Source organism: Neovison vison, chromosome 13, assembly GCF_020171115.1.
Source record: "Neovison vison isolate M4711 chromosome 13, ASM_NN_V1, whole genome shotgun sequence".
NCBI classification, from domain to species: domain Eukaryota; kingdom Metazoa; phylum Chordata; class Mammalia; order Carnivora; family Mustelidae; genus Neogale; species Neogale vison.
Window position 1 is genome coordinate 96,981,662 of NC_058103.1, and position 69,297 is coordinate 97,050,958.

Below are 69,297 nucleotides of genomic sequence, written 5' to 3' on the forward strand. Positions count from 1 at the left end.
TAAAACGTCAGTGGTGTTCTTAAATGTCTGAGGCCATGGAGGCCCTGCATAATTGCCTTAGGGTATGAAATTCTTGGAGGGGCAAACAGGGTTCCCCCCATGGTGTCACACTTTTCCTCTGTGCCATTGCTCCCCTACCAGAGAGAGCAGCACCAGAGCAGGATCCCGCCCTCTGCTGCTGCCCCTGCTGCTCAGGCTGTGGGTGCCTGAGGTCCCAGCCAGGGCAAAGCTCAATCATAAGACCTCAGCTTTGCGGTTTGAGACTCAGCAGAGAAAGTGCAACTCAGGCCCCATGGATGCAACACAGTGATGGAAAAGGTCAACAAGTCTACAAGAAGGGCTGTAAGAACTGCCACCTGGGCCAAGGGCCTGTGTCCTTAATTACATATGAGCTCATCTCAGGGAGGTGTCCAGACTGGCCACTCCTTCCACCATGGCCTGTGTCCCACCACATCACAAGGATGGCCTGGTTCCAGCTAGTAACAATGGTCCCTGTGCCCATGGTAATACTATCTAAAGCCAGGTGTCCCCCCCTCCATCCCCACCCCAAGCTCTGCAGACTCCAGACATGGCTGCTGAATTCCCACCCTTGAGTTCTCGACTAATCCTTCCCCTCTTTGCCAATACCACTTCCCTCCCACACACGCAATTTCACATACTCTTAATTCCATAGGGGGTTTTATGGATGCTCCAAGTGATGAGGAAAGAGGAGACATTCTCTTTAGCCCTTCACTGTTGCTTGTCTTGCTTTCTGAGTTTGGTACCATGAAGATCTCAGCAAAGGTGGACCTAGGTTTTGTGGGCCTTAAGGTGTGCATGATTTTGGAGGCCCTCTTTTAAAAAAAGGAATATAAAATGGGAAATGCCAACCAAGTCAGGGCCTTGGGAGGGCTGTGTTTGGACACTTTAGAGGGATCCAGGCAGGGAAGATTATTTAAGGAAGAAAGGCAGGAAGATCTGCCTGGGTTCCCTGTACCGGCCCAAGGTGTCTGGTTTTCATGCAATAAAAGACTCTGTTCTTCCTCCCCCCCACCCCGAATGTGTGTTAACTATCCCGGGGGAAGTACAGAGCTTTGGAAACCCCATCTTACCTGTTAGTCGTCAGCTTTTCCTGTTCTGCAGGAGGGAAGGAGGGCAGCACCTTGAACAGGCGTGGGCTTGGAGGCACAGCAGGGTCAGCCTCCCACCCACTTGAGAACTGCCTGGTGGTCCCATCTCACTTAGTCTGTCCCCAAAGGGTCCCACCCCTTTGTCTGTCCTCATGCTTCCTTGATACGACCCAGAGCAGGGACCTCCTCAGCTTTCTGAAGTGAGTCGCTCTCCCTTGGGAATTTCAGAATCAGGACCTTCCCAGAATGTTGATCTGGTCCTAATTCGTTCTTCTCGAACTATGAGGAAGGAGGAGTTTTGTGTGCAGTCTGCCACAGACCCATGCTTTCACAAAATACAAAAAAGTGAATTACTAGAAAAATAAAATAGAACATATATGTGTAGAAAACACAAGGCCGAATCTCTTATCATTAGATTCAATTAGCATAAAATTACTCTATCAAATTGGCATAAAAGTGTCTCGATGCTTCCTCTCAATTTCTCTAGCTTTCCTGTGAGACGCTCAGAGAAAAACATACACATATTATACACATATGGGCACATAAATACTAACATGAGACATACACCTCCATACACAAGGACACAGATTCATACACGTGCATGTGTGTGGCCAACACACACAAGCACACATCAACACACACGCACACACACACACACACACACACTCAACAGTGAGAGAGCCCCTCTCTTTCCCTCCACCAACTCTGCCTCTTTCCCATATTTAGAAAGAGATTTTCCTACACAGATTAGAGCTCAGAATAAACCAAGAGTGTTTGCGGGAACGTGAAAGTGGTAGAGAAAGCAGAGAGTCCAACAGTTCTGACTCCCAGCCCTCTTCCCTGCCTTCTAGAGAAAGAGATTGAAGGCAGAGCTCCCCGTGACCTACCACACCCACAGTAGCCCACCCCAAATATAGCTTCCCCTAGACGCGTCCTGGCGGCCTTGCCACACCACACTCCTCTCGTCACTGTCGCCGTCTGGCCACCCTCTGTTTCTGACCAAGGAAGACGTGCTGGAAGTGAGAGAAAAACAACCTTCTCCTACCCGCCCTGGCATCTCCCCAGTGTTGTGGGCAGCTCCACTTCCTCTGTCTCCACCTCAAGAGAGGGTGTTCCTCAGGGGCATATTCTTAGCTCTCTTTTCTTCTCACAACAACACTCCCTAGAGGAACCTGGTACACGTCCAGGACTTCAGTGGCCACTTACCTACTCCCGAGAACATACCTCCCTCCCCCAACTCCCAAGTACCAGGCCATCTACCTGCCCTCACCAGCCCCCTCCACGTCCTGTAGGCATCTCAAGAAAGACACTCAGAACTGAGCTCATGATCTGCTTGCCTTCCAGACTAGCCCCTCCTCCTGCAATCTCCCACCTTGGTTGGTGGAAATATCATACCCAATCATTCAAGGGCCTCATCTAAGAGACACCTGTATGAACTCATTCTTTTTCCTTTGTTTCCTTCTCTGGTTAATTCACCATCTATCCCAGGTACTGCCTTAGGAGGGCGCACAAGTTCTTGGGTTTTCTGTCTTCCAGCTATCCTGGGTTCCTAACATGTGCCCAACACACATGACAGCTTTGGAGGGTACTGTGATTTTGGAGTTAAACAAACACACCTATGTTGTTGTGATCAAGGATTTGTAATCTATCTTGGGAGACAGATTAAAAACAATACCTTTGAAACACCATCTAATGATATCAGAAAGTACTATAATACAGAAAGTAGAGAAAGTATAGTGAAACAGATTCGAGAACAGTTTTCTCCCAACTCTTCTAGGGTTTCATGCATCCCAACTAAGCAAACCCATTCTCTGTTAAATAAAAATCCTGTTATATGGGGCACCTGGGTGGCTCAGTCTATTAAGCAGCTGCCTTCTGCTCTGGTCATGATCGCAGGGTCTTGGGATGGAGCCCTGCATCATGCTCCCTGTTCAGTGGGGAGCCTGCTTCTCCCGCTCCCTCTGCTGCTGCCCCTGCTTCTACTCCCTTGCTCTCCCTGTCAAATAGGTGAGTGAAATCTTTAAAAAAAAAAAAAAAATCCTGTTAAGTGTTTCCCCGCATACCCCCAAGGGCTATAACCAGAGTCAGGGAGCACTAGGAGAAACTGGACCATCCCATAATCTGTAAGAGTGGTGGCCCCAGAAGCTAGAAAAGAGTGTGGAAAGAATTCAGAATAGAATAAATCCTTCAAGAGATTAATTATATCCAAACAAGTTGTATAGCAACCTGGGTAGGAGTTTCTGACTTCCATGTGTGTAGGCTGAAGAATTAGATGAGTTGTAAGTTGAACCTAGGGGGCCTTGGACTGTGGAACCGGCCCATTCAGAGAGTAATGACACAGCATCCATGGAAGAGAGTTCCATGGGCCAGTTGGGGGCCTGAAAAGAGCCCCCAAAAGTCCTGGAACAAAATCTCTGCAGGGCCACTGAGAACATGTTTCCAAAAAGTTACTTGGGAAGGGGCTCCCCAGCCATCTAGGATGACACAGTTCTTCCTTAGTAGGTAAGTTTGTTTTCACATTCAGAAATTTTTAAATTAATGATAGAAATATTTAAAACAAACACATAGCATTAATATGTTTGTATTAAGAAATGTGTGCGTATTTGGTATTCTAGGTATTCGCAGTATTTTTTAAAATTTCTCTTGTTACAGTAACTAACAGGTCTTACAAATCTAATTTAAAATGTGTAACTGGGGAGGCACCTGGGTGACTCAGTTGGTTAAGCCTCTCCTTCGGCTCAGGTCATGATTCCAGGGTCTGGGGATCAAGTCCCACATTGGACTCCCTGCTCAGGAGGGTATCAGCTTCTCCTTCTGCCCCTTTCCCTGCTTACGCTCCCTGTCCCTCTCTCTCTCAAATAAATAAACAAAACCTTAAGAAAATAAAATGTGTAATTGGTTTAGATGTGTGGTTTGTTTTGTTTTTAAGATTTTATTTATTTATTTGACAGAGAGAGGGAGGCGTGTGCACAAGCAGGGGGAGCTGCAGGCAGAGGGAGAGGGAGAAGCAGGCTCCCCGAATAACAGGGAGCCCAATGTAGGGCTCAATGTGGGACTCGATCCCAGGACCCTGAGAACACTACCTGAGCCAAAGGCAGACACTTAACCGACTGAGCCACCCAAGCACCCTAGATGTGTGATTTGAAGTAGAACTTTCTTTTAAAATGGGCTTTGATAAAAAAATAAAAATAATAAAATTCATTTGGGAACATTAAAGGAAATAAGAATTGAATCACCATATTTACAAATTGTTTAGATTTTAGTATTTCAGGTATTCAGGAATGCCTTATTGGTTTGTCAGATGACTGAATTGCTTTATAAGGACATGGAATATGTCAAGTGTATAAAATATATTTTTAATGTTTAAAATAGTCTTATTAATTACATTTATAAATAGTACCAAATAACCATCAGTACCAAATAATACAATCCTTTAAAAAGATTATTAAAATGGGGCGCCTGGGTGGCTCAGTGGGTTAAGCCGCTGCCTTCGGCTCAGGTCATGATCTCAGGGTCCTGGGATCGGGGCCCGCATAGGGCTCTCTGCTCAGCAGGGAGCCTGCTTCCTCCTCTCTCTCTGCCTGCCTCTCTGCCTGCTTGTGATCTCTCTCTGTCAAATAAATAAATAAAATCTTTAAAAAAAAAAAAAAAGATTATTAAAATGTACTTGTTTATAAGTTAAACATAAAAGCTTAAAAGGGTGCCTGGCTGACTCAGTTGGTAGAACATGCAACTCCTGATATCAGGGTTGTGAGTTCAAGCCCCACACTGGGGGTAGAGATTACTTAATAAATAATTAAATAAATATACACATACATACATAAAATTTTTTAAAAACCCATAAAGGCTTAAGGAAGAACTGGGCTTCTGGTTTGCATCCTTACTGTAGAGAACATAAACTTCAAAAATTTAAAAAACCAAAGTAGCCTTCTGAATATTTTTCCTGAGCACCAATAGGACATTTTAAAAATTCACATTGACACTACGAACCCAGTCTGTTCTCTGCACTGCTTGTATTGACACAATGAACAGTGAGCTTTGATGATTGTATTTGCTGGTGTTCCCACATTTGCTGGTCTTACTGAGCCCTCAGAAGGGAGGGTGGTCACTGACGACAATGCAGTGACCCAGGCTCAGTCTCAAGGCCTCACCTCCATGCTCGTCCCAGTGCAGAACCTGTAACCGCATCTCTCCTCAGTGCCCCCCTGCCTCTGCCCTGTGCTGCCTCTGGGTGGGTCATTCTGCTGTCTTGCGTGCTGGAGAAACCTTAAAAGGGGAGCAGGACATCCCCGAGACCAGTGTGGTGTTGGCAGAGAAATTCAGCGAAACACACTCCAAGAGATCAAACTCAGATACTGTGGTTGAGTCTGCATCTTCAATAGGGGCTTTTCCGGGCGCCTGAGTGGCTCAGTGAGTTAAGCCGCTGCCTTTGGCTCAGGTCATGATCTCAGGGTCCTGGGATCGAGTCTCGCATCAGGCTCCCTGCTCAGCAGGGAGCCTGCTTCCTCCTCTCTCTCTCTGCCTGCCTCTCTGCCTACTTGTGATCTCTCTCTGTCAAATAAATAAATAAATAATCTTAAAAAAAAAAAAAAAAAAGAATTAACTCAAAAAAAAAAAAAAAAATAGGGGCTTTTCCTCCCTGGCCAAATCTAGAGTTTTAAGACTACATTTTTACTAGGTAGGTGACTTAAAAAAAGAAAACCCCAAACCAACAGATTGTTAAGCAACTGTTCCCTTCAATAAACCAGGCTGCTTGCTTGGAAGACAGAGAGAGTAAAAAACACCCAGTATGTTCATTGTGAGGAGGTAAATTTACATTAGTGGAATTAGAAGTGCTATATTCCAGCAGATACTCTGGGGACAAAAACTCATCATTTTTTTTAAAAATCCTAACTTTAGGGACACCTGGGCAGCTCAGTCATTTAAGTGTCTATCTGCCTTAAGCTCAGGATCCTGCAGTCCTGGGATCAAGCCCCACATCAGTCCCCAGGGACTCTGCTTCTCCCTCTCCCTCTGCCCCTCCCCACCCTCATGATTTCTCTCTCTCTCAAATAAATAAATAAAATCTTTGAAAAAATTATCATTTTAAATGCAGGTATCTTCTGGCAGAAATTAAAAAAAAAAACAAGACAATGTAACAGTTACTTGGAATCAACCACTTAGGTACTGGGTTTGGCTTGGGAGCCTTCAGAGACATGGCACAGCATAGAGAGAAAGTTCTAGAATAAGGGGAGTTAAGAAACATGGAATAGGGACGCCTGGGTGGCGCAGTTGGTTGGACGACTGCCTTCGGCTCAGGGCGTGATCCTGGAGTCCTGGGATCGAGTCCCACATCAGGCTCCCAGCTCCATGGGGAGTCTGCTTCGCTCTCTGACCTTCTCCTCGCTCATGCTCTCTCTCACTGTCTCTCTCTCAAATAAATAAATAAAATCTTTAAAAAAAAAAAAAAAAAGAAAGAAACATGGAATATGGACAGAGACCTGGAAGTAGACAATGAGCACAGAAAAGGAGCACAGTCACGGAACTGGAGACAAATTTGAACCCACACGTTTAGCAGTTCTGAAGTTGGGGTTGGGGTGGAAGCATGACTTCATGTTGTTGTAATTCCCAGACTTCGGGCTCCTGGAGGACTCTGCTGGGAGGCTGCCAACAAGGGTCAGGCTGCCTCTAGATATACCTGGCACATGTTCGGTCTTCATAAGTGTTTGTTTAACAAACTTTATTTTCAGAGCAAAGGAATGGGGCTAGGAAAATACACAGATTGCAAATCTGGAAAGCTTATAAAACAATTTTTTAAAAACTCTCTCGTTACGCTTAAAATTTTCCAGAAGGGAGGAATCTACTACCTGCGGAGACAGCCTGTGCCATTTCCTGGCAGCTTTAAATATTTCAAATTGCCCTATATAGAAACTAATCTACATCTCTGTCACTACAGCAACTCACTGTGAGCCATTCAGAATAAATCCAATTCTTCTTTGCTCAATCTCTTAAGTCTGTTAAAGGAGTTTCGTGACCCTTGCCCTCCAAATATTGCTTCACCAGACAATAACAAGAGCTATAAAATGGCTCCTACTCTTTGATCCAATAATTGCACTTGGTAACATATGCTAAGTGAAAATATTTCAAAGCGGGGAGGAATAGATGTATGCATATCTGTTTATACTCTGTGTAACAGAGAAAAGTTGGAAATAATAAGAACGCCTTAAAATTGAGAGTGACTAAACAGATGATGGGTAAGTGCTTAGTGCTTACTGAAGAAGCAAGCTACCACTCTGGCTGAAGACAAATGTATGAGAAGTATATTGATGCACAGGAATGTGCATGGGGAATGTTCTGTGAAGAAACCAGAATGTAAAACTGTGTTTTCAAATGAATTACAGCTATGTAAAAGAGTCTCTGGCCTGGTCCACCAATAAAGTTTATAAGTGAATTTGGAACCCTTCTAGAACATCCTCTCCAAACCAAGCCTCCTCCAGATTCATCTAGCCCAGTGAAACTACAACTGATCCAGATGACATTTCCATATTTGGTTTCTTTTTTTAATTGAAGTATAATTGATTGCAAAATGATCACCACAAGTCCAGTTAACAACCGTCATCACAAAGAATTACAACTTTTTTTCTTGTGGTGATAACTTTTAAGATCTACTCTTAGAAACTTTCAAATATGCAATATAGTATATTAAACATAGTCACCATGCTGTACATTACATCTCCATGGCTTATTTATTTTATAATTGGAAGTCTGTACCTTGTGACCCCCTTCACCCATTTTGCCCACCCTCCACCCCTGGAAGCCACCACTCTGTTCTCTGTATCTGTGTGCTCCCGTGTGTGTGTGTGTGTGTGTGTGTGTGTGTGTGTTTTAGATTCCACATGTAACTGAGATCACATGGTATTTGTCTTTCTCTGACTTACTTCACTTCGTACAATGCCCCCAAGATCCATCCATGTTATAGAAAATGGCGAGATTTATTTTTATATATTTATATATTTATTTATTTCATAGTATATATATAAAATATATATTATTTATATATTTATTTTTTATAATATATTATTCAATATATCAATTTTATATAGACAAGCCACACTTTCTTTATTCTTTCATCCATTGATGGACACTTAGGTTATTTCTATACCCTGGCTATTGTAAATAACACTACAATGAACACAGGGGCATAGCTATCTTTTTGAATTTGTGTTCTTGTTTTCTTCAGAGAAACACCCAGTGATGGAATTGCTGGATCATATGGTAATCCTATTTTTAACTGGGGGGAACCTCCATACTCTGTTCCACAGTGGCTGTACCCCACATTTGGTTTTAATTCTATCCTGTGTATTTTCCACATGCACATATCAACCACAGACAAAGAACTTGTGAGGGCTAAGTTCAGGAAGAAAGCAAAGTTAAGCAGCAGACTCCAGGCATTAGGCCCCACTCGCTCCTGGTTTCTACCTCTCACTTATTCCCACCTCTGTTCCTGTTCTGTGGAGCTTTCTGCTCCCCTTACAGTTTTCACTTGGATTAGGGATATCGTTTGGGACCTGGTCAGACACTATCTATGATAGAGCAGTGACAAAATAGACAAAGTCCTCCTCTTCATGGAGCTTATTTTCAAATGACATGTGGTGCCGTGGGTGGGCCTATTATGAGACACAGGACATAACTAACCAAATACATCATCAAAGAGAGATAAATACTGTGACGACAACAAAACAAAATAACATCATGAGAGGGACAATGGGTGAGAGACCACTTTCAATCAGGTGATCATGGAAGACATTTAAAAATGCAACACTTTAGTAAAATTCTGGAAGGATGAGAGTCAGCCCCTGGAATTGTAAAAGGGAGCATCCAGGTGGAAGGAAAAGACAAGAAGTCCCCAAATTAGGAATAAGCAAGGCATGCTTAAAGAACTGAAAGAAGGCCACTTTGGCCTTCCCACGAGTGCTCTCTCAGGGCGAGCGCTGAGAGAATAGGCTAGAGAGATAGGCAGATCCCTATGCAAATGTGAAGCCATTAGAAGAGGTTGAGAGGAGATGATTGGAGTTGGTTGTTGTTGTTGTTTTAAGATTTATTTATTTTTAGAGAGCGAGAGCACAGGTGCGGGAGGAGGGGCATAAGGAGAGAGAGAGAGAGAGAGAGACTGACTCTCAGGCAGACTCCCCACAGAGCGTGGAGCCCAACACGGGGCTTGACCCCATCACTCCTGAGACCATGACCTGAGCCAAATCAAGAGTCAAACCCTAAACCAATTAAGCTTCCCAAGTTCCCCTGATTGGAATTTTTAGAAAATGTCCTGGGTAGGGTGCAGAGAATGGCTTCTTAGGAGGTAAGAGTAGAACAGAGAAACCAGCATGGGAAACAATGCACCACCACAGGCGAGATGGTGGTGGCCGTGTAGACTCTGATGACACCTAGCTCAGAGAAAACAAATTGTACATCTTTAAAAGAATATTACCAATAAAATAAAGCCAAAATTAAGAAGGAATTCAACAAAAAATTGAATTTACATATATGCTGTATACTGCACAAATTTCTTATCCTATATAAAATAAGGCTTGGCCCCAGTTTCCTTGGAAGGCGCAGGTAACAAGAACATGTTCTCTCAAGTCCATGCCTTCCTGTCTCTAAAACTCTCTTTTGTGGTTCTTCATTAATTCCCCTTGCCTTGAGGCACGGGACCAAAGCGGGGCCCTGGTCACTGCTATGCTCCAAGCGGACAAATAGCGAGCAGCCTACAGCCCCAGCCCTACGTGGAAGGCCAAGTACATCTCTTGGTGCATGGAAGCCAGGTAATAAACATTACAGATCCAAATGTTTCTTCCACCCATTTTCTCTCATGTTTGGATAACACTACTTCCCTATCAAAACCATATTGGAAATTTCTTGGGGATTATTTTAACTATTATTTATTCTAGAACAAGTCCAGAAAAAGAAAAGGATTTTTATTCTCTTACCCGCAGGGACATATCTGTCACTTTTAGAAACTCTTTCAGCACTGGCTATTACAAAAATAAGCACTTTTTAACATGATGGGTAGGTGGTAGAAAAGGTGAGGTAGTGTTCAAAGTTCTTCTTTTATGGATTCTGACAGCTTAGATGAAACCTTATAACTTAGTGGTCAAGAGTGAAGGCTCTGGAGTCAGACTGCCCGGGCTTAAATTCTGGCTTTTCTACTTACTGTGTAGCTTCCAACAAGTTATTTTACTTCAGGAAGCCAGGATTTTGTCTATAAAGTGCGAGTTTGGTAAGCTCCAAAAAATCTGAAATCAGTGAAACATGTGAGGCTGGTTTGTGAATGCAAGAGAAGGCTTCTAAGCCTGCACTGTTCCCAAGCTCCAATTCTTCCCCTATAATCTCTCCCCTTCGCATCTCCCCAAAACATACTCATCAACATACCATCTCTCGTACAGACACACACACTCTCTCTTAAAGAGCCTGCATTCTGGGAAAAAGGGACTAACTGCTGTAAGTATACATGTCACTTTACTTAATAAAATAAGCCTTTCTCCTTTAGTACAGATCAAAACAACTCCTGGAAAGAAGTAACTGGATCCCAGACGTTGCATCCAAATTCCATCCCCCTCTGGGTTCAAAAACTTTCAGTGGCTCTTATTTTTTCATAGGGGAAAAAAATGATACACTCTTTTTTCTCCAGGAGTTCATGGACTCCCAGAGCCAGCTTAATTTATATTCCACTTCCTAATTGCAGGAACCTTGCTTGGACTCTACCAACTGTTTCTCAAACAATTTGTTTGAGTATAAGGAATGTAAGACTCTACGGAAAGTTCAGGCTCTTTCTCAACACTGGAAATGGGTGGACCCCTGGGATGGCTCAGTCCGTTGAGCAACTGCCATCCACTCAGGTCATGATCCTGGAGTCTTGGGATCAAGTGCAGCATCAGGCTTCCTGCTCAGCAGGGTGTCTGCTTCTCCCTCTGACCATTCTCTTCTCATGCCTGCTCTCATTCTCTCTCTCAAATAAATAAAATCTTTTTTAAAATAGTTTTTTTAAAGATTTTGTTTATTTATTTGACAGACAGAGATCACAAGTAGGCAGAGAGGCAGGCAGAGAGAGGAGGAAGCAGGCTCCCTGCTGAGCAGAGAGCCCCATGTGGGGCTCGATCCCACCTGAGCCAAAGGCAGAGGCTTTAACCCACTGAGCCACCCAGGCACCCCTTAAAAATAGTTTTTTAAAAAAACACTGGAAATGAGTTAGCCGGATTTGAAACAAGTGAATAAGATTCATAATATATCCTCTAAGAAAGTTTCCTAAGTGTTGGTCTTGTAACCAGCTGCTGGGCAACATTTATAGAGTGGACACCAGGGGGTAGCAAAATCTCACTCTCCCAGTTCCCCAGAACTAATTACAAGCAGGCTAGAGAGCCTCAGTGACTCCAGGGCCCATAGTCCATTGATGAAAAAGAGTTTCAGCTCCCTGCCTCTAATTCTGCTGAGAATCAGAACATGGTCACTGGACATTGCCGTCCTGGATTTTTTTTTTTCTTTGACACTATGGAGCAGAGGAATCTTCTTGCCTCCAAGAAGGATGAGCATTTTCCCTCTCTTCTTTTCCAGATCCAGTGGAGTGGAGAAAGGGTGGGCGTTTAGCGTTTCGAAGAGGTGACAGAGGAGCCCATCATCTAGGCGACGCCCTCCTCTCCCGCGGTGCCAACGACTGCCCAGAGGTCCCAGCCTCCTGGCCTCACAGGTGCTGCATCCACTGCCAGGATGTTTTCCAAAAGTCAGCCCCCAACCACAGTGGCACATGCCTTCACGCCCCTCTCTGGGGACTATCTGGCTTTCCGATCTCCTTCCAAGTGTCCACCCTTTGGAAGTGCCACCCCTAACCCCTAGCCCCTGCAGGGCTTCCCGGTGCCGGCTCAGAGGAGGAATAAGGCATCTCCCGTCTGTGCCTAAGCCTCCCCAGCCCTCCTGGGAAACCCTCGCCGGGGACCCCGTTACACATCCAGACGCGGTGGAGGATGGGTGAGACCAGAACTTTCTTAACTAGTCTGCCCCGCTTTGTCTACTGCGTCAGATAGCCATCCTCACCGCCATGAGCCCTAGCGACCCTGGGAGACGCTATTGCTACCCCATAAGAAGGAAGGGTCTGGCAACCAGTTTCGAATCATGGGTCTGACGTGGGGGGGTTGCGGGGGGGTTCTGATGCCTTCCCTCCGCCAGCCGAAAATGGAGACACGCGGTGCGGAGGGAAAGGGGCAGCAAGGAGAGAACTCAGAACACATCTGCCGAAGTGCACGCCGCTACAGGAGGATTCTGATCCCAAGACCCGGCCCATCTTCAGCCGCGACAGTCAACCCCACCCCCCACCCCAAGCCTTCACCGCTCCCTAATTCCCCCCCACCGCCGCCCGCGCCCTCCCTAGGCCGCACAGAGGGGCCCATTGTCGGAGCCTGAAGGCTTGAGGCCGAAGGAGATGGGAGGGAAAGACGGCGGGTGAATCCCTGGAGGGTGGAAAGAATCCCCTGATTTCCCTGCCCTCAGCCCCACCCGAGTTGGGCAGGGGCCCGGTGGTCTCTTCTGAGCTCCAGGTGCTGCCGAAGTCTGGCAACCGCGAGGAGAACAGGTTCCCAAGCGAGTTAGAAACGAGAGGCTTCGGGCCGCCAAACGATCCCAGTCCTCGGCTGGGTACCCCAGAAAATTCACGCACGCCCCAGCCTATGGAGAGGCCCTTGTGGAGGCTAAACTGACCCCGCTGGGAGGCAGGCGGTGGCGGGAAAAGAGGGGCATCCTCGGCAGGGCGAGCGTCGGAGGACCAGGGTAGGGGCACCCACTGGAGGGTGAGGAGGGGGAGAAAGAAAGTTGCGGGACAGCGAGGCTGGCCCGCTGTGGGCGCCGGGGAAGCCGCGGAGAGGCTCCCCGCGGTAGAGGGAGTCCCGGCAGGGGGTCCGGCGCGGAGGCGGAGGCGGGCACTTAAGGGCGGGGCGGGGAGGGGCGGCCGTCTCGGCCCTCCCTGGCGGGGCCCCGCGGCCTGGGAGCCCGAGCGGGCCGATCCGCCACCGCGGCCGGAGCTGTCCCCTAGCCAGATCCAGCGAGACGCGAGCGGCGGGAGGGAGGCGGCGGCGCGCCCGGCCCCGCCCGCCCGAGCGTCGGACGCGGCCCCGCGCCGAGCCATGGTGAGTCCGGCGTCGCGGCCCCGGTGTCCCCCTCCTCCTTCGCGCTGCCCGCCCGGGGCCGCCAGCCCCCAGCCCGTTGCCTCCTGCGCCCGCCTCGGTCTGTTGAGCGCTCCTGAGACTCTCCTTCCTCCCAACCCCCCTTCTTTTCTTTGATCTGTCTGTCTGTCTGCCCCACTGTCTGGCTCTGTCCCCACCGGGTATTGCCCTCACTCTTTCTTTCTTCCCTTATTCTCCGCCCCCTCCCCCATCCTCCCTCCAGTCGCTCCCCCGATCCACACACCTCCCCCCGCCCTCCTCTGTCCGGACCTGTGCCTTCCTTTGCAGGATCTTCCAGCCCCTCCGGGTCCCAGCTCCTTAGCCGCGGGAAACCTCTGCGGGTTGGTGCTGCGGCCCTGCAAGGGGCCCGGCCCCGGGTCATGAGAACTGACCTGCCAGGAACCACCATTTTCCATCCCAGTCCCCAGCCCGGTGAGCTGGGCCCACCCATCCGGCCCTGGGGGACCGGCCGCAGCTGTGGCTGGGCTGGGGCCAGGGACATGGCCAAAGAGGGAAATTCCCGCGGAGAAAGAGGGGCTCCTTCAGGATAGTGGACTGAGTGAGGAGGGGGACTCACAGTTTCAGGGGGCGTGACGCTGCCAGAGCAGACTAGAGACCGAGGATGGGGGGGTGGGGAGAGTACCCCAGAGGTCTTGCTGCAAGGAACCGAAGCACTGTCTCCGAGTACTCCCGCTGCAGAGGGGAGGAAACACAAGCGGGAGCTCCCTGCAGGAGGTAGGGGACTCTTGGCAGCAGCAACTTAGGACAAGGGAAGCAGAATGGCACTGTTAAGGGGGAGTCCATACCAACAGGAGTGGACACTATTCTGGGAACTTTCACTCCAGAAGTTGTCTCTGAAGAATCACTGCAAGGAGTGGGCACTGCCGGAGAGAGCGCTCACTGCAGGGGGCTGTGGGGGAGGTCCACGGCTAAGTGGGCGCTCGCTGCAGAGTGGAGGAGGGGGGAGGCCCTGCCAGGGGGCGCTCACTGCCAGGAGGTGGGGGAGGAGCACTACCGGGGCTGCTGCTCTACAGAAGGAAGGGCACCCCCTGGCAGGGAGACTGGAGCAAGAAAAAAGAGGAACTGGGCCAGGGAGAGCTGACTCAGTCTCAATGGTCTCCTTTTGGTCCTGGCGGACTGGAGGCCCGGTCTCAGTGCTCTTGCCCGCCGCCTCCCACCCCAGACCCCTCCTCCCCTCCTCCCGCTGCAGTTTCCTGTGGCTGAGACTCTCGCTCAGCCATGAGCTCACCGCCCCTAATGGGTTGCAGCTGCCTCGCTACTCAAGCTCTAGCTGCCCCCTCCTGGCCTCCGATCGGACGGCCCACTCTGCCTCCCCGCCCCCCTTCTCCACCCTCCCCCCACCCACTCTCACCGCGCCAGCCGGGTCCCCGGAACACTGGGGGGTCTGTCTGCTCGCCCACACACCTTGGGGCTGGGTCTCGGTGCTGACGCACTGAATGTCCCTCTGTGGAGTGGCTGCCCTAGTTTCGCAGAGGGTCGGGACAGATGGGCAACTGGTAAAATATGCAGTTTTGACTGCAGGGCAAAGACAGGACTGGGTGGAGGGCGGTGGGAGAGAACTTGATGAACACTGCAGCGCAGCCCCCTGCCACCGACAGCAAAGAAACCCGATAAAAGAACTTCAGAGCCATCTTGAAAGAGAAATTAGTCTGCAAAGGAATAGCCTGAGGGGGTGCTTCTTTAGGGTCTGAGAAAGAGAAAGACACCTGATCATGCCCTTAGGGAGGCAAATGCAGAGGAAGCAGGGCTGTCTTTTGAGACAGTGGCGGCAGGTGGAGTTGGCAGAGAGGTCCTACTGGAGTTGGAAAAATACATACCATCAAGGCCTCCTCCCTTCCCCACGTGTTTCTTTTGTGACTTTTTCCTCTTTTGGCTGCCCCCACCCAGTTCTTTGTAACCCAATCCCACATGCTCTGGGAATGGGTGATTGCTCTGAAGCCACTCTGGAAGAGAGTAGTCGCTAGAAAGTCAGACGGACAGCCCTTCAGTCCTCTTTCTTCCCAGTCCTCCTCCTTCTCACCCAGTGACCAACTCTAGGATATGATTATTCGAGGTGGTGGCATTGCCACCTAAGTTAGAGGTCCGTAGTCCTTACATCCGTGGGGTGGGGGGCTGCTTGCAAGTTGGCCCTCACCCTGCCAACTCTCTCAGCCATTGCTACATCTTCTGGTGGCCCAGAATGTCTCATCCTGAGGAGGAACTGTGCAATGGTCCCAACTCACAAGAAGCAGGACTGGCCTGATCAGAAGATCAGAGACATTCCTGACAAATGCTCCCTGGATCTCCAAGGCCAGAGTCTCAGAGCTCCAGTGTGGAGTGCCCTGCTGGGTCTGTGCACTCTGACTGCCCCAGACCCACGGAGGCCCTCCCAGGCCCTTCAGCCAGCATTTCCTGAGGGTCCTCTCTGAACACACACCGTGCACACGATGTGGTCCCGGGGTCCATGCTCTCTAGGCATCTGCAGCTGGTCTTCTCTCTCCCAGGAGCCCGAGCCAGTGGAGGACTGTGTGCAGAGCACGCTTGCCGCCCTGTACCCACCCTTCGAGGCGACAGCCCCTACGCTGTTGGGCCAGGTGTTCCAGGTGGTGGAGAGAACTTATCGGGAGGATGCCCTGAGGTACACGCTGGACTTCCTGGTACCCGCCAAGCACTTGCTTGCCAAGGTCCAGCAGGAAGCCTGTGTGAGTGGCCCCTAAGATCCACTGCCTCACTCCAGAGACTAGCCAGACTAATTTCCCTCTCCCCAGAGGTGCCACCTCCCAACACTGACCTCCCCCCACCCCCGGCCAAGGCAGAGGCCACTCACGTACTAACACACAGAAGGACACTCGTCTTCCCCCAATATTAACCCCTAAGAAACATCAACTCGCGAAAACCCAGACCCACCAGACCCAATTCCAGACATCCCCCATAATGATTTCTCAAGATACCTAACTCCCCCGGACATGACTGAACAGAGATCCTTCACTTCTACAGATATAAAGACTCTTAAGAGTCTCTGAGCCCTCCCAGACAATGGCATCTGCTGACCATGTCTCTGTAATGACTCAGTTGTTACTCTCCCACACAGGGAACTCGTTTCCTAGAGAAGCTTCCTACTACCAGAAAACCGGCCAGCCCATTCCCTCCCTCTGCTCCATGAACATCCTGAGATACCCCTCCAGATCCCCAAGGATTATAACCCATCAGGCCACAGGGCAGCACTACCTAGGATGGTCCCATGCTAACTGCCCTCTCTGGCTGGCTTCCTCAGCAAAGCCTGAGAGCAACGTTGCACCTCTCTCCCCAGGCCCAGTACAGCGGTTTCCTCTTCTTCCACGAGGGCTGGCCACTCTGCCTGCACGAGCAGGTGGTGGTGCAGCTGGCAGCCTTGCCCTGGCAGCTGCTGCGCCCGGGAGACTTCTACCTGCAAGTGGTCCCCTCCGCAGCCCAAGCGCCCCGCCTGGCACTCAAGTGCCTGGCCCCAGGGGGCGGGCGGGTGCAGGAGTTGCCTGTGCCCAATGAGGCCTGCGCCTACCTGTTTACACCTGAGTGGCTGCAGGGCATCAATAAGGACCGGCCCACAGGTCGGCTCAGTACTTGCCTCCTCTCTGCGCCCTCTGGAATTCAGCGGCTGCCCTGGGCAGAACTCATCTGCCCACGATTTGTGCACAAAGGGGGCCTCATGGTTGGACATCGGCCAAGCACATTGCCCCCCGAACTGCCCTCTGGACCCCCAGGGCTCCCCAGCCCTCCACTCCCCGAGGAGGCCCTGGGCACCCGGAGTCCTGGCGATGGGCACAATGCCCCCGCTGAAGGACCTGAAGGCGAGTACGTGGAGCTGCTGGAGGTGACACTGCCTGTGAGGGGGAGCCCCACGGATGCTGAGGGACCCTCGGGCCTCTCCAGGACCCGGACAGTACCCACCCGGAAGGGTGCTGGAGGGAAGGGTCGGCACAGGAGACACCGCGCCTGGATGCACCAAAAGGGCCTGGGGCCTCGGGACCAGGATGGGGCACGCCCACCGGGTGAGGGAAGCAGCACCAGAGCCTCCCCTGGATCACCTCCAGGAGCCGAGGCTCTCCCAGAAGCAACAGCCTTAGAAGTGTCTGAGTCTCCAGCAGAGACATTGGGGGAAGCCTCTGAACCTTGTCCCCTGAGGCTGGGGGAGGCTGGGGGAGGGGCAGGCCAAGGGGCTGAAGGACCCCCTGGCACCCCTCGGAGAACAGGCAAAGGAAACAGGAGAAAGAAGCGTGCTGCAGGCAGAGGGGCTCTTAGTAGAGGAGGGGACAGTGCTCCACTGAGCCCCGAGGTCAAAGAGGAGGCCAGCCACCTGGAAGTCCTTGTCACTCTGCCCCCACCAAATGAGCATGACCCCCCAGGATATAGCCCCGTTGAGGAGGAGCACAAAGGCTCAGGGAAGCCAGAGTCAGAGCTGAAAGAGGAGCTCAAACCAGCAGAGAAAAAAGAGCCTCAGCCCTCAGAAGTCTGTGGACCCACAGAAGAGACAGCCAGAGAGAAGGATCCGGAGGGGTCCAGTCTGGCAGGTGTGGCAGGTGAGATGACACCGAAGCCAGCAGGGCAAGGGCCAGCATAGACTGGGCCTGGAAGGGGGCTGGAGGAGGAGGTCGGAGCCCCACAGCCAGAACCCTCCCCTCCTCGGGCCCATAGCTCTGCTTCTTTCTGTGTAGGACCCACAGATCCAGAAGGGCTCCTGCCAGACCCACCAGCACCACCCCTGGAGATGGTGCAGGAAGGGGAAGGGGACAATGCCCCAGAAGAGGCCGCTCCAGTATCTATCTCCGATGACCTGGATATAGCTTGGGACCTAATGGCATCTGGATTCCTCGTCCTGACTGGTCAGTGGGCATCGGTTTTGAAGGGACAGGGGTCAAGGAAAGAGAAGTGATCGGGGTGGGCTGTGGAGGGAGGCAGGGTGGATGGGAGGTAGCCAAGGCCTACCCCCAGCCAGGACAGCCTGGCCATTTTGTGTCCTCAGGAGGGGTGGACCAGAGTGGGCGAGCTTTGCTGACCATTACCCCACCGTGCCCTCCTGAGGAGCCCCCACCCTCCCGAGACATGCTGAGCACTGCTCTTCATTACCTCCACTCATTGCTCAGGTAACCGAGGCCCACCACTGGCACCCTGAACACTGACCTACTGCTCATGAGGGCCCTGACCTCCTTTCTTCTCAGGACACTGTCTTTCTGGCTTCTAGGATACTGACTTCCTCACCCCTCAATTTTTAAGCCACTGACCACTGACCTTGCTGACCTCTGACCTCCAGGATATCTTCATCAATGTTCAAAATCAACACTGCTGACTTTCAGTATCCTAAGACACTGCCTAGATTATCAGGGTTTTGGTTTACTCACTCAGCAGCTACTTAGTGGGCTTCAAGAACCTAGCAGGCGGGGCAACTGGGTGGCTTAGTGGGTTAAAGCGTCTGCCTTCAGCTCAGGTCATGATCTCAGAGTCCTGGGATGGAGCCCTGCATCGGGCTCTCTGCTCAGCAGGGAGCCTGCTTCCTCCTCTCTCTCTCTCTCTGCCTGCCTTTCTGCCTACTTGTGATCTCTGTCTATCAAATAAATAAATAAATAAAATCTTTAAAAAAAAAAAAAAAAGAACCTAGCAGGCACCATGCCGTATACTGGAATGGAATTTACACCTTTCCAGAGCATAGTGGTCCTGGTTTTCCAGACCCTGATCCTGTGACTTCGTATCATCTGCATATAGACCCCAGAATGCTAGGGCAGTGCCTCTTGGACAAAAACCCACACTTTGACCCTTTGCCCATTGCTTCCTGAAAGTACCAGACACTGACTTCTCCTGAGGACTAGTGACAGTAAAACCAGACCCCGAGCCACCATCCCCTCATCATACACATGTGCGTGCACACTGCCCCCTTGGCTCTTTCTGCCCCTACAGGCCTGATCTCCAGATATTGGGGCTGTCCATCCTGCTGGACCTTCGAAAGTCACCCCCATTGCCTCCAGCCCTCATTTCTGTTCTAAGTCAACTTCAGGTAACCAGCCCTTGACAGGAACTTCTCCTGACTCTAACTCTTCCCCGGGTGGCCATTCCAGGCCACCCAGTTGCCCACTGTTTGGTGTTACTCTTCTCTGCCCTCAGGACTTAGGAGACCCTCCCCTCATTCAGCGACTGCTGGCTCTCACTCAGGACGATCCTGTGGCTGAACTCTGTGGACTTCAGGTTTGAGCTCCTTGCTCCTAGCTAGTCCCCTTGAGTAGTGGAGAGAGAAGAGGATGGCTAGAGCCCCAGGCTGGTCCCCGAACACCGGGGTGGCCAGGCCAGAAATCCCCTGCCTTCGTGTGTCTCTAGGGTGCTGAGTTGCTATCAGAGAGTGATCTGAAAAGAGTGGCCAAGCCAGAGGAGCTGCCATGGGACTTGGGAGGTCACAGGGAACCCTCTCCCAGCTACTGGGTAGAGACACACCAGGTAAGCTTCACCTCCCCTACCCAGGATGAGGGGGAGCCAGGAATGACCCAGCTGAGGGTATTCTGGGAGAGAGAGGGCAGATCTGAGACATGACCATAGGGCTGGTGAAAAGTGATTTATTTCCCTTCCATTCAATTCAATACATATTTATGTTCACCACGCATGAGCAAAATATTACGCATGTACCGTGGGCTGCTGGGGAGATGAGAGGAGTATATTCCATAAGTTCTTAATACGATGTTAAGCAGCATATGGTTTTTGGTGGGACATAAGTCAGAAGCTATTAGAGAAGAGCGTAAGGTAACTTTACTGGGGTTCTGGACAGAGTCAGGAAGGCTGGTTCTAGTTCCATGTGACCTTGGACAAGGTACTGTGCCCCATTTCCAGAGATGGTATCCTTTCTGTACTTGTTCCCTGCACTAACATCCAGGCCTCGGGGTCCTCACCCGCAAAGTACAGCAAGTGTGATATAATCTCCGATTCTATGAATCTCAGTACATGAATATTCAAGAAAAGATAAATGAACATGGTCTGAGCTAAATATTAAAGAGGGTCTTTAATACTTATGTCAGGGGCATCTGGATGGCTCAGTGGGTTAAAGCCTCTGCCTTCAGCTCAGGTCATGATCCCAGCATCCTGGGATCAAGCCCCATATCAGGCTCTGCTCAGCAGGGAACGTGCTTCTTGCTCCCTCTCCAGCTCCCCCTGTGCTTGCATTCCCTCTCTCATTATCTCTCTCCATCATAAATGAATAAAATCTTTTAAAAATAAATAATTAGGGCGCCTGGGTGGCTCAGTGGGTTAAAGCCTCTGCCTTCAGCTCAGGTCATGATCTCAGGGTCCTGAGATAGAGCCCCGCATCCGGCCCTCTGCTCAGTGGGGAGCCTGCTTCCCCCACCCCCGCCTGCTTCTCTGCCTACTTGTGATCTCGGTCTCTGTTAAATAAATAAATAAAATCTTTATAATAAATAAATAAAGGGGGTCTGTAATGTGGTCTCTAAGCTATACCTCAAAGTGGATCTGAACAGGCAGAGAGGAAGGCTTTACAAGGTGAAAACCTAGTGCAGATGGGGGAAAGGAAACTCACATTTACTAAGCGTTTACTGTGCCAGTCCTTACTAAGGGCTTACCTGGCATCGTCTCTTTAAACCTCACAAAACTCTCTGTATCTTTTTTTGAGAGAGAGAGCGTGAATGCGGGTTTGGAGGGACAGAGAGAGGATCTTAAGCAGGCTTCACGCCCAGCATGGAGCCTGGTGCGGAGCTACATCTCATGACCCTGAAATCATGACCTGAACCAAAACCAAGAGTCAAATGCTTAACTGACTGTGCCATCCAGGCACCCCAAAATTCTATGTATCTTGTCCTGACTTTACAGTGGAGCAAACTGAGGTTCAGGAGGTTACTGGGCTTGCTTAATGTCATACAGTTAGTAAACAACAAAGTCAGAAGCTAACCAAGCATTGTCTGGGGCTGCCCCCCTCCATCCCCGTGTGTGTGTGTTTCAGGATGTGGCGAGGCTGTGCTGCCTGTGTCAAGGAGTGCTGTGCTCTGTGCGGCAAGCAATTGAGGAGCTGGAGGGAGCCGCAGAGTCAGAGGGAGAGGTAGGACATGAGACCAAACAGAAGAGGATGGGGTGGGATGGGGATTCTCTGGTGGAACCTACTGTCGACTGCTCCCTGCCCCTAGGAGGCTGTAGGAATGCTTGAGCCCCTACAGAAGGTGTTGGCAGATCCCCGGCTGACGGAGCTGCAGAGGGACGGGGGAGCCATCCTGATGAGGCTGCGTTCCAGCCATAGCAGCAAGTATGAGGAGGGGGTGGGTGTGCGGGGACAGGTGGACAGGGCGCATGGAGACACAGCAGAGAGCTGTCAATAAACCTCAGCTGCCAGATCGTTCTTCCTGAACATACCTCTACACAGGAGATCATGTTTTCCACCTGCTATGACCTTTGCATAAGGGCCCTAGGTAATCGTTATGATTACAGACAGGCATCTGGAGAACCAGAAGTGTTAAATGCCTTGGCCAAGATTAGTCAGTCAGTGGGAGAGTCAGGATTCAAATCCAGGCCTGCTGTGCTAGGATGGAATGCGGTGGGGTGGTGGGAAGGGGTTGACAAGGGCAGTAGGTCATTCTGTCCCTTTCTTTGCCCAGGCTGGAGGGCCCGGGCCCAGCTGCGCTGTACCAGGAGGTGGACGAGGCCATTCACCAACTCGTGCGCCTCTCCAACCTGCATGCCCAGCAGCAGGAGCGGCGACAGCGACTGCACCAACTCGAGCAGGTGAGGCAGGACCCCCAGATCACTCTTACTTGGCCTGGGAACCTGGCCTCCAGCCCTCCTTTACTGCCGACATCCAGAGCTGATGGCTTGATCGGGTGGCCCTCCCTCTCACCTCACCCTACCCTAGAGGCTGGCCTGGTGAGTGCGATTCAACAAGAGGGAGAAAGCATCTTAGCCCCAGCAGAGAACCTAGACCTGCCCTACCCCAACAGTGATCAAGGATCCTTAGAGATTGTGAGATTAGAAGAGATGCTTGGGTGCATTCTGGGAGGAGCTGATTGACTCTGGGATGCCTATAACTCAAAATAATAAATGTCTATCGATACCAGTTTTTTAGCTACATTGTTATCCATGTTCCCTCAACTCTTTCTACTATGTCCTCCCCAAACCTGAAGGTGGAAAAGTCCCACCTTCCTCCACCTTGGAAGGAGAGGATAATGTAAGATGCTAAGGCCTCTTTGTGAGGAAGATTCAGGGATGAGGCTGGCTTCTCTGAACCTTGATTCTTATCTCCTGGGGTTAAGAGCCCCACAGGGATTATCCTAACATGTGGGATAGGGGAACAGGGGGGTTTGCAATCTGATTGTTCCCCCAAAGCCCCAAATATGGACCTATGTGTGGGCATCAGGGCAAGGGTCATCTCAAGGTCAATGTCAAAGTGGAGGGCAGGGCTCTCTGTTTTCTGGGGTTTCTGCATATTGGCTTCCTCCAACCCAGCATCCAAAGGATTGTATCTCTTACTCTTTGCTTGCTTGTTTATTAGCTGGTGTTCCCCTTTCAAAACCGTTAACACACAGGATGGAGAGTCTACAGTTCTCAGCATGAGTTCTAGCTCTGCTGGGAGTGAGATGTTGGACAAATCTTAAAGCATCTCTGAGTTCCCAAGTCCACATGTGTAGAATGGGATCATAACGACACTTAGCTCGCAAGGGTGTTAGGATGAGCAAAGGAATTCAGCAAATGACTGTACACATGTTTATGGCCAGATTATTGGGAACATTCTCAAGCTTCTCATCTGCAGGCCATCCTACCCCAGCTTCCAGCCTTAATTCAGAGAAAAAAAATTACCATCCCTTTTTGGTCAAATATCCCAGAACCAACATGAGAGTCCCTTATATCGCCGTAGTAGGCAACTAGAGCTGGGAAAACACACACACACACACACTCACTCCACTGGCTTGTCTCTTCAAGCCACGTCCCTGCGACCTCTGCCCACACATCAGTGGACTCAGTGAATGTGAAATTTCTCCTCCTCAGTTATCCAGACAGCCCTCATACTGCCTCAGGCTCACACCAGCTGTATCTGTGTCCCCTCCAGGCATGGGCCTGGAACCCTTGCCCACCTCCCTCAGTGCTTCCTGCCAGCCCAGCTTCCCATTCTGGTGCTTTCTCATTTAACCCTTGAAGAAACTACTACCAACCACTGTTAACCATTCCCACATTACAGCTGCATGAAATGGTTTGCGCAAAGGTCCTTAGATCAGGGTGATGGGGTTGGACCTGGAGCTCAGCTTTCCTTCCCACAGCATGGCCTCCTTCTCCCTCATGGCTCTGCTGTCCTGCCTGTCTGCCTCAGGTGCTGCAGTGGCTCTCAGGCCCAGGGGAGGAGCAGCTGGCTAGCTTTGCTGTGCCTGGAGACTCCCTGTCTGCCCTGCAGGAGACAGAGCTGCAATTCCGGGCTTTCAACACTGAGGTTCAGGTGAGAAGGGGGAAAGGGGCAGGGGAGAAAACGCATGGAGCAGGGGTAAAGAGTGGGGGTGGGGAACTGACTGCGACCAAGGACCAGGTCTGAGTACAGCCTTCCTTCTCCAGGAGCGCCTGGCCCAGGCACGGGAGGCCCTGGCCCTGGAGGAGGACACTGCCTCCCAGAAGGTCCTGGATGTCTTTGAACAGAGGCTGGAGCAGGCTGAGAGTGGCCTCCATCGAGCACTGCGGCTACAGCGCTTCTTCCAGCAGGTGTGTGCAGACCCTCTTTCTTCCATGCTCACCACAGCCCGGCTTCTGCCTGGGGAAGCTGATCAGGTAGTTGCTAAAAGCAGGGACTCAGGAAGCCATCTCTTTGGATTCTTGGCTCTGCAACCTACTTGCTGAATCACCCGGGACAAGCATGCCTCCATAGGCACCCCTTCACAGCACTGCCACGAGTGTAATATAGGTCATATACAAGAAGTCCTTAGTACAGAGCCTACCATTGATCAATTCCATGCAAGTGTTGGCTCTTCTTTCATCCAGGCCCTCTGTCTCCATACCAGCTCAGAGTGACAAGGTCAGGCAGTGGCCCTGGGACAGGAAAGGGGGTGTTCTCAGAGGACTGAGAGGGCGGTGGGCTCTGGGAAGCCATCAGCTAAAGAGGACAGGAGCTGTCATTGGGCAGCATGCGTGAACAGTACTGGACCTCACTCTTTCTCTACCCATCCTCATCCTCTCTGGCCCGGCAGGCTCATGAATGGGTGAATGAAGGTTCTGCTCGGCTGGCAGGAGCGGGGCCCGGTAGGGAGGCCGTGTTGGCAGCCCTGGCCCTGCGGCGGGCCCCGGAGCCGAGTGCTGGCACCTTCCAGGAGATGCGGGCCCTGGCCTTGGACTTGGGCAGCCCTGCTGCCCTGAGAGAGTGGGGCCGCTGCCGGGCCCGCTGCCAAGAGCTGGAGAGGAGGATTCAGCAGCAGCTAGGAGAGGAAGCGAGTCCACGGGGCCATCGGCGACGGAGGGCAGACAGCGCCAGCAGCGGAGGGGCCCCCCGGGGCCCTCACAGCCCCTCACCCAGCCTTAGTTCCCTGATGCTCCCCAGCAGCCCTGGGCCACGCACAGCCCCATCCCATTGCTCCCTGGCCCCCTGTGGGGAGGACTGTGAAGAAGAGGGCCCTGACTTGGCTCCAGAAGCAGAGGGTAGACCTCCGAGGACTGTGCTGATTCGAGGCCTGGAAGTCACCAGTACCGAGGTGGTAGACAGGACGTGCTCGCCCCGGGAACATGTGCTGCTGGGCCGGGCTGGAGGTCCAGATGGGCCCTGGGGAGTAGGTACCCCCCGGATGGAGCGCAAGCGAAGCATCAGGTGAGAGCCTAGGCCAATTACTGCCCAAGAGGCCGAGCCAAGTGCCCAGCAGGAAGGAATACAATATTTTGGTGGTCTCGGTCCCCAGCCTCCTTTGACCCTCCTTGTCCCTGCAGCGCCCAGCAGCGTCTGGTGTCAGAGCTGATTGCCTGTGAGCAAGAGTACGTGGCCACCTTGAGCGAGCCAGTGCCACCCCCGGGGCCCGAGCTGACTCCCGAACTAAGGGGCACCTGGGCCGCAGCCCTGAGTACCCGGGAGAGGCTTCGCAGCTTCCATCGGACACACTTTCTCCGGGAGCTTCAGGGCTGTGCCACCCACCCCCTGCGCATTGGGGCCTGCTTCCTTCGCCATGTGAGTGGCCCCGAACACTTCTTCTAGGTCCTCTCCCTTCTTACATCTCAGCCCCAATCACTCTGTATTCCTTCTCCGTATCTGTTCCCCATCCCCTTGAAAGTGTGCAGTCCAAGACTCTGGGGCCCCTGGGCCCCTCTGAATCCACTCAGCCTGTGTCCTTGTCCTCGAGTGCTGTCTGACCTTCATTCTCTGCATGGGAGTCTGTCATTTCCTGGGCAGCCTGAGCGGCCGGGCTGTCCTTTGCGCTGTAGTGAGGACGTGAGGAGGAAAGGGAAAGGCTTGTCTCTCCCCAGGTGACGGCTTGTCTTTCCCCACTGGCACAGGGGGACCAGTTCAGCCTTTACGCCCAGTACGTGAAACACCGACACAAACTGGAGAATGGTCTGGCTGCACTTGGCCCCCCAAGCAAGGTAACCTTTGCTCCAACCCCCATGAGAAGGAGAGGGGGCAGGAAGCCCTAAAACACACCCCACCTCCAAGTCTCTCAGGGAAGAAAAGCTTTCCTGAATGTGTCCAGGAACCTTTCCCACCAGTAATCTCCCCGAAGTGCTGAGGTGGCACAAGCACTCGACTGGGAGCCAAGAGAGCCTGAGTTTTGATCCTGAGGGACTTTGGGCAAGACTCTTGATTCCTCTGGGCCTCTGTTTCTACATCTGGTAAATGGGGGCACTGTCCACTCTATCTAACTCACAGAGTGCTGTGAGAATCAAAAGACTTTATGTGAAATGACTTCAAGAGTTAGAAGCTGAAGACTGTAAGGGGTTATCTGTATTCCTCTTCCATTCTCCAAGATTCAGAGGATGGTGGAATTCTGGCAGACCCCCTACCCGCTTTCTTTCTGAGGGAAGTTTCACCTTACCTTTGGCAGTATCTGGGCTTCCTCTACCCCCAAAAGCCTGGCCTACCACCCACCTTCCTGGCACAGCTCAGCCCCCACTAGCGCCAGCCTCCGCTTCATCCCTGTTTGTCTCCTCCCCAACCAGGGCTCAGCAGAGAGTGGCCCTCACTTGCCCCAGGCGTTGCAGCAGCCCTTGGAGCAGCTGGCTCGGTATGGACGGCTCCTGGAGGAGCTCCTAAGGGAAGCTGGGCCTGAGCTGAGTTCTGAGCGCCAGGCTCTTGGGGCTGCCGTGCAGCTGCTCCGGGAACAGGAGACCCGTGGCAGAGACCTGCTGGCCGTGGAGGCAGTGCGTGGCTGTGAGGTGAGGCCGTGGCTCGTCACTCCAGTTCCTACTGTCCAGCCGTGTGGCTTCAGAAAGCAGTGTGGTTAGTGACAAGAGGACCAGACTCAAAGTCAGAGGGCCCAGGCTCTAATTTCTTATCAGCTAGATGGCCTTGATCAAGTCACTGAACTTCACTGGGCCTCAGTGTCCTCATCTATAAATAAAGAAACTATGTCCTGCCCAACATCCCATGATCCTACCTCTGGCTGTGCTTTCCTGTTCCATTCCCAGTTCTTCTCTTTCCTTATCTACTCTGCACTTCCTCAGGCATCTCAGCACCCAACACATACCTTATTCTCCCTTAGCTTGTCTCTTTCTAGCCCAGAAAGTCCAAAACAGGTGGGAAACCTGCCTCCTCTGTGATGGACTCTTTCCCCTTTGGCTCTTTGCTGATTCTCTTCCCAGGTCAGAATGGTGCTTCATCCCCAGTGTCCACATGGGACACTTCCCCATGCAAGACTTTAAACCCTATTGTGGAGCGTACCTTCTGTCTAGAGAGGCAGGACTATGTGGCCAGGCCAGGTGTGCTGTGCGTGGTGATCGGTGGATGGATTATAGGCCGAGGCCTTCCCTGATTTCCTAACTCAGTCTGAGAACCTGTACATTAGGCCCCTTGCCCTAAAAATCCCATTTTTACTCCCCATAAAATACACCCAAAGGGTTCCAGGGCCAATTGCCTTTCCTTTTCCTTTCCCCAGACAGATTTGAAGGAGCAGGGCCAGCTCCTACACCGGGACCCCTTCACTGTCATCTGTGGCCGAAAGAAGTGCCTTCGCCATGTCTTTCTCTTTGAGCATCTCCTCCTGTTCAGCAAGCTCAAGGGCCCTGAGGGAGGGTCAGAGACCTTTGTTTACAAGCAGGCCTTTAAGGTAGAATGCTGGGACTTGGCCAGGTCAGGGAGGGGGGGCCAGAAAGGGATGGGACAGGAAGTCATGTTGTTCTCGAGAACTCAAGATGTTCTGGAAATTCAACTCCAACCCAGGTTCAGAATCTGAATCATCTAAAACAGGTTTTGACCTTAATCACCTATCAGGTTAGGATGCCAGAGGTGATAGAAATTGCTGTTATTGTCATTGGGGTTTTATCATACATGTGGGATACTCACAAGGCATTCCAAGCCAGAATGGAGGACCTTTCCCATTAAGAATATATGCTTTTTGAGTTAGGGGTGGTTCTTGGGGTGACAAAAAAGGACTATTTATTTATCTATCTATCAGTCTCTCTAATAGATTAAATTGATGGAACCACTGGAACCAAACCCAAGAGGAGGGAGGACTTTCTTCAGAGAAACTACTTTGGTATCCAGATAAACATTAATAGAGACCTAAAGTCCTAGGGGCACCTGGCTGGCTCCGTCAGTTGTGTCTGCCTCTTGATCTCAGGGTTGTGAGCTCAAGTCCTACACTGGGTGTAGAGATCACTTAAAAAACAAAATCTTAAAAAAGAGAGGGAGGGAAAGACCTATAGTCCTAGATCAGGCAGTATGGCATGATTCTAAGAGTTTCTTTTTCTTTTTTAAGATTTTATTTATGTATTTGGCAGTGAGAGAGAGAGAGAGAGCAAGCACCAGCACAAGCAGGGGGAGTGGCCAGTAAAGGGAGAAGGAGAAGCAGGCTCCTCACTGAGCAAGGAGCTGGATATGGGGCTCTACTGGATCCCAGGACTCGGGGATCATGACCTGAGGCAAAGGCAGATGCTTAACCAACTGAGCCACCAGGCATCCCCTAAGGGTTTATTTATTTATTTATTTATTTATTTGACAGAGATTACATGTAGACAGAGAGCCAGGCAGAGAGAGAGGAAGGGAAGCAGGCTTCCCGCTGAGCAGAGAGCCTGATGCGGGGCTCAATCCCAGGACCCTGGGACCATGACCTGACGCAAAGGCAGAGGTTTTTAATCCACTGGGCCACCCAGGTGCCCCCACTAAGGGTTTCTAAACTTTGTCTGCCTACATTTGTTCCAGCTCCTGAGGGGGGTGGGGCATAAAGTACAGAATAGAGAAAAAGAAGCCTAGGTTTGGAATAACAGAGACGTGGGTTTGAACCCTCTCTCTCCACTAAGCTATGATAAGCCCCTGGGCAAGTTACTTTGTGTCTCTGGGCATTCCCCTTCTGTAAATTTTGGTTGTTAGGAAGGCTAAATGTAGAACACTTGGCATATGGTAGGTGTTGAGCAAACATTTACTGAACATCTACCAGATGCCAAGCTAAGTGTAGTGCTTTTCCATGTGGTGCCATCTAGCCAGGATTCATTCTGTCTTCACCCACTCTCCTCCGCTTTTTCTCAGACTGCCGACATGGGGCTCACAGAAAACATCGGGGACAGCGGACTCTGCTTTGAGTTGTGGTTCCGGCGGCGGCGCGCTCGAGAAGCATACACTCTGCAGGCAGCCTCACCAGAGATCAAACTCAAGTGGACCAGTTCTATTGCCCAGCTGCTGTGGAGACAGGCGGCTCACAACAAGGGTGTGAGCCGGGGCCGGGGCGGGGCAGGGGGGGGCACGCAGTTAGGGTCCAGGTTACAATGGGAGGTTAGTCTGCATAAAGACCATAGGGTGTGGGATGGAAAAGGAATGACTTAGGAGATGATTCCAGTTCTGACTGGAGAGAGGTTGCTGGCATAGAGATTAGTCTAAGGTATACCAAAAGGAAAAAGGCAGCTACCAATTTCAGAAAAGCGAGAGCAAAGGGCAGGGCAAAAGAGAGTGAAAGAGTGCTCACTAGACCCTGGTTCCAGAATTTACATGCTGTTTGACCCAGACTAGTGTTTCTGTGTGCTTTGTTCTGTGTTTTGGGGGCTGGATTTTTGTGTTTAATTCTCTGAACCCCATTCCACTGATCTTGAAAAGATGGAAAGTGACAGCTACATTTTCGTATGAGAGGGATGGTGAAATATGTGATTATCTATGGAAGCACTTGATAAACTAGAAAGGTGTGTAAGAATGAGAGGTTTGCTCTTAATGCCCAAGTTAAAGGGCAGAGGGTGAGTATTAGAAGTTAGATGGCTGGGATGCCAAATGGGCAGGGTGCAACATGTAGAAGACAAGAGACAGGGGTCTGAGGTGGTGGTTAAGGGCCACCGTCACCATCCACATAGTGACAGTTGACAGCAAGGGTAACAGGAGATACCAGAAGAATGAGAATTGGCAAGGAGCAGAAGAGTCCACCATGATAGTGCTGGGGCTTGGAGCAAAGAGGGGGCTGAAGGATTCTGTTGGTAACGGGGTCTCTGTTTCCTAGAGCTCCGAGTGCAGCAGATGGTCTCCATGGGCATTGGGAATAAACCTTTCCTGGACATCAAAGCCCTTGGGGAGCGGACGCTGAGTGCCTTGCTCACTGGAAGAGGTGAGGGCCACAGTGCTGGGGGGTGGGGGCGACTCCCAGGAGTCAAGACCTTGAGAGTGAGGGCATAGTGGGGAGGCATGGTAGAAAAGTAAAGAAGGGCAATGAGTGGACATGTCTTCCCAGAAATTGTGGGACTGACTGGGAGGCCCTCTGTGAGACTGAGGGTCATTTCAGAGAGCCAGGAGGGCTTTCCCACACCAGCACCCCACCCCCCCCAACCCCCCTCTCTGCAGCCGCCCGCACCCGGGCTTCCGTGGCCGTGTCATCCTTTGAGCATGCCGGCCCTTCCCTTCCCGGCCTCTCACCGGGAGCCTGCTCCCTGCCTGCCCGCGTCGAGGAGGAGGCCTGGGATCTGGACGTCAAGCAAATTTCCCTGGGTGAGGCACCTCTCAAGGGGTGGCTCCCAACAGCTGGGTCATCATGGTGATGTTCAGGCTGCTTGCTGCTAAGCAATTCCTTTTTCTTGCCAAGTAGCCCAGTTGCCATGACAACTATGTACAGCTTCCCCATTGCTAAAAGAGCCTTCCATCTGGTTGCTAGGATAATGCTTACAGCAGCCTGTTGCTAAGCAGCACTTCCTCTGTACCTCTCTCTCTAGCTCTCCTTGGGTTTCTATGGAAACTGCTCAGCTTCCTGTTGTACCCTCCTGGTTCACCACGGCAATCCTTATAGTTTCCTGTCGCTTCTTCCCTCGTTGCTCTAATGATGCTGCTGACAATTTCCTGCCTCTTGGTAGGGGGGTTCTCTTGCAACTGGATTGCTATGGTGACTCACAGCTTCCTGTTGCTATGGAGCTTTTTCTTCCCTGATGGAGCAGCTTGGTTGCTTAAGGTAATCTAGGGGGGGGGGTCTATACCCTGCTCTCACCCTAGCTTCCCCTCCAGCCCCAGAAACACTTGACTCTTCTGGAGATGTGTCCCCAGGACCAAGAAACAGCCCCAGCCTGCAGCCCCCCCACCCTGGGAGCAGCACTCCCACTCTGGCCAGTGGAGGGATCTTAGGGCTGTCCCGGCAGGTAAGTCCCTATACTAGGGCTGAAAGTGGGGTGCTCTCTTCAGCCACTTTCTGAGTGAGCTATTCTCATTCAACCCATGGGGGCAGGGGAAACCAATGAGCCTGTGTTACCAGCAAGACCACAGGTTGGATATATTGTCTAGTCTGCCTTTCTCCTCTACCCCTTGACCTAGAGGAGAGGCATCAAAGTCAGATGTGAAAAGGAATCTTTAATAAGGTGCATAGTGCAGGAGTGGATGGAAAAGTGGGGGGGGATGCCAAAAGTATCTGGACTTGGATTAAATTAGCCAAATTGAGGAATCTGGGGGAGGAGGAAAGAAAGGTGAATTGGCAGGTGGGGGGGGGGCAAATATAGAAAAAAGGACATTTCCTTGCCCTTTAAGTTCACTGCAGTTCATCTTTTTGCAGAGTCATGCCCGAGCCCTGAGTGACCCCACCACTCCTCTGTGACCTGGGTGAGTCAGTGCCCCCTTCCACTATATCCAACACTCCTAACTTCTTGCACCAACTGCCTTCCTTCCCCAGCTTCTTGCAAGTCAGCTTCTTCCCTCTCCCAACCCATCTCCCTCTTCTCTCCTGGCTTCTAGAGAAGATGGAGAACTTGGCTAGAGGCCTTCCTCTCAGCACACTTTGGGCCGTGATGGCAGTGGGACATAGTGGAGGCTGGAAGAGCACTGAATTCCTTCCTTCTGCTTTCTGGACAGAGAGGAGGTCACAGGACCAGCATGTTTCCCTGCTGCTATCTCTGGCTCTCTCCAGCCGGGTGCCTTCCTGCAGGAACCAAAGTGTCCACTCTTTGCTTGCCTTCATGCCCTGGAGGGGGAGAAATGAGCTCTCATCCAGTCCTTCCCCATCTTGGGCCACTGCATTCTCCCAGGACACGGCTCCGTGTTGGCCCTCCCCCAACAACCTGCATTCTCCCCTTCGTGTGGTGCCACCCAGACTCTCCCCTTAGAAGTCTCATCTCTGCCAGGTCAGCTGTGGTTCCTGGTGACTCCACTCTGGGTTGTCATAGGAAATGGAGCTTTGCAAATCATTATAGGACGGTGGGGGGCTGGGGGGGGGGACTACAAACTTTATACATGTAATTACTGTTATTATAATACTATTGTTATATTAAACGTATTTACTCATACTTTGTGTTAGAAGAGCTAGAGCAGAACCTGGGTTGAGGTGATGCTGCTGCCTTGAGCACTTCCCCTCACCCATTAACTGAAACACAGAAAATAAAACCAAGGCTTTTAGTACCCCTTACTAGCCCCAAACTGGGCATGGGTGTGGGAAAATGCCCCTCCCGCAGTGGCTCTTGGAGGCTCAATGCACTCTGCGAAGTTCCACCTCTCCCACTGCACCCAGTTCTTGAGGCTGAGGGGTCACCCTTAAGCTGGGATCCAGCAGTTCTCAAAATGAGGTCCTCAGACCATAGGGCATGAGAATCCCCTAGGCTACTTGCTAAATGCTAATTCCTGGGCCCCACCCCCAGAGCTACTGAAGCCGAAGTCTGGGGTGAAGCCCAAGATTTCTCGTTCCTTATTAAGCTCTCTGGGTGAACACTTAAGTGCCCCAAGAAGTATTTCCGGACAAAATGGCCCAAGTAGGACAGGACATAGGCAGACAGACACAGCGCCCTGTGCCTCAAGACACCTGTTTATTGGGGACACAACTCTGCGACAGGGATGACAGGAATCGTACCAAAAATAGCGACGTCTACAGGGCCCCTGAAGGGGCTAGAAGGGTACAGTGCCCCCCACCCCCACCCATTGTACAAAAATAAACTCTCACGCCTATGGACCAGCAAAGACTGGCAGAGCGGCTCCTCAACAGGGACACAACCCTCTGCCAGCCCTGGGACCCCGTTCTTTGATCCTCACCCCTGCCACTTCTAAGGCACTGTGACTCTCCCCTGGGCTGGGTGGGTAGCGCCCGCCCACCCTCCTACGCCCTCCACCCCCTCCACCTCTGGTCCGCCTGGGGCTGGGATATGGGTCCCACGCTGCCCCCTGCTGGCTGCTCTACCCAACTACCTCTAGCGCTCCCCCGCTCCCGCGGGGTGAGCTCACTAAGCTAACCGCCCCTAAGAGGGCTCCCTACCGTTCTTGTCCCCCTAGCCCCGCCTCTCCCGCTCTCTGCAGCCCGGGGCCCTCCTCCCCTTCCTGAGGAGGACTGGGAGGGGTGTCTCCGGATTGTGCAGGGGCGTAAGGCGGGGACGCGTCGGCCTGGGGCGGCCTGCGGCCCCGAGCCCTGCGGCTGTGGTGCACTTGCAGGTGCAAGGCCATGAGCTCAGGGGCTCCCGTGGCGAAGGGGCAGAAGAGGCATCGGTGGAGGGCACCCCCCGGCCCAGCCTCGCCTCCCGGCCCCGCCCGCAGGGACAGGTCCAGGGGTTCGGCCTCACCGCCTCGCCCGTTGCGCAGGGTCCTCCCGGGACTGGCGGGCTTCCGACGGGACCCCGGCGCCGCGCTCGAAGGAGGCCGGGGGTTCGCCGCGCCCTCCACCCAGGTCGCAGGCTGCGGAGCCGCCTTGGCTCCCGACTGCTGTGCCGCACTCCGCTGGGAAGGGGGCGGCGGCTCTGGGGGTGGTCCGGGGCCCGCCCCACTCCTCTGCTCTCGGTGGTGGCGCTGCAGGTGATACTTCAGCGAGCCGGATTGGGTGCCCGCGTAGTCGCAGTGCGGACATTTGTAGGGGCGCTCGCCTGGAGAAAGGGGTGCGACAGGGTCACAGAAGCACCATCACCGCCGGCCCCACCCGCATTTCGCTCTCTGTACAGGCCCTTCTGGACCAGAAAAACATACCCCCACCGCCTCTCATTTAACAGAGCAGCATTCCCCCAACCACCTCAACTGGCCATACTGCAGGCTGCGTTTCAGGCAGCGCTCTCTGTTCCCGCCCCTCAGTTCCCTCCCGACCACAGAGGCTGCCCCCTCACCTGTGTGCACTCGAAGGTGCACTTTAAGGTGATGCGCTGAGCGGAAAGATTTTCCACAGAAGGGGCAATCCTTTCCTGTGGCTCCCCGGCCCCCTTCAGGCCGGGTCCCTCCAACCAACAGCCCATTCTCTTCTGCAACACACACGTTAAGGGAAGTCAGAAAGGCCCTTTGCCCTATCCCTATCAGGGCCACACGCCCCACACCCACCCCCACCCCTTAGGATTGCTTCCCCTGGGACCCCAGAAGTTAACAGTCTATTTGAGGGAAGCTGAGGAGTTGGATTTGCTGTGAGTTGTGCTATGCCCCTCGAAAAGTGGCCTCCAGGAGTGAAAACAATCGAGAGTAAGAGACAGGCCCCTTTTAAAGAGGAGGGTAAGGAGGGCGGTGGTGGCGTCAGAATGGGCCCCGGATGTGGAAATCTTGGAGGGAAAAGACCCCTTACATACCCTGCGTGGCGGTGGACCTTGCTTGGGTCCCCGCAGCAGACGCAGAGTGCCCTGGCCCCTCGCCTGGGCGCGGGTGCAGTGAAGCCAGAGGGCCCAACGCCCTGCTGCGGGCCCAGGTCTCCTCCTCTGCCTCCACCACCTCCTCTTCCTCCTCTGGCTCTTCCGCGCGATGCCGCCGAGCCCGGGCCGGAAGAGCAGAGGGCAGTGGGCGGAAGCTTCCAAAGCCGCGGCCGGCCCCAGGCTCGGCGCCCTCACCATTAGGCCGGGCCTCGCCAGCTCTCAGGCTCAGGTAGCCCAGGAGGCTCGGAGGCTCACGGCGCTCGGCGGGAGTGGGAGCCGGGGCCAAGAGGAGCGCGGGGCCCAGCGGCTCATAGGTCAGCAGGCCCAGGTCAGGAGGCTGGGGGGCCCGGGCAGCCCCGGAACCAGCCCCCGGGGCGCGCAGCGGCCCCAGCTTGCTGGCATGCACCTTCATGTGGTTCTTAAGGAACCAGGGCTCCTTGAAGCAGCGGCCACACACGGGACACGCATGATCGAAGGAGGCCTTGTGCTTGCGCATGTGGCCCTTCAGAAACCAGGACTGCGTAAAGCTCTGGCCACACACTTGACAGCGGAACTCCGGGGGCGCGGGGGGCTCCTCGGGAGCGGCGGGAGCGGGGGCAGGCGCTGCCTCACGTTCAGGCTCCGGCTCAGACTCTGGGACTGATCTGGGTTCAGGTTGGGGCGGAGGCTGAGGCTGGGGTGCAGCCGAGCTGGCCGCCAGGGGGCGCTCAGGAGCTCCGTGGGCCGTCAGGCTGTGATGCAGCAGCTCCTCCTCCTGGCTGGAACCAAAACTGCACAGGCCGCACTTCCAGGGCCTGTGCAGGATGTGCAGGTGGCGTTCGCGCTCCGCCGCGGTGCGAAATTTGCCTTTGCAGAAGGGGCAACGGAAGGCGGACGACGAAGGAGCCTGGGACCGCGCCAGGCCCTCAGTGGCAGGGGTGGACTGCATGCCCCCAGAACTTCGGGCTCTCCCCAGCCGGGCCTCGCGCAGTAGCGCGCGCTCCTCCAGCTCCAGCAACAGGCGTGCGGCGGGACTACGTGGACGCTCGGGCTGGTGCGTGCGCAGATGCGAGCGCAGCAGAGCCCGCTGCGCGGCGCGGTGGCCGCAGTGCGGGCACTGGAAGGCCTGGGCGCCTGGGTGCGCCCGCAGGTGCAAAGCCAGGATAGAGTTGAAGCGGAAGCGCTTCCCGCATACAGGGCAAGGGAAGCGTCTTTCCCCTGCGCGACTCTCGGACCAGCCCACTGCTCCCATCCCTGGAGACCCGGCGCTCACGCCTGGCCCGTTGGAGTAGCGCTGCAGATCCAGTTCGCCGTCAAAGGCGGGTGGCGAGGGCGCTAAATGGCCGCCCGGAACGCGGGGACGTGAGCCCTGTGGAGAAAGACCTGAGTAGAGCAAGGGGTGGAGAAGGGACAGCTGTGGGAAAAGCAAGGGCGTGGAAGGCCAGAAGAACTCGAGGGAAGGTGGGTTGGGGCCTGAATCAGGAATACCGAATGCCCTTCCCACTCACCCTGAGGGAAGTGGGATATGAATGGGAATTGAGCTGTTGGGACCACAGACATAACTTCTAAGAGAGGTAGGGCAGGGAAGGAGTATAATCGGAAGTACTTGCAGGTTCAGGCCGGAGCTTCTTCACTCACCTCCATGGACCCCCTTCACATTCTTTGGTTCTGGGGAGTTCAGGGAAGAGGAGGAGGAAGAGCTGCTAGTGAAGGCAACAGGTGCTGAAGAGCTAAAGCAAGAGAGACAGGTTTGGAGGGAAAGATGAGCCCTGGTTTTCAGCCGTGGAAAGAGGCACCCCCAACCCCATACCCTTAGCAGCCGTACTCTTGCAACCTATCCATTACCCTTCCTTGCACCCTGAGACAGGATTACCCTTCCTTGCACCCTGAGACAGACTTCAAAATTTTTACTCCTTGATTTGCCCAGCCCACAGGTTTGAAACACGGGTATGGTGCTCGCTTCGGCAGCACATATACTAAAATTGAAACACGGGTATGTCTTCCATAACAACCAGGATGTCTTCCCCCAAAGTAATAATTTTAAACTCCTAGTCCCAAACGACCACTACCATCTTTACCATCACCACCATCAGCACCACCATCACCACCCCCTGGTGGTAGAAACCATCACAGTATACCCCTCTCCCATTTAAGTCAGGCTATGCAGCTTGATGAGCAAACCGGGTGGGCCTGCCATGCCCCCCAGTTATCCAAGTGAAACCAGTTGCTCTCAGACCCCTAACTGACCAATAAGCCAAACATCCTTCCACACTCCACAGTCCTTCCTTCTGGCCTTATCCTGTCTTTCTGTCTTTTCCCCCTCGTTCTCCCTCCCTCCGCCTGGATTCCTGATCCATTCATTTCCATTCATTACAGAGACTCATTCATGCATGGGAGAGAAACACCTCCCAGCAGCAGAGAGTCTGGAGACAGACAGAGGGGGAGGGGCATGAAGGGGGAGAGAGCCAGAGGGAGAGGGAATGAAGAGAGAGTTGGGGGAGGAGTGGAAGTTAAGGGGCGCTGCTGGCCTGGGGAAGGGGTTAAAAACTACAAATACCAGATAGGATTCATCCCCGTGTTTCAAACCTTGGAGCCTGCAGTTTGATGGGGCATCTCAGCCCCTTTGTCCAGGGCTGTTCCGAGGCAGGCTTTCCTTCTCTCTGCAGGGGAGAGGCTCCCTCACACAAGAGGAGGATTACACTGGCTCTGAGCTCAAGAGGCTGGAGTGAGGGACGGGGGGCGGGGCTGGGCCATCTGCACAGATAGGGGCTCAGCACATGCTCTGAGCAGGAAAGGGTTAAAATTCTCCAGGCTGAAATTCCCTGGGCCTGGGATGTGCAGAGCTCCAGTTCTGAGGAAGGAGAAGAGCACTAAGAAGCAGCTTGGGGGGGGGGGGTGCTCTCCTGATTCTAAGCTGCAGAGGTTAGTTAGCATTAGGACTTAAAGGCAACCCCAGAATTAACATTCATGGAAACAGGCCTGGGGAAGATGAGCAGAAGTCAGCCAGCCTACCTTCCTGCTTACATACAGAATTGTCTCCAGTTGAGGCTGGATGAATGTGGGCCTAACCTATTTTTTTGCCTGAGATAGAAAGAATATTTGAGATATAAAGAACTTCCATACAATAGGCATTGTGAAACTGAAATGGGTTACTGAGAAAGAAAAGGACTCAAGCGTTACTTTGCTTAAGGATCTTTAACAGAAGAGAACTGGGCCAGGAGTCAGCCCTGCTTATCAGCAAAGAGAAAAGGCTCTGGAGGTCCAAGCCTTCTTTAATTTTTGACATTTAATGAATGTGAATGTGATAAGACTCCATAAAGGGGCAGGTACCTGTTACATGTGAAATCTGGGTTAAGGGAATTTTATTAACAGGAGGCTGACTGACAAAGTGTCCTCATCCAAGGGTCATTAAACAACCTCCACCACCACATTTAATATTTGTATTTCTGTAGCTCCAAATTAGGGCATCCACTATCATCTTCTGGATCCTCCAAACAAACCCCTTTCCTGGGACCAAGAGCCCAGCTAGGCTCCATGCGTAGTGTCACAAAAGGTGATTTAAAGAGTAGGACTGAGGAGTGCAAGGCTATTGTGGGCCCAGTCTGACTATTAATAGCCCTTCAACCTTCAGTAAATCACTTAACCTTCCAGTTTACTCATCTGTAAAATAAGGAAGTTGGACTAATTTATATTAATGGTCCCATCCAGCTCAAAAATTTGTGGTTCTGAGTCACAGGACTCTTCTGGACCCCAGAGAGATTTTAAAAACAAATGGTCATCCCTTCAGTACCATGGAGAGTGCAGTGGGCTACCAGAGGAGCCACTTTGGCCACCTCGGCTCCGTACCATAGGAAGAGCTAGGAAGTGCTAGAGGGGCCACATTTGCCATTTTAGCACCACAGATAAAGCACTGAAAAAAGCTAGAGGATTTTTAAAAATTCTTATCTGGGAACTATGGAGGGGGGCGGGGAACAGTGGTACCAGAGGAATTATTTTGGCCTTTTAGATGTCACTGAAAATAGATAAGTGTAATAGAAAATAGATGTAACTAGAAGAATTTTAATTAGCTATAAGGAGTGTCCTGACAGTTACAGTTTGTACATCCTGGAATGAGTTACTGAGGCATCGTATTTGGGTCCATCACATTCTGTTGCTCTCCTGGGGATTCCCGGAACATCCTGGTGTACAGCCAATCTGGTATATTCAGAGGAAGCAGATGGTGGGGGAGGAGGGGGGGGAGGCTGGGAATACTGCATGGTCATAGCTGACTAACCTATGGGCACATATTCTGATTCTGAGAAGATTCTAGGTCCCCTAAAACTGCCTGTAGCACAGCAAGCAAAATACCTCATGGGAGGCTGACCTCATATATGAAGCAAGTAGAGTGGGAACAGGACAAAGCTTCCTCCACCAAAACAAAACAAAAACAGAAGACCTACTTTACACATAGCATTTTCCAGGATGAAAAAAGTGATATACAAGAAGGCCTAAATTGAAGCTGAATTCCCAAACAGGGTTAAGTTTCCCTAGAGGGTAGCCTCAAATCAACAAAACCCACCTGGACACCTTCCTAGGCCCAGTCAAGACCTCCTGAGTCATCTCCACACCAAAGGAGGCCCCAGGCACCTGATCCCACTAGTGTTTTGTTTTGTTTTGTTTTCAACAGAAAAGAGCACTAACAGGGTCCAAGAGCTATGAACCAGCTTGGAACCCACAGCATGCATGTATTGCCTGTGGGCAATAATAACAGAGTTTTCTATAGTTAGGCCCTAAACACCATCCACGAGATTTGGCCAGACAGGAGTACTGACCTACTTTCCACCCTCACTGGGAATCAGGGGTTATCTGGCCCTTGTTTGGGTTCTATAGGGATACAGAGCCAGGGATAGGGATCGGAAATCGTTCCAAAGCAACAGGCCAATTATTTTTGTGTGCTAGGAAAGCTGGTGGGGAAGGGCGTGTGGATCATCAACCTTACTGCTTTAGGGAGGGCTGGAAGGGTTGGTGAGAAGACTTGGAAACAAGGACAGGTACACAGAAGCATCTGCTGCCTGAAGGACCTCAAACCCGTGGTTCAAAAGTTTTTAGGGTCAAAGTGTAAGAGGCAAGGATTCAGGACTTCTGAGGTATAGTTGTGATGAAGCCTCTGTCACTGGTCTTTTCTATTATTTGATGCTCTTCCCCCTGTAGAGAATCCCACACCTCTGAAGTCTGCTATCAATTATGATTAACGCTGCACAAGATGAGGTAAGAAAGAAAAGGGGCTTCTTAGGTGGTCTAGAATCAAGACCACTTTTATCGCAAGTACATGCCAGTAGCTCACTTCCATGGTCTCCTATCCATGGCCCTCTGAACCTCACTGCTCAGGGAGTTCCTCTAAACTGACCCCACATCACAGCACGCCCATCTTTTACACTGAGTTCTTGGTAAAGCCTCCTTCCTCCATCCTCACTGTCCTGATTTGGGGGCATGGCACCTCAATCATTGACTCCAAATGTGCAGCAGGAGACAAGAGGAAGGTACACCTGCTGACCTACTGCCACCCCACCATGGTGAATCTTATTTCCCAGGCATGTCCCAACTTGACCCCTCTTCTGAAAGTTCTAGAGGACCTTGATTTGGGGGAGGGGGCATGGCGCCAGCCCTAAGTCCCCTTAACTGGAGCTGACCCTAGAAAGGTCAGAGTCTTAGCACCCATATGAGTCTCAGTCCTCAGATTAGGGGGTGGGGGTAGGCAGGAGAGCCTCTGGGAAAATCTCCCTCCCAGAAGTAGGTTGGCAAGTAGGGCAGGACCTGTGATCCTGCAGAAGAGATTCTTCCAGCAGCACCCCAGTCCCCTCCCGGGGAAGATAAGCTAGAAGGATGATGGGGGGCAGGGTTGGGAGATTGGGAGGCCAAGGCTCAGCTACCCCGGCCGGGAGAACAAAAGCTGAGTTGCAGCCGCCTCCGCCGCTGCTGCCGCCGGCCGAGCTCTTTGTGACACTTTGTTTGGGACGCAGAGAGGGAAGCACCCCCCATCCTCTCCCCTCCCCCATCCCCGCTCCGGGAGAGTTTGGGTCCCTTCCCCCTCTCCCATCAGCCCTACCTGAGCCGGGGGGCGCTCATCCACTCAGGCTCCCGGCTCGGCCGCCTTGCACCCCCAGGCCCCTCGCGCCCTGCCTTCGGGCCCCTACAAAGACGTCCGCACCACCCCCCCCGTTGGCCTTTCCCCTTTGGTGTAAGCTTTCCCGGCTCCCCCACCTGGCCCCCCCCTCCCTCGAGGCCCCCCAGCTATCCCGGCTTCCGAGGCCGCCGCCCCCACCCCGCCCCCCCAGGAGCTCTGGGCGAAGTTTGCTTGGGGCCGAGCCGGCGCCCCTCCCCCGCCCCCGCCCCCTGCACCTGCTCCGAGCCGGGCGCGCGGAGCGGGCCCCCCCTCCGGGTGGGGGGGAGGGGGCCGGGGGCGGGGGCCGGGTGGCGGAGGGGGGGGCCGGGAGTGGGGGGAGCGGCTACTCACGAGCCCCGGGCGGGCGGCGGCGGAGCGGGCGGCGGCGGCGGCGGCGGCGGGCGGCGGGCCGGCGGCGCGGGCGTCAGCGTTACGTGGGGCCGGGGGAGATGCGCCGGGCCCCGGCCCCCCCGCCCCCGGCCCGGCCCCCGCCCCCTCCCCGGTCCCCCGCCCCCGGCCCTGGCCCGCATTGTGTGCGGCGGGAGGCGGCCCGGCCATTAGCATGCGGGGGGCGGCGCGGCGGGGCTGGGAGCCGCGCGGGAGCGGGAGCGGGGCTCTGGCTCCGGGGACAGGGAGCTGGGGACCCCGGGAGCCGCGAGAGGCGGCCGCCAGGGGCGGGGTACGGGCAGTTTGGAGACGGGGGGCGCTGTCGGAGGGAGGGAGGGAGGGAGCGGGGGTGGGACGCACAGACGATTCCAACAGGAGACTGGAAGAGATTTTGAAAGGTCATCTCGTCCTTCCCCCAGCCTCCAAGCCGGACTGCCCCTCCCACCCTAAACCCGGACATACCAGGGAAGGAGTTGGCTCTGCCGCTCTTTCTGCCCCAACATGCACAGACTCGGGAAGTTCTTCCTGGGGTTTTATCTCAAAGCCTCTCCCTTACAATTTCTGTCTCTCTTTTTGGGGAGGAGGAGGAGGGGCGATTATAGAGATAGTTAATGTCTGCCGTATAAGAAACATTATTAAAGTTACTCTTCGGTCCTTTCTGTTCTTGATAAACAAATCCCACTCCTTCCTCTAGAATTCTCTTTCCCATTCCTTAAGTCACTTTAATGGCTCTTCAATACAACAAATATTTACTGATTGCTTACCGAGTACCAGGCACTATGCTTAGCACTGTGGGGGATGAGCAGATGAGGGGCTTGTAGAACCTTCCTATGAGCAGTTTGTAATCTAGACAGGGGCTACAAATTTGTAAGTAGTATACTCAGGTTTAATCAATATTGACGGAATGCCTGTTCACATATTTAATAGTATAAAATCCTTACAATAACACTCTGAAATATAATCAGTCTGCATTTACAGGTAAGGAAAATGAAGCTAAAGAGTCTCTTTCCACTGTCCTACCAGCTCAGGGATCCTCAAAGCAAGCCTAACTTCACATTCTGTCAGGCCACTGCTTACCAAATAAAATTAATGCACATGGGGGCTGAGGCAGGAACAGACCCCAACTTTTCCGGATCCCCTTAAATGTGATTCGCACTCCCCAGGAAAGAAGAGTGGACACAGTGATCAGATGAGTGTTGGCCCAGCAGTGAGTAGAACATAAGTGTCTTTCAAAGGACCACTAGACCCCTGCCTGTCAGTAACTCCCAGGAGTCTTCTGGCTCAGTCTTCTACCATCAGTAATAAATATGGTAAGAGTTACTAACAATTATTGAGCAAGTAGGTGTTAGGTACTGGGCTGAGCTAGTTCTTTGCATTTTCTCTTTTAATACTCAAGGTAACCCCTTGAGTATTGTATTGAGATCAGTATTATTAACTTCCCTTTATAGATAAGGAAACAGAGATTAAGTAACTTACCCAAGGTCATTCCAGTAGATCTGGGATTTGAACATAAGTCTGGTTTTCTCCAGATCTCAGGCTCTGCACCTTTCCTATTTTTGATTCATAAGGTATATATTCAAGCCCAGCTGGTTCTGCTCCTTACGGAAGAAACACATGTCCCCAGCTTAGCTTTTAAATAAGCCTTTAGTATATGGGCCTCATGCACATCAGTGTGACCGTATCCCACCAGCGATCGCTACTAAGTGCCCACCATGAGCCAACAACCACTCACAGTCATATTATTAGCCCCCTTTATATCACTCAGTTTGGGCAAACTGAGGTTTAAATAGGTAGAATATTCAAGGTCACACAGCTGAGAAAGTGACAGAACTGAGATCCTAGTCCAGGTCAGCCTGACTGCAAGGCAACCTGTATCTCTCAAAGATGTTCTTTGGTATGGTAGTGTCCTTCCCAATACTGGCCATTTGGGGACTATTTTCTGTACATATCTAGCAGCAAATAAACACTGTAACACTAAAAAAATCCCTGCTATAAGTAGGGATCCCCATCTACTTTAGTGTCCAATCCAGAGTAAATCCTTTAAGAAAGGAAGAAGAGAGGAGAAACTGTCCAGAAAGTGAGACACGAAACCAGGGGAATTAAACCTTGCCTGGTCTTGAGACAACACTGCAAGTGGTAATGATAGGGGACCAATTCAGACAGTAATATGGGATATCCCTATATTACAGGTAATTTGAGGAGGAAGCAAAAAAAGGAGAAAATTAGATGGAAATGGGGGGAAACTGGGACCCAGAGTGGTAGTGTCCACTGGGATGAGGTGAGCAATCAGAAGAGGACCTTGGATGGGCAGAGAGGGCAGCAATGGGAAATGGGAACAGCAATGAACAAAAGGCAGCAATGGGAAAGAGGGACAGAGTAAGTAAGGTAGGGTGGGGCATCTTGTAGAATGAACTGAGGCTGGTCTGCCCATAGCCACTCCCTGGATCCTTAGGCACTCTGGGGACCTTTGCCCCACCACTCCCGGCCCCGACAGCCTGTCTCTGCCAAGACAAGTTTGTCGTCCTCATCGTCTGCTCTGAGCTACTGGACCCTGCCAGGAGCTCCAGGCCCGGCTGGGTCCCATCCTTTTGGAGTAGGACCTTCAGACTAGGTAGGTCTGAGGCCCTGAGCCTCAACTCCCCGGATTTTGGAAGCAAATAAAGGGACAGCTGAAAGAGATGTTGCTCCATATCCTCTCTCCTGATAGGTGCCATAATGCATTTCTTCCAGCCTAGAAAGCACCGAACTCCAGTGGTCAGCGGAGCCATGGAGGAGAGAAATGCTCAGCGGGAGCAGGAAAGACCCAGTCTTCGTCTGGAAAAGCTACAGCACTGGGCAAAGGACAGGCAGAGCGGGCGCCTCTTGGTGCTGGCGGTGAGGCCAAGCTGTCCCACCCAGAGCTTCAGCATGTCCAGTTGTAACCCAGTTCAGTTCTATTGAATTAGGGAGCACCCACCCCGTGCCTGAAACTGCTAGCCTCTGAGTGGGTGGAGGGTGGAAAAAGCACAGCATAATGAAGCAAGACCCTTAATCCCCAATTAGCTTCCATTATGTGGGAAAAACACATATGTAAGTAACCAGACTTGGACAGACTTGAGGCAGAAAAAGTTAATACCCCATTCCTTCACTTGACCTTGGTTGACTACTTCCCACCAACGGGCATTCCTCCCAATTGCTGATCTCTAGATCCCCTTCAACTACCCTGTGTCTGGCCTCCAGGTGAGCCAGCTATGGCTGGCAGTGGCTGTGGTGCCCTTTGCTATCTCTGTTGCCTGCCTGAACTCTGCCTGTCACATGGCCACAGCATTGCCACTTGGGCCTGGAGCATTGGTAAGACACACCACAAGGAAGGGTGGAAGGAAGGTCCTGGAGGCCCTCCTTAATGGGCCAGAGCGCAACACTTGCCTTTCTCACCATTCAGGGTCTCCTCACTGCGATTGCCACTCTTGAGCTGCGCAGAGCACCCCGCCTCTGGAAGGTGAGAGGGGAAGAGAATGCAGCACTGTTCTCCCACATACACCCCAACACACACACACACACACACACACACACACACACACGCCACTCAGCCCAGGAAGTGACTAAATGTTAACCAATCCTGTCAGCTCCCTGCCCCTGACTGGCCTAAAAACATGAGGAGGGAAAGCAAGAAATTAGAGGGCTCATGGTCCTGCTTGGAGGTGGAGGAATAGGAGCTGAGTTTTGTTTTGGGGCTTGGCTGCAGGTGGGGCTTGGAGCGGCAATCAGTCCCCTAGGCTGGGCAGGGCTGAGCTGGTTCATTGGCAGGTGCAGGCCATGATGATACTCAACATCTTCAGTCTGATCTTGGGCTTCATCGTTGTGGTGGTAGACGTGATGAAGACAGCCTTGGGGGCTGCCTCAGCTGCCCCCTCCCAGGTATGGGTGAATAAAGGAGAAAGTAGGAGAATGAAGAGATGAAGAGGAAAAGGGGCAGGGGTAAACAGGTGCTGGGTTCCCTGTAGCATCCTCATCCCTGTCTACCTGCAGCAGGCCGGCTTGCTGGCGGTGGAGCTAGGCACTGAGGCCTTCACCCTAGGGGGAGTGCTGGTCTCAGCATACTCACTATTCCTGCTGAGCCAGAGGAAGCCAGGATGCTGCAGGAACCGGAGTCTGCTCTACCAGGAGCTGCAGGAGGTATTCAGGGCAGGGAGGAAAGTATGGAGCACTTCACTAGCAGCTGATTTTTTTACTGGCTATACTGGTCAGTGACACTTAAGAGAAAACAGGGTTGGTGGGGGCTGAGGGGGAGAAGGGGTCGTAGCCAGAAACTGATTGGTTTTCTGTTTTTAGATATTTATTCCCCAGTGTTGAGTAAGAGGGAACTGGGTATCTAAATGGCTGAGATTAGAAATGTGGGAGAGCATTAGGAAGCTGCCTAAATATTGGAAGAACTATGGGAACAAGAGTAAATGGAAGAAAAGGAGTAAGTTGTTTCTGTCTGGGATTCCTCCTTTCTCACCCTTACAGTTTGCTCCCCTCACAACTGTCTGGCTTTTAGGGTCTGTCTGAGTTGGAGGAAGTTGCTGCTTTGGAGAATGGTACCACCGTGGCCAGCACAGCAAATGCAACAAATGAGTAAGCTAGCAAGGGCAGGCAAGCAACTCCTGCTCCACTAACCTGGCAAAGGGCGTTGTCCAGGCCCTCCTGCCCCCCACCGCACAAAACTCAGAAGCTAGATGGAGTCCTCTGAGACCTACATGAAGTCCGGTGGAGTGCCTTCAGTTTTCATCCAGACTAGGCCCCTTGCTCTTCCCTTCCCCACAAGAGGAATCTATACCTAAACCGGAGCCTTCCCTCACCTCACTGCCCTGAAAAGCTGCCCTCCTGCAGGACATCCTTAAACCAATTTTCAGCTGTACCCACTTCCTTCCATCTTTCCCCTCCATACCCATAGCCTCCCCATACAGCTTCACATCTGCCTCGTCTCACTACTTTCTCTCTTCTTTCCACCTCTCACAATCCCATCCAACTCCAAGCCTGGGGTCCCGCACAAGCCAATTCTCAGAAATCAGTTCACGGGTGCTTTAGTTTTCTCCCTTCGAGCCAGTTCCTTTCTACTCTAGCGAAGACTACAAGTCCCGGGATGCCCCGCTGCCCCCGTGGCCTGATGGGAAATAAAGAGCCTTCCCTCCGGGATGGGGGCGCTGTACATCTGCTGAGTGACGCGAGGCGCTGGAAGTCGGGGCCTAGCCGAGAGTTTCCTCGGACGCGACCACTGGCCCCGCGTGCGGGGAGGCGCCAGGCGGGTTATCCTGCGCGGGGGCGCCGCCGCCCCACCCACGGCAGCTGATCGCTGACTGTGGGTCCACAGGCCTCCCTCTGGCAGCTTCGGGGACCGGCAGGGGCTGGGGCTGGCCCTCGGCAGAGCTGGGTTTCCCAAATGGTGTCGCTGCGTCCCCTCCCACAGAGCCCAAATCCAAAGTCCTGAGACTTGGAGCGCGCGCGAGAAAGGGGTTGGAGATGATGAGTCAGAAGCCCGGGGCCCTTGTTGTCCCCCTCCCTCGGGGCCCAGGTGCCGGACGAGGACAGGCTCGCTGGGCAGACGGGTGGATTGGGCAGGAAGAGGAAGGGACGCGGCGACCCGAGCTAACACTTTCCCGCCTCTTGCGAGCATGCCGGTGTTACGAGACCGCGTTGCCGCGACCCTTTCTTTCCCAAGGCGGGAGCGGGACTGCGCAGGCTCAGCCTCTCGGCTGCCCCGCGGACCTTTGATCCCGGCTGCGGTCTGGTCCTGAAGCTCTGGTTGGGCTCAACCCCCACTGTTTCTGACCTTTGCACGTGTGCAAAGATGACAAGCTCGAGTGGGCTTTAGAAAAGCCCAGGGAAACTGGGAGACCCAGTAGCACCAGCCGGGCAGCTTACTAGCCGCTAGAGAAACGAGAAATTGACCACAGCTGGAGTACTAAGAGAACTCACCCCAAATTCACACAGGGCCCAGGATGGGTGTGCGCCTCACACTCATTTTTGTTCCCACTTGAGAAGGCTTCTTTCCCTAGAGAATGCTGCTTTTCCGGACTTAGCCAAGCCCAGGCATCAGTGAGGAAAGAGCGCGGCCTGGCTGCCTTGCCCTGACATTGCAGTGGTGCCAGCGGCAGAGCTCCTGTTTGTGACACCTTGGGAGTGGTAATAGTCGCCCTATGACAAGGTTGTGTGAGTACTAGTGGGTGGAGACAGTTCTGGAATTAGGCTCTTGAATGGAGAAAACAAGATCTGGGCCTCCCCCTTCTCCTCCCAGTCTAACTGCCCAAATAATGCAGAGCTTATGTGTGCAAGACTCAGAAAATAATTTTCTTCAAAGTGGGAAGTTGGTAGTGGATGAGGAAACGGGGGTAAAAAATAAATAAATAAACAGTTAACTCCGTCTTCTAGATAGGATCAACAGCTTAGTGATATGATCAGAAATCTAGGAATTGTATTCTAGTTCTTGGAGAAGTTCAGTGACCCTACAAATGAACCTTATCAGTCGGGTTAGGTTAGGCTATGCTTTGGTAACAATGCCCTAATCTTTTTTTTTTTTCCCCTTAAGTAAGCTCTGTGACCCACATGGTGATTGAACCCACAACTCTCAAGATTGAGTCACATGCTGTACCTACTGAGCCATCCACGCCGCTTAACAATGCCCAAATCTTAATGGCTTTACACCACAAAGACTGGTCTCACAGTACATGTCTAGAGTAGTCTGGCAGTGGACTGTTCATTATAAGTTATTCAGGAACCCAAGCTGGTGGAGCGCCACCATTTTGAGATCCTACCTAAGTTACCAAGAGGCTTAGAGTCCCCACCCCATGTGTGAAGTAAGCATGAATTGTTCATGAGCTCTTACATGCTTTTGCCTCAACAGGACACATAGCACTTTCATTGGCCAAAGCAAGTCATACAGCCACACCCAACTGTGAGACAGCTACAAGGGCATTCTTTTCAAATGCCTAGAGGAAGGGAAGCAGAAATACTAAAAGAAAAAATGTTAACCATTTGTGGTGATTCTTGAAAAGTTTGGCAGTTGAAACTCATCTTTTCCGGCAGTTATGCTCATATATACCTCTTTAGTTCTTCCTGAACCACTAAATGAAGTTGTTAATAGAAACTTTTCTGGGGGCACCTGGGTGGCTTAGTCAGTTGGGGGTATGCTTTTGGCTCAAGTCATGATCCCAAGGTCCTAGCATTGACCCTTGCATCAGGCTCCCTGCTTAGTGGGGAGTTTGCTTCTCCATCTTCCTCTGCCCCTCCCCTGCTCATATGTGTATGTGCGCGGTCTCTCTCTCTCTCTCTCAAATAAATAAATAAAATCTTTTTTAAAAAGAAAGAAAGAAAGAAAAACTTTTCCCTAAAAAATAATAGGACTAGGATTGGGAAATTTAGATTCTGGTTTTGTTTTGTAGGTTTGAGGAAGTCAAACTCTCTGAAGTACATTTTGCTTACATGGAGATTATAATCATAGCATTTATTCTCTCTACCTTACTGGAGTACCAAGGCTAAAATAAAATCACACATGGGAAAATACCTTGAAACTATAAGGCACTTCTGAGGTTGAAAATAAATTGCCTGCAGAGATGAGGAGTAGTGTAAATGAGTAAAACAGATTGGGTATGATGTAACAGAGATTGGTGGGAACCGTGGGAAACTAGATCACGCACATTCGACTTCAAGACTTTACCCCCACTTGGGGCGCCTGGGTGGCTCAGTGGGTTAAGCTGCTGCCTTCGGCTCAAGTCATGATCTCAGGGTCCTGGGATCGAGTCCCGCATCGGGCTCTCTGCTCAGCAGGGAGCCTGCTTCCTTCTCTCTCTCTGCCTGACTCTCTGCCTACTTGTAATCTCTCTCTGTCAAGTAATAAATAAATAAAATCTTTAAAAAAAAAAAAAAAAGACTTTACCCCCACTCAACTCCACCCAATTATTGCCATGTAGAACTGTGGGCCTGGTATTGACATAGTTTCAATTTTCCTAGACAAGTCAGAAGTTCTGACTTTTTAAAAATTTATTTGTTTATTTTTTTTAAAAGATTTTATTTATTTGTTAGAGAGAGAGAGGGAAAGAGAGCAAGCAGAGGCAGATAGAATGGCAGGCAGAGGCAGAGGGAGAAGCAGGCTCCCCGCCGAGCAAGGAGCCCGATGTGGGACTCAATCCCAGGATGCTGGGATCATGACTTGAGCCGAAGGCAGCTGCCCAACCAACTGAGCCACCCAGGCGTCCCTATTTGTTTATTTTTAAAAGATTTTATTCGTTCAAGAGAGGGAAGGAGCATGAGATCAGCAGGGAATGGAGAGAGGGAGAAGGAGAAGAGACTTCCCCACTGAGCAGGGAGTCCCATGTGGCTCAATCCCAGGATCCCAAGACCATAATCTGAGCTGAAGGCAGACACCTAACTGACTGAGCCACTCAGGGTCCTCAGAAATTCTGACGTTTTAAATGAGAACTCTTCTGATTTTAAAATGTTGAGAACAAATTTTTCTTAAACTATGGACCAGATCCAGCCTGTTGTCCTTCAATTATAGTCTCTTCCTTATTCAAACATATGATGGGAATTCAGGTTTTAGGTGTGCAAGACTTCTTGTAGGCCTTTGAGGCCTCTCTTGAAATTCAAGAGTTTTGGAGAGATTTAACATTACGTTCTTAACTTTTTTTTTCTTTTTAATCAATATCATTCTATAGCATTGATTCTTAGAGAGGGAGCATTTTGCCCACTAGGGGTTATTTGGTGATGTCTTGAGATATTTTAGGTTGTAACAGCTGGGTGTTGGGGTGGGGTGGGACTTTTAATGGAAGGACCATTAGATGATTAGATGACAAGTCACAAGATCAGAGATTAAGTTCCAGTGCCACTAATGCCCCTTCCCTATGCATTATCCTCTCCTAGTTGCAAAGCAAAGGTTGTCTGAGACGTCCTGTGGTCTCCATTATCTGCCCCCACCCCTGCCTATCGCCAGCGTCCCTGGCCACTCTGTGAAAGCAGCGTGCTCTGCCCCAACGCTTCCCAGCAACCACCCTTATCTGTCGTTTCATCAGTTTGGCAGCCTTTGTGGAAGTCACTCATATTTTACTTGAATTACAGCCGATTGGAACTTCACAGAAAGAAGTGACTGTGATAAGTTTCCTGCTGACGTCAGTTTTTCAAGTCCTTGACCCATATCCCTTGCTTTAAGCACTCGGGAAATATCCGATTCATAGGTGGCTGGCTTCACGTGCAGCTGAATTCTGTGGCGGCTGGGAAATTCTCCATGTTGACGAATTTTGCCCTTGTTTCTTTGAAATTCAGTCATTTATTCTGGCCTTGAATACAAGATTATAGGCAACTGACCATCTCTAAGGAAAGATCTGCTTTTGCAAATGGCTCAGGATTTCTGTCCTGGGCTGTGTCCTCTGCTGCCATCTCGTGGCCTCTCGGCTGCCAGGGTCGAGGTCTCACAAAGGGCCTTCCTGCAAGGTAATGGCGTGTGGCCGTGGTTCAGTGGGAGAACCTCTGCGCGCTGCGGCCGGCGCCCCAAATGCCTCCCCTGCGGTGGGTGCACCAGGACCGAGGCACACGCCGCGTGGCGCGGAAGCTGGCCGCGGTGGGCAGGCGGGAGGCGTCGGCCCCTCCGCGTCCCCCTCGTAGGCCTCAGTCTGTTGTGCAGGCCCGGGCTTGACTCCCCGTTGGTAAACCCAACCACCCAGGAGTAATCGGAGCCTGCTTGGCCTGACAAATGCTCTGCAGCGCCCTGCCAGTGCCACCCAGGCCTGGGATGTTCTTCAGCTCAGCGAGAAGAGATTACCTTGGTGGAGTCCTGGATTCCTTTTTCTTGTGTAGGCCCATTTTGGGTTGCTTTGTGTTCACGGCCTTCATCTTGGCTGGCCCAGTCCACCGCTTCTTCAAGGTTGATATTTGGTTTTGGTTTTGTTTTTTTTTTACAGATTTTATCCATTTATTTGAGAGAGAGAGAGAGGATGAACGGAGGGGGTCCTGCACAGAGGGAGAAGCAGGCTCCCTCCTGAGCAGGAAGTCCCATCGGGGTCTGGATCCCAGGACCCCGGGATCATGACCTGAGCCAAAGTTATATGATTAACTGAATGAGCCACCCAGGCGCCCTCAAGTTCAAAATTTGATTGACGGGTTGAGCAGAACAGTGGCAGTGTGCTCCCAGTGAGGCAGTGTATCCTATAAACACTGCAAGATCTGTGGGCTGTACTGCTGGGAGGTCGGTCTCCAGGGTACTGGGAATCTGGGTTACTGGTGACTGAGCAGGGACTCCGCAAAAGGGGAAGGCAGAAAACATTTTAATTGGCGTTTGTTTTTTTTGTTTTTGTTTTTGTTTTCATTACAATACTGTATTAAAAACCTAGTTGCCAAAGCAAATTTATAGAACTGTCCCTAAGTTGTTAGCCCCTCCCACATACTTTCCATACATTCACCTTTTTATGGACATTACCCCTTACCCCTAACCCCAGAAGAGGAGGAGGATGAGGAGGAGGGAAGAGGAAGAGGAGGAGAAACCACCTTCCTTGATGCTTATTTTAACTAGCTTTTCCCTGCATTAAAAATTGGGTAGGGGGGGGCACCTGGGTGGTTCAGTTAAGCATCTGTCTTCAGCTGAGGTCATGATCCCAGGATCCTGGGATTGAGCCCCGCATCAGGCTCCCTGCTCAGCAAGGGGTCTACTTCTCCCTCTCCCTCTGCCTTCCCCACTCCTCCTGCACGCATGCGCATGCTCTCCCTCTCTCTCAAATAAATAAATAAAATATATATTTTTTTAATTCGGGATGGAGGGCTTCCTTGTATAATTTCCCAGGGCCTAAGCTGGGAATAACTTGCTACTAAACCTGTGTGTATTACTTCTCTTTAAAATTCAGATGTTGGGGCACCTGGGTGGTTCAGTCCTTAAGCATCTGCCTTCAGCTCAGGTCATGATCCCAGAGTCCTGAGATGGAGCCCCGTATCCAACTCCCTGCTCAGCAGGAAGTCTGCCTCTCCCTCTCTCACTGCCACTGCTTGTGTTCCCTCTCTTGCTGTGTCTCTCTCTTTCAAATAAGTAAATAAAATCTTTTTTTTAAATAAATAAATAAATAAAAATTCAGATGCTATTTACTTAATGAGAGTTGTCTTCAGTTTCTTCTGTTTTTCCTTCTTTGTATATATTTTTCTGCCTTATTTTATTTGTATACATATTTTTTTAAGATTTGAAAACGGGGGGCACCTGGGTGGCTCAGTGGGTTAAAGCCTCTGCCTTTAGCTCAGGTCATGATCCCAGGGTCCTGGGATTGAGCCCCACATCAGGCTCTCTGCTCAGCAGGGAGCCTGCTTCCACCTCTCTCTCTGTCTGCCTCTCTGCCCACTTGTGATCTTTGCCAGTCGAATAAAGAAATTAAAAAAAAATCTTTTTTAAAAAAATGTAAAACAGGGTGCAACAGGCAGAAGGAGAGGGAAAAGAAGGTATGTGGGACTCCATCCCAGGACACTGGGATCATGACCTGAGTCCAAAGCAGACACTTAAGCAACTGAGCCACCCAAGGGCCCATTATTTGTATTTTATATTGCATCTCATTCTTGAGTCTACTTATCATCTGAAACTTTGGTTTATTTTTTTCAGAAACTCTTTTTTATAAGGATTTATTTGACAGAGAGATAGAGAGAGAGCACAAGTGGGCAGAGCGGCAGCCAGAGGGAGAAGGAGAAGCAGGCTCTCTCCTGAGCAGGGAGCCTGAGGCGGGGCTTGATCCCAGGACCCCTAGGATCATGACCTGAGCTTTGTGAAGGCAGCCACCTAACCAACTGAGCCACCCAGGCACCCATATTTTTTTTCAGAAACTTTTCCTATGTTCTGCCCAAAGTTAATGAGTTGTCTTTGTTGACAACTTGGCTGTTCTTCCTTGCCTTTATAAAGTTTTCTTTCTTTTTTTTTTTAAATAAAGTTTTCTTGTTTGAAGTTTTCCCCTAAGTCCCCAAGATATAATTTAATTTGTTTTGCTTCTTTATAACTATTTGTTTCCTTTACATATAAAGAAAATGCTATACACCCACATTTACAGTTTAGATAAAACTAGAGGACTTGAAGTCATGGCCTAGGAGAAACAGGATTGATGTCTTTATAGATCTCAAAAGTTAATTATGATGAAGAGAAACTGTTCTTTGTGAACCTAAGAAGCAAAGCTGGGTCCAATTTTAGATCAAAAAAAGAGAAAAAACTGAACACTTTTTAAAAAATGAGCTGCTTTGGGATGACTGGGTGGCTCGGTTGGTTGGGCATCTGTATTTGGCTCAGGTCATGATCCCAGGGTCCTGGGATCAAGTCCCTCATCAGGCTCCTTGCTCAGCTGGGAGTCTGCTTCTCCCTCTGCCTACTCATGCTGTCTTCTCCCCGCCTCCCACCCCCAGACAAATAAATAAATAATTTTTTTTTTTTTTTTTAATGAGCTCCTTTGAACTTGGCTCTCAACCTCTGGATACATTAGAAGTGTTCTATGTACCTCTGAACTGATAGATTATTGAAGTAACTATTCAAATATCAGCTGAATAATCAGATTAGAAGACTTTTAATTTCTTTTCCAACAGTAGGATTTGGCTTTCAGCAGGGATGATGTTTTTTAATTGACCCATCCATACTCTCTCATCAGAATGACTGGTCCTAGGCACAGTTGTCAAGTAAGGTGTCAAGTATTCCTCTAGTACCTAGAACAGAGTTTATCAACCATGGTGCTACTGACTTTTGGGCCAGATAACTCTTTGTTGTGAAAGACTGTCTTGGGAAATGTGGAATGCTTTACAGCAGCCCTGACCTCTAACCTCTAGATACCAATAGCACCCCTCCCCCGAGTCGTGACTATCAAAAATGTTTCAGATATTGCAAAATGTCCCCTGGGAAGCAAAATAGCCTCCTCCTTGAAAACCAATCCCTCAGAGGGTAATAAAGATTTCATGAACTTAATATCTAACTTTTCCAAGATTCTTATATTGAAAGAGACCTATAAAGACCTACATGAACCATTGCGCACATCCCAAGTCTGAAATCCTACCCTCATTGTCTGCCTCTTACTCCCCCTTCTGATTTTTTTTTCCCCTTCTGAATTTTCTCTTCTTTTTCCCCTGAATTTTCTTTCTTAACTGGTATTTCTACTTGGTCACACAAGCTGGATGCTAAGCTCTTCTCCCTCATTTCCTGTAACCAAATGATCACCATGTTCTATAGATTCTCTTCCTGCTTGAATCAATTTTCTCCACCACCACTACCCCACAGCAGGCCCTCACTGTCCTTCACCTAGACCACAGGAAAAGCTTCCAAAAGAGTTTCTAGGTCTCCAGACTTGTACTTCTGTGATACGTCTTGCACGTAGCCATGAAAATGTGACCACATGTCTTCCCTGCTTAAAACCCCTCAGTGGCTCCCATCACCTATAAGATCAGGTCCATGTTATTTATTTTTTTATTGTGTTTTTAAAATATTTTATTTATTTAAGATTTTATTTATTTATTTATTTGAGAGGGAGAGCACACACAGGGGGAGCGGAAGGCAGAGAGAGAGGGAGAAGCAGGCTCCCTACTGACCAGGGAGCCTGATGCGGGACTTGATTCCAGGACCCTGAGATCATGACTGGAGCCAAAGGCAGACAGGTGCATAACCAACTGAGCCACCCAGACGCCCCTTATTTATTTATTTATTTATTTAAGAGAGAAAGAGAGAGGGCATGAGCAGGGAGAGAGAGAGGGAGAAGCAGACTGAGTAGGGAACCCAATGCAGGTATCAATCCCAGTACCTTGACTTCATGACCTGAGTCAAAGGCAGATGCTTAACTGACTGAGCTACCCAGGCACCCCATAAAATTTAAAATATTAATATCAAAATTTGTATGCCTCTTCTCCTGTTAATTTTTTAAAATATTTTATTTATTTGACACAGAGAGAGAGAGGGCACGTGAGCACAAGCAGGGATGCAGAGGGAAAGGGAGAAGCATACTCGTCACGGAGCAAGGAACCCATAACGGGGCTCACTCTCAGGAAACTGGAATCATGACCTGATCCAAAGGCAGATGCTCAACCCACTGAGCCACCCAGGTACCCCAAAAGGAACCTTAGAAGACATTCTACTCAACATACAAAGTCCCGTGCAGTATTCTGCCTCATTCAGTCTTCTAAAACATTAACAATAGTGGTGCCACTGGAGAAAGTCATTCAAATACGGCAGCTTCTGCCATAACAAATTCATGGTCACAAACTGCCAACAAGATCTTGAAGGCTACACCATAATACTCTTACTGGCAGCTCTCAGTTTTCACAGCTGCTACTTCGAGTTTTTCACCTTGTTCTCAATAGTTATTGTAAAGTGCATCTGGAAGAATAAACAAATGATAAGGAAAGGAAGGAAGGAAGGAAAAGAGGGAGGGAGGAGAGGAGGGAAGTAAGAAAGAGAAAGAGCCTCTAACAAGAGTAATAAGGTGAGACTTGGTCTATCAGCTATTAATGTATATTAGAAAGATAAGAAATTAAAATAGTATGATATTGGCATCAGAACAGACAGATGAATGGAACAGAATAGAGTGAAAAATAGAGCTCAAGTAGTAATGCCTGGCTGGCTTAGTTGGCTGAACATAAGACTCTTTATCTTAGAGTCTTGAGTTCAATCCCCATATTGGGTGTAGAACTTACTTTTTAAAAATTTGAAAAAGATGGGGCATCTGGGTGGTTCATCGGGTTAAACATCTGCCTTTGGCTCAGGTCATGATCTTGGGGTCTTGGGATTAAGCCCTGCATCAGGCTCTTTGCTCAGCAGGCAGTCTGCTGGAGATTTTCTCTCCCTTCCTCTCTGCCCCTCCCCCCTGCTCTCTCTCTGTTTCTCTGCCTCTCAAATAAATAGATAAATCTTTAAAAAAAGAAAAGAAATGAAGGGAGAATGACAAAAAGTGACTTATAGCTAAAAGATTGATAATATTAATATTGAAAAGAACTTAAAAATTGGTAAAGACAAAACAACCAATTTACCAAAAAGAAACAAATAAATTGGAATGGCCAATAAATCTATGAAAGATTATTTATATGTACAGTAGTTAAATCAATGAGACTTAAAACAGTAAGATGCCATTTTGCACCAATCATGTTATTAACATTATTACATCCATATAACCCATTGTTGATAAATAAGCAAGGAAATAGACACCTTCTTATGCCTCTGGTAGGGCTGTAGGTTTGTACAACCAGAATGGAAAGCAAGTTAACACATTTTATCTACAGATTAAGAATTGCCTACCCTTGGCTAAGCAATTCTGTTTCAAGGAGTTTTTCTCAGGAATACTCTTGGACACGTGTAAGGATTCGCCTGTTGAAATGTTCACTACAGCATTAATTAAAAAGTTTAAAAGTGCAAACAGTCTAAATATCTAATGGTGGGGCACCTGGGTGGCTCAGTGGGTTAAAGCCTCTTCCTTCGGCTCTGGTCGTGATCCCAGGGTCCTGTGATAGAGCCCCACATCAGGATCTCTGCTCAGTGGGGAGCCTGCTTCCTCCTCTCTCTCTGCCTGCCTCTCTGCCTACTTGTGATCTCTGTCTGTCAAACAAATAAATAAAATCTTTAATAAATAAATAAATAAATATCTAATGGTAAGTTAATTGATTTCTAACATGTAATAAACCTAGAGAATGAAATATACTACATTACACTGGCACAAAAATGATAAAGAGTATAAATGCCCCTGGTGTATTTCTTTTCTTTTTTTTTTTAAGATTTTATTTATTTGACAGAGAGAGCACAAGCAGGGGGAGCAGCAGAGGGAGAGGGAGAAGCAGACTACTTGCCAAGCAGGGAGCCCAGTGCGGGGCTCCATCCCAGGACCCTGGGTTCATGACCTGAGCTGAAGGCAGCTGCTTAACCAACTGAGCCACCCCAGAACCCCACCCACCATGTATTTCTAACTAAAAGAAAAAAAAAGAAAAAGAAAAAAAGTTCATTGCATCCAATTAAACAATAGGTAAAAGACTTGGATAAACATTTCTCCAAAGAGGATTTCCAAGTAATAAATACATGAAAATGAGGTTGAGTATCATTAGTCATTAAGGAAATCCAATTCAAAACCACAGTAGGATGTTACTTTATCGCTTCCCACATACTGGAATAGCTATAAAACAACAATAAATGGGGGCGCCTGGGTGGCTCAGTGGGTTAAGCCGCTGCCTTCGGCTCAGGTCATGATCTCAGGGTCCTGGGATCGAGTCCCGCATCGGGCTCTCTGCTCAGCAGGGAGCCTGCTTCCCTCTCTCTCTCTCTGCCTGCCTCTCCATCTACTTGTGATTTCTCTCTGTCAAATAAATAAATAAAATCTTAAAAAAAAACAATAAATGGAAAGCAGCAAGTGTTTGCAAGGATGTGAAGAAACTGGATCTCTTACGTATTGCTGGTACAAACAGAAAATGCCTCTATGGAAAATAGCTTGGTGGTTTCTCAATACGTTAAACATATAAAATACCATATAATCCAGCAATTCCACTCATTGGTACACAGAAAACAGATGTTCAACCAATTAGCAATACTATTTGCAGTAGCCAAAAAGTGTCCATCAACTGATAAATGGACAAAATGTGGTATATATCTGTTAAATGGAGTATTTCTTATTCCACAACATGGATGAACCCGGAAAATTTTATGCTAAATGAAAGAAGCTAACACAAAAGGTCACATATTGTATGATTCCATTTATTTGAAATGTGCAGTGATAGGCAAATCCATAGAAACAGTTTATTAATGGTTGCCAGGAGCTGGGGAAAGGAGAGAATAGGAGTGACCGCTTAATGGCTATGGGGTTTCCTTTCGTTAACAGTGAAAATGTTCTGGAACTAGAGAGTGGGGATGGTTGCTCAACATTGTAAAAGTACCAAATGCCACTGAATTGAACACTTTAAAATAGTTAAAATGGTAAATTGTATGTTATGTGAATTTTACCACAATAAAAACAAGTTCATTACAAAATAGAAGGTATAGTTGGTTTTGTTTTTCTAGAAGTACACGCATAGGAAAAAAAAAGTGTGGAAGGATAAATATCAAATTACTCTGGTTGTCCATTGATGGCCATTTAGAATTAATGTTCTAATTTTTCTATCCAAGTTATCTTGGATTACTTGAGTCTTTTTAAAAACATATTGTAGGCTGTTGGCTACAGCCTGGATGGCTCAGTCTGTTAAGCGTGTGCCTTCAGCATCGGTCATGATCCCAGGGTCCGAGGATGGAGTTCCGAGTCCGGCTTCCTGCTCCTCCCTCTGCCTGCCCCACTCCCCCTGCTTGTGGGCACTCTCTCCCTCTCTCTCTCTGACAAATAAATGAATAAATGAAAATCTTTTTAAAAATACTGTATAATTAATATGTAATGAAATAGAGGCGTGTTCCTCATGTATTTATATACTATCAAACCAAAATAGTATATTTAAATGGTCCCATTTATTATAAAAATACACCTATTGCCAAAAAAAAAACTTTTTGGAAGTACATATGCCAACATATTAACGGTATTATTTCGGTGGAGTGATTATAGGTGAACTTTCATTTACTTTTTTAGAAGTACATTTTCAGCACTGGGTATTATACAGAAATAATAAATCATTGAACACTGTGTCAGAAACTAATGGTGTACTGTATGTTGGCTAATTGAACACAAAAAAATACACATATGGGCGCCTGGGTGGCTCAGTGGGTTAAGCCGCTGCCTTCGGCTCAGGTCATGATCTCAGGGTCCTGGGATCGAGTCCCGCATCAGGCTCTCTGCTCTGCAGGGAGCCTGCTTCCTCCTCTCTCTCTCTCTGCCTGCCTCTCTGGCTACTTGTAATCTCTCTCTGTCAAATAAATAAATAAATAAAATCTTTAAAAAAAAATACACATATACATACATTTTCAGAATTCCTCCAGTGAATACACGTTACCTTCATAATCTGGGTTTTAAATACATTTTTCAAAGTTTTCCTTATACTAAGCCAAAAACTCTCCTTGCTTGTTAAATGAAATTTTAGTTGAGGAAAAATTGAAAGATAAAGTTTTTTTGTTTGTTTCTTTGTTTTTTAAAGATTTTATTTATTTGAAGGACGCCTGGGTGGCTCAGTTGGTTAAGCGACTGCCTTCGGCTCAGGTCATGATTCCAGAATCCCGGAATCGAGTCCCACATCAGGCTCCAGCTCCATGAGGAGTCTGCTTCTCCCTCTGACCTTCTCCCCTGTCATTCTCTCTCTCACTCTCTATCAAATAAATAAATAAAATCTTTAAAAGAAAGAGATTTTATTTATTTGACAGACAGAGATCATAAGCAGGCAGAAAGGCAGGCAGAGAGAGAGAAGGGGAAGCAGGCTCCCCACCGAGCAGAGTGCCCAGATGTGGGGCTCTGGTGCTCTATCCCAGGACCCTGAGATCAGGGCCTGAAGCTGAAGGCAGAGGCTTAGCCCCCTGAGCCACACAGGCGCTCTGAAAGAGAAAGTTTTAAAGGGAAATAACACCAAAGAACCTGGAAATTATTAAAAGGAAAAAGGAAGAGAATATTCAGAGATGAGCATGAGCTTAGAAAGAAAAAAAAAAACAACTCTTATAGAGCTAACTAACAGACTCAAAAATGTTATTATTGTAAGGGAGAAGTACCTTTTTCTAAAAGAGAGGCAAGCAAAGAAAATGAGGACGCAACCAAATCATACTCAGTGGTAGAGACTAGAAATTGCTTTTGCAACAGTATGTGACAAACAGCACCCGGGGATTTAAAAAGAAGTCAGAGAAGGAGTTAGAAAACTGTAGGCCAAACCCGTGACCTCTGACAACAGCTGGCCACTGGGTTGCAGGTCAGATGGGCTGTAAGTGCCGTTTGTGTCCCTGAGAAAGCATTCGGAAGTGGCCTGAGAACATAGCAGTTATGAGCAATCACGTAGCATTTATACGAAGACAACTCCTACTGCTAAGGATACATTAATCTAATAACTACATTTACGCATACTTTGTCCTGCTTACTGTGTGCTTGAGGCTGTACTAAGCACTTTACGGTGTTTCAGCTCACCAAATTCTCACAACATCCCTGAGAAGCAGAAACTGTTATCCCTGTTTTACAGAGGAGAAGGAGGCACAGGAAGGTCACATAGTGTCACACATTAATGTCACGCAGCTAGTGAGTGAAAGAACCAATTCATACCCAGTCGTCCTTACTCTAGAGTTCATGTACTTAACAGTGATGTTTTACCAGTCCCATGGCCAAAACATCCCGTCCAGCAGTGATTCACTAAGGGTAGGCTTTTCGGGAAGTCCAGGAGGGTATAACTATTTCTGTGATAAAGCTAGGATTTTTTTCTCACTCTCTTAAGAGTATACAGAGTTTTCTAGAGGCTATAGGAAGTGCAATGATGTCAACTTTCTTTTAATTTTTATTATTTATTTATTTATTTTATTCATTTTTTTTTTTGAGAGAGGTTTTATCTAATTTATTTGAGAGAGAGAAATTGAGAGCAGAGCTGGGTGCGTGGGGGGAGGAGCAGAGGCAGAGGGAGCAGACTCCTCGCTGAGCAGGGAGCCCAGTGTGGGACACTATCCCAAGACCCTGAGATGGTGAACTGAGCCAAAGGCAGATGCTTAACTGACTGAGCCACCCAGGCACCCCAATGACATCAACTTTAATACCGAATAAAAAATGTATTTGTACAGTCTTGCATTTTCTAGGATTTTCTAAAGGTAAGCTCTTTGGGATCCTGAAATCAAAATGTTTGAGATCCATTGCCTGACCTAAGGTAAAGTGAATATGGTGTCTGAAGGAATTATCAAGGCTGCTTGCCATAATTCCTTCCATCCTTCCTTCATTCATTCAATCATTGTTGAGCGCTACATTGCAGGTATTGTGCCAGGTGTGGGGACTATGGAGGTGAACAAGAGTAGCACAGTCCTTTGACTCATGGAGTTTGGGGCAATGGTCCTAAAACATGAGGGTGAATGGGAACCCTTTGATCAATTAATTAAAAGTCCAAATTCTGGAGCTTTCCCCCAAGAGATACTGATTCAGTTTTTAGACAATAGGAATCAGGAATTTTCTTTTTCTTTTTTGTCTCTCTATTTTTTTTTTTTTAAGCTGAAAAGTTGACTCTGAAGCTTTAGCTAACCACACGTTGAAAAACACTGGTTTACTGGTTGTTTAGCTTGAAAAGAAAACTTGCAGAAATGAAACTGATGACCATATACAAACACCTGTGTGACTCCAGAAAGTACAAAAGATACCAGTAAGTCAGAGCTAACCTGGTGGCAGGTTTCCATCTAATATTAGGTAAGAAAGGTCAGTCAGGTGAGATGGAATTCCCAGTCAACTGCAAGTCTGAGTTGGCTAGAGTGCCATACTACTGACATTGTCATAAGGATTCTCACATTTGGTGTGACTTTTTTTTTTTTTTTTTTGAGAGAGCCTAAAAGCATGCACGAGGTGGGGAGGAAGGGGCAGAAGAAGAGGGAGACTCCTAAGCAGGCTCCCCACTGAGCATGGAGCCCAACACAGGGTTCGATCCCACAACCCTGAGATCATGACCTGAGCCAAAATTAAGAGTCGGTCTTGTAACTGACTGAGTCACCCAGGCGCCACCAGCATGACATTTTTCTGTATGACCTCTAAACAAGAGAGAATTGTACAAGAACCAAAAGGGAGGGTTGATAAAAGGCATAACTGATTTAGTGCACTCTTTTAGCCACTTATTTTCTCCAGCAAACTACGTCAACTCAGATGATAATACAAATTCCAAAGTGACCACTTGGGCTAGGACAGACTTCAGGGTTGGCCAAAGTTCAAGGACTTGGAGGATGAGAGAATGAAGACTTCGAGAATGAGGACAAAGTTGAAGCAGCTTCCGAATTCTTCCCTTGTTTCTCATGGGGCTGCACCCAAAGTTTAGTGACCTCAGCCAAGAACAGTAGACCTTTCTTCCATTTTGAACCTTGGGAGAGAGGTTGTCTTTGCCCCAACTAACACCTGAGTTCTAGGTTCATGTATTCATCCTGTGCCGTAAAAATATAACCCAGTCATGAAATCCACAGGCAGCATTTCCTATAACTTAGCTACTTGCAAGTTTCTTGTTGTGCAATTAGGTCTCCCAGAGATTTCAGTGCAGCAAACCTAGCCATGGCCTATGTACCGTGTGTGATCTACATCCATGCAGATTAACCCTTGGAAGCTACACTATTATTATCCCCAGCTTACACATAAACTGTAATTAATTTCATGACTCACTTCATATTGCATTGAGAAAATAGAAGAGCCTGGTTGAAAACTACTTCTTCTTCCTCACCAAAGCTACCAAGCTACCTGGGCCTGTACCTGTCTGCCTTCATTCCTTACGATGGATGAACTATTCTCATTACCATCGAAAGCCAATCCCCTCATTGGTGTACTGGACTCCAGTCCCTTTTCCTTCCTCACATGCTTTACTCCTGTATTATACCATCTCTCTTCCGCATCATCGCTTTCTTCCTCTAAATAATTATTCTCACCAATATATTATAGTACCTCCCATCTTTAAACACACACACACACACACACACACACACAGACACACACACACACACACACACCCTGAAAAGAAAACTTTTGTTTCTGTCAGCACACTGCTTCTTCTCTTTGCTCTCCTACGTCAGTATGATTTAGTTTTAGTCACACATAACAGAAAACTCAAATTAGGGGACATATGGATGACTCAGTCGGTTAGGTGTCTGTGATCAAGCCCCGCACGGGGCTCCCTGCTCAGTGGGGAGTCTGTTTCCCCCTCTGTCCCATCCTCTGCTTATGCTCCCTCTTTCTTTCTCTCTCAAATAAATAAACAAAATCTTAAAAAAAAAGAAATATCCAGATTAGAGTCATGTATATAAGGGTTTGTTTTCTTTTATGTGAAGGAAGCTCAGAGGAAGATATTATGGTTCCTTGTCATCAGGGACCCAGGCACACTTTGGCTTCCTGCTCTGCCATCTTGAGCACAAAGCTTCCCTTCTCAAATTCACCTCATGGGGCACCTGGGTGGCTCAGTGGGTTAAAGCCTCTGCCTTCAGCTCAGGTCATGATCTCAGGGTCCTGGGATTGAGCCCCTCATTGGGCTCTCTGTTCAGTGGGGAGCCTGCTTCCCCCTTTCTCTCTCTGCCTGCCTCTCTGCCTACTTGTGATCTCTGTCTGTCAAATAAATAAATAAAATCTTCGAGTTCACCTCATGACACGATATGGCTACAATAGTTTCAGCCATTTTATCTAGGTTCCAGGCAAGAAGAAAGAGAACGTTGGAGGGAGGGAAAAGGGAAGGAAACCCCAGGCTTTTCTCCACACTGCTGTATGAAAATACCCTTGCCAAGTTCACTGATTACTTTTATCTGTTCATATCTCACAATAAATTTTCTGTTCAGCTTACTGAACTCTTAGCAGCATGTTGACATACAAATCTCTCCCTCCTTTTGGAACAGTGCTTCCTTCTGGCATCAGAGACTCCCCATTCTCCCAGTTTCTTTGTATTTCATCAGCTGCTTCTTTCTCATTTCCTTTGCTGAATCCACCTTTTCTTCCCAACATCTAAATATCAGTTGCCTCAGGCTTTACTTTGTGGTCAATTATATATATATATATATATATATATATATATATCCATTAGGAATATTCCTAATGGTCTCATCCAGTCCTATGACCTTATTTTTTTTAGAAGATAATTTTCTTTTTTTTTTAAACAAGATTCTTTTTTAAATTTTATTTATTTATTTGATAGAGAGAGAGAATGAGAGAGAGCATGAGAAGGGGGAGGGTCAGAGGGAGAAGCAGACTCCCAGCCGAGCAGGGACCCGATGTGGGTCTCGATCCTGGGACTCTAGGATCATGACCTGAGCTGAAGGCAGTTGCTTAACCAACTGAGCCATGCAGGTGCCCTCTATGACCTTATTTTTTTAAAGATTTTTAAAAAATTTATTTGAAGAGAGAGAGAGAGAGCATGAGTGGCGGGGAGGAGCAGGGGAGAAAGAATCACAAGCAGATTCTAGGCTGAATGTGGAGTCCAACACAGGGCTTAATCCCATGACCCTGAGATCAGACCCTGAGCTGACACCAAGAGTAAGATGCTTAACTGACTGAGCCACCTAGGAGCACCAGTCCTACGACTTTAAATACTCTGTTTGCTGCTGATCCTATAAGTTTGTAGTTCCAGACATGTCCCTGTATGAAGGCCCAAACTCATATATCATCTCCACTTGGATGTCTAACAGGAATCTGGAGTGGAGCATGACCAAAGCAGAACTTCTAATCTCCACCCTTAAAAATAACCTTCTCCCTCAGTTTTTCCTGTTTCAATTAATGGCACTACCAGCCAGTCATATAAATGTGCTGGCCAAAAATCTAGGAGTCATCCTCAACTCCTTTATTTTCCTCCTCTTCCTTATCCAGTCCTTTAGAAAGCTCTGTCTCCTTTATATCCAAAATATATCTCCAATCCAATACCCTCTTTTTTAAAAAGATTTTATTTATTTATTTGACAGACAGAGATCACAAGTAGGCAGAGAGGCAGGCAGAGAGAGAGGGGGGAAGCAGGCTCCCCGCTGAGCAGAAAGTGTGATGTGGTGCTCAATACCAGAACCCTGAGATCACAACCTGAGCCGAAGGCAGAGGCTTTAACCCACTGAGCCACCCAGGCGCCCCCCAATAACCTCTTACTCCTCCAACATTCTTGCCCATACCGACATCACCTCTCATCAGGTTTATTATAATAACGTCCTGACCCTTTCCTTACTTCCAGTCTTGCTTCCACTAAAGGTCAAGTTTAATAGTTACAAACAGAAGAAAGTAACTGGCTTATTTAAACAGAGAAAGAGAGGTGCCTTGGTGGCTCAGTCGATGAAGGGTCCAATTCTTGATCTCAGCTCAGGTCTTGGTCTAAGAGTCATGAATTCAAGTCCCATGTTGGGCTCCACGTTGAGTGTGGAGCCTACTTTAAAAGTAAACAAAGAAACAAGCAAATAAATAAATAAATAAATAAAATCAGAAACAATTTGAGGAAATAGAACCGTGGCAGAGAATTTGGAGGCAAACTGGTGCGCAGCTCTGGTAGAGAGGGTCCATGGAATAACCAATACAATCATGGAGTACTGTGCATCTGTTAGATACAACTCTTGTGGGTACCATCTCCAAGGGTCTACGATGCGGTCACTTGTTTTACAGTGAAGGGGCAGGAATGACTGTACCAAAGCAACTCTGCTTAAAGGTAAGAGCAGAACTTTTTAAAGAAATATTTTATTTATTTGAGAGCAAAAGAGAGCAAGAGAGAGCTTGAATGGGGAGGAGAGGGAGAAGCATGCTCCCTGCCAAGCAGAGAGCCTGATTCAGGACTTGATCCCAGGACCCTGGGATCCTGATCTGAGCTGAAGGCAGACGCTTAACCGACTGAGCCTCCCAGGCATCACCACAAGCGAATATTTTCAAATTTATGATTAAGTATAGCTGACATACGATATTATATTAGTTTCAGGTGTACGACAGAATGAGTCAACAAGCCTATACTTCACTCAGTACTCACCACGATATGTGTAGTCACCATACAGCTCTATTACCATATTATTGACTATGTTCCCTATGCTGTACTTTTCCTCTCTGCACTTTATTTTATAATCTGGACGTTTGTACTCGAGAGCAGAACTTTAGGAAGCTTTTCTCCACCTTCTCTCTCACTGCTACCCTCTTCCCAGAATATAGCCTGCTGACTCTGTATTCTCCACACCCAAGCCCCATTTTCTCCCATCTCTTCCCACATATTCCAGTTCAAGACAGACTGGTTTCCCCAGGAGTTTCTCACAGAAAGAGTGGGTATGGTGGTTCAATCCTGGATTCTCTGCTTTCCTCTTACTTTATATTTTCCCCAGGAATGATTTTCGAGGAAGGAGACACAACCTGAGCTAATTTGTCATCTGTGTGGTTTCTGGTGTATTCTGGTTCTTTACAAGTTCCTGCAGTTACTGGTGGAGATTACTGCATTGTTATTGAGAGGAGGGGTTGGCCTGGAGATATTTTTAACCCCCAAATTGTACAACTTACAGAAGGCTGATTTCCTGTCATCACTGCAATAATTAGCACCTTGGGAAGGGATCTGGAATACATTGCCAATTAAGATTCATCTTAATTAACTCAACAAATACTTGTGTGGTTATAAGCCAAGCATGGTTTTATGTGCTGGAAATAAAAATGAAAAGAAATTATTCCTACCTTCTAGTGAAGAAGAAGAGAAATTGATTCTATTATAATTATAATATTGCAAATCAAAATAACCACATCCCTTAATAAAGATACACACAAGGCTATTGGGAACACAAGATCCTTGGCAAAAGGAGGCTTCACAGAAAGATGACATTTGAGCAGAGAACTTGAAGAATGTGTAGGATTTTTCTAAGAAAGCAAATGGGAGAAAAATGTTACAGGCAGAGTACAAGCATGAGACCAAGAGAAAAAGCTTAAGGAAGTGTAGTATACTCTGGGATATACAAATAGATCAGTATTTCTAGAGCATAAATTATGAATGGAAACAGGCACTCTATTTTAGCACTATGGACTGGTTCTTCAGCTTTTTAGGAAGGTTATTTTTCAATAACTATCAAAACTTAAAATGTATGTACTTTCTAGTCAGGAATTGCCACATAGCTTCCAGAATTGTTTGTAAAAGGTTTGTAACAACCTAAATATCCACGAAAGGAGGAGCTGGTAAAATAAATGATGGACTGTCCAAACAATGCAAGTACATTATTAAAAAGAACACAAGATCTATAACTACTAACATGGACTAGTTTTTAAAACATACATATAGTTAAATGTGAAAATCTGGATGCTGAGCACTGTATATACAATATTATCATTTTTGAGTGTGTTTTGGAGGTGTGACTTCCCATAGATGCATAAAATATTTCTGGATGGGTTTGCAAGAAACAGGTAAGAGGAGATGCCCCCCTGAAAATAGGAACTGGGGATCTGGAGTAGGAGGCAATGACAGATTCTAAAACACTTTCCAATCATCCCTTGCTTCCTGATATTCACACTGATGTGCAGTCCATTGCCCTTGGAGTATGAACAGAGCCTGAGACTTTCTAGAAAACAGAATACAACAAAAGTGATGGAAATCATTTCTATGACTATGTTAAATACAACTGTGACTTCCATCTTACTACAGCCTCTACCGACCCTCACTCTTGTTAGATTTCATGAAGTAAACTGTTTTACAGAGAGGCCCACATGCCAAGGAACTGGGCATGGCCTCTGGCTGGCAGCCCCAAGCACAAGGAACTGATTCCTGACAACAAGGATGTTGGCTTGGAAGTGTGTCCTTCCCCAGCTGAGCCTCAGATGAGACCCAGTCCTGGCTGACACCTTGACTGCAGCCTTATGAGATCCTGAAGCTGAGAACCCAAAGGAGCCATGCCCAGATTCCTGACACACAGAAAAGTATTTCTTTACTATTTCTATTAAGTATTAGGTTGAAGTTCCAAATCAGTGCAGTCAAGCAAGAAAAAAATTATTTTAAGTATGAGGATTGGAAGGGAAAAAGATAATATTCCCTAAATGAAAACCCCTCCCAGTTTACAGATAAAATTTGGCATTGATAGAGAAAATGTAGCAGTGTGTTTGGACAAAAAGGGAAATATATAAAAGGCAATTTTACTTCTGTACACAAGAAAAAAATATCCAGATAATGTTATTTTTAAAAATACTATATATTACATAGATATATAAAAATACGAGGTCTCTAGATATGCAGAAATTATGAACAAAGTCATAAAGTCTTAATAAAAGACACTAAAGAAAACCTAATACCCTCCAGACCACTTATTGCATCTCTCTCGTTTTATGGAAGAGGATTTTTTTTTTACATTGTCCTAAATATGGAAGAAACTATCTGGAGAGACCTAGAGGAGTCAGTGTCGATGGTACTGATCTAGAGAACAAGTACAAAAATTATAAGAGAATAATATGAGCAACTCATGACAATAATCTTGAAAAACTAGAAGAAGGAAATAATTTTTTTGAAGATTTATTTATTTATTTGACAGAGAGAGAGAGCGTGAGCACAAGCAGGGGGAGCGGCAGGCAGAGGGAGAGGGAGGATCATGACCTGAGCCCAAGGCAGATGCTCAAATGACTGAGCCACCCAGGCGTCCTAGAAGGAAATAATTTTTGAATAAAATACAAATGATTGGGATGCCTGGGTGGCTCAGTCAAGTCGCTGTCTTCGGCTCAGGTCATGATCCCAGGATCCTGGGATCCAGTCCCACATCGGGCTCCTTTCCCTGGGGCGAGCCTATTTCTCTCTCTGACTCTGCTTGCCACTTTGCCTGCTTGTGCTCTCTCTCTCTGACAAACAAATAAATAAAATCTTAAAAAAAAAATAAAATAAAATACAAACGATCAAGTTGACTTAATAAACAGGGGAAAAAAACTAAAACAAAACCTATAATTATATAAGAAATAAGAAAGCTAATTAATGACCTACCTTTTAAGAAAGCATCAGTCTCAGTTAGTTTTATAGCTAAGTATAGAGAATTTTTATTTATTTTACTTTTTTAAAAATAGGCTCCATGCCCAGAGTGAAGCCCAGTGTGGGGCTTGAACTCATGACCCTGAGATAGAGACCTGAGCTGAAACCAAGACCTTAACTGACTGAGCCATCCAGGCACCACAAAATATACAGCATTTTAATATTTTTTTTATTTTTTTAAAGATTTATTTATTTATTTGACATACACACACAGAGAGAGAGAGATGACAAGTAGTCAGAGAGGCAGGCAGAGAGAGGAGGAAGCAGGCTCCCTGCTGAGCAGAGGGACTGATGTGGGGCTTGATTTCAGGACCCTGAGATCATGACTTGAACTGAAGGCAGAGGTTTTAACGCACCAAGCCACCCAGATGCCCCAGTATACAGCATGTTTTAAAAAACAGATATTTCTATCTTACTTAAATTATTCCACACTACAGGCAAAGAAGAAAGATCTTCAATACATTTTACAAGCCTGGTTAATTCTTTTTTTTTTTTTTTAAGACATGTTTATTTGACAGAGACACAGCGAGAGAGACAATACAAACAGGGGAACTGGGAAAGGAAGAAGCAGACTCTATACTGAGCTGGGAGCCCAGTGTGGGGCTCGATCTCAGGACCTGGACACCATGATCTGAGCCAAAGACAGACGCTTAACTGACTGAGCCACCCAGGTACCCAAGACTAGTTTACTCTTAACACTAAAACTTAATAAAGAGAATACAAAAAGACAACAGTCTAACTTTATCTTTGAATATAGATGCTAAGAGTCTAAATGAAATCTGCAAATCAAATCCAACCATCTATTAAAAGAAAATCATTTCACCACCAGGTAGAATTCCAGGAAATA

At 49.2% G+C, this 69,297-nt stretch overlaps 3 protein-coding genes across 12 annotated transcripts; 2 read left to right on the forward strand and 1 right to left on the reverse strand.

Annotated features, from left to right (window-relative positions):
* Positions 1-13,228: 13,228 nt before the first annotated feature.
* On the forward strand, positions 13,229-32,146 carry ARHGEF40 (Rho guanine nucleotide exchange factor 40). 4 transcript variants are annotated; one of them, XM_044231830.1, is made up of 24 exons: positions 13,229-13,255; positions 15,796-15,993; positions 16,602-17,847; positions 17,983-18,150; positions 18,291-18,411; positions 19,220-19,316; positions 19,424-19,504; positions 19,634-19,750; positions 21,258-21,353; positions 21,439-21,554; positions 21,904-22,030; positions 23,607-23,729; positions 23,843-23,986; positions 24,469-25,079; positions 25,196-25,430; positions 25,757-25,843; positions 26,417-26,632; positions 27,352-27,522; positions 28,941-29,118; positions 29,893-29,997; positions 30,231-30,374; positions 30,882-31,012; positions 31,420-31,466; positions 31,599-32,146. In XM_044231830.1, exons 1-23 carry the CDS (start codon positions 13,253-13,255, stop codon positions 31,459-31,461), a joined length of 4,557 nt encoding a protein of 1,518 aa, XP_044087765.1. In that variant the 5' UTR covers positions 13,229-13,252; the 3' UTR covers positions 31,462-31,466; positions 31,599-32,146. The 4 variants fall into 4 exon arrangements, with proteins under 4 accessions (XP_044087765.1, XP_044087762.1, XP_044087763.1 ...); XM_044231827.1 differs by lacking the exon at positions 13,229-13,255 and having other exon boundaries at positions 15,626-15,993; XM_044231828.1 differs by lacking the exon at positions 13,229-13,255 and having other exon boundaries at positions 15,626-15,993; positions 31,716-32,146.
* Positions 32,147-32,640: 494 nt separating this feature from the next.
* ZNF219 (zinc finger protein 219) lies at positions 32,641-46,977 on the reverse strand. Of its 7 annotated transcripts, none has more exons than XM_044231836.1 (5): positions 46,887-46,977; positions 36,059-36,150; positions 34,382-35,789; positions 33,935-34,066; positions 32,641-33,700 (listed from the first exon to the last, which is right to left on the reverse strand). In XM_044231836.1, exons 2-5 carry the CDS (start codon positions 36,062-36,064, stop codon positions 33,099-33,101), a joined length of 2,148 nt encoding a protein of 715 aa, XP_044087771.1. In that variant the 5' UTR covers positions 36,065-36,150; positions 46,887-46,977; the 3' UTR covers positions 32,641-33,098. The 7 variants fall into 7 exon arrangements, with proteins under 7 accessions (XP_044087771.1, XP_044087769.1, XP_044087768.1 ...); XM_044231834.1 differs by lacking the exon at positions 46,887-46,977 and adding an exon at positions 41,412-41,633; XM_044231833.1 differs by lacking the exon at positions 46,887-46,977 and adding an exon at positions 40,914-40,942.
* On the forward strand, positions 43,687-47,073 carry TMEM253 (transmembrane protein 253). The gene is made up of 7 exons (XM_044231840.1): positions 43,687-43,823; positions 44,169-44,279; positions 44,371-44,427; positions 44,736-44,846; positions 44,958-45,104; positions 45,469-45,545; positions 46,967-47,073. The coding sequence occupies exons 1-7, from the start codon at positions 43,716-43,718 to the stop codon at positions 47,040-47,042; spliced, it is 687 nt and encodes a 228-aa protein (XP_044087775.1). The 5' UTR covers positions 43,687-43,715; the 3' UTR covers positions 47,043-47,073.
* Positions 47,074-69,297: the final 22,224 nt, after the last annotated feature.

Bases quoted from the DNA above. Each gene is read 5' to 3' on its own strand.
- ARHGEF40 (XM_044231827.1), top strand. From the start codon at position 15,739: ATGTGGTCCCGGGGTCCATGCTCTCTAGGCATCTGCAGCTGGTCTTCT. The intron at 18,151-18,290 runs GTCAGTGGGCAT...TTGTGTCCTCAG, and splicing joins TGGATTCCTCGTCCTGACTG to GAGGGGTGGACCAGAGTGGG. The intron at 29,998-30,230 runs GTGAGGGCCACA...CCCTCTCTGCAG, and splicing joins TGCCTTGCTCACTGGAAGAG to CCGCCCGCACCCGGGCTTCC.
- ZNF219 (XM_044231836.1), bottom strand. The intron at 34,067-34,381 runs GTATGTAAGGGG...TGTGTGTTGCAG, and splicing joins AAGGTCCACCGCCACGCAGG to AAGAGAATGGGCTGTTGGTT. The intron at 33,701-33,934 runs GTGAGGGGGCAG...CCCTTTCTCCAG, and splicing joins GCACCTTCGAGTGCACACAG to GCGAGCGCCCCTACAAATGT.
- TMEM253 (XM_044231840.1), top strand. From the start codon at position 43,716: ATGGAGGAGAGAAATGCTCAGCGGGAGCAGGAAAGACCCAGTCTTCGT. The intron at 44,280-44,370 runs GTAAGACACACC...CTCACCATTCAG, and splicing joins CACTTGGGCCTGGAGCATTG to GGTCTCCTCACTGCGATTGC. The intron at 45,546-46,966 runs GTAAGCTAGCAA...TTCTTTCCCTAG, and splicing joins ACAGCAAATGCAACAAATGA to AGAATGCTGCTTTTCCGGAC.